Source organism: Phragmites australis, chromosome 4 (genome assembly GCF_958298935.1).
Source record: "Phragmites australis chromosome 4, lpPhrAust1.1, whole genome shotgun sequence".
Lineage (NCBI taxonomy): Eukaryota > Viridiplantae > Streptophyta > Magnoliopsida > Poales > Poaceae > Phragmites > Phragmites australis.
Genome location: NC_084924.1, coordinates 9,657,402 through 9,716,949, shown reverse-complemented (window position 1 = coordinate 9,716,949; position 59,548 = coordinate 9,657,402). Strand labels below are relative to the sequence as shown.

At 42.5% G+C, this 59,548-nt stretch overlaps 6 protein-coding genes across 12 annotated transcripts; 1 reads left to right on the top strand and 5 right to left on the bottom strand.

Moving 5' to 3' along the window:
- Positions 1-19,322: 19,322 nt before the first annotated feature.
- LOC133915623 (phytanoyl-CoA dioxygenase 1) lies at positions 19,323-22,666 on the bottom strand. 2 transcript variants are annotated; one of them, XM_062358845.1, is made up of 10 exons: positions 22,586-22,666; positions 22,454-22,513; positions 22,202-22,323; positions 21,887-21,947; positions 21,471-21,539; positions 20,863-20,981; positions 20,634-20,781; positions 20,397-20,541; positions 20,221-20,307; positions 19,323-19,605 (listed from the first exon to the last, which is right to left on the bottom strand). In XM_062358845.1, the coding sequence occupies exons 2-10, from the start codon at positions 22,506-22,508 to the stop codon at positions 19,563-19,565; spliced, it is 849 nt and encodes a 282-aa protein (XP_062214829.1). In that variant the 5' UTR covers positions 22,509-22,513; positions 22,586-22,666; the 3' UTR covers positions 19,323-19,562. The 2 variants fall into 2 exon arrangements, with proteins under 2 accessions (XP_062214829.1, XP_062214830.1); XM_062358846.1 differs by having other exon boundaries at positions 19,323-19,473; positions 19,547-19,605; positions 22,454-22,638.
- Positions 22,667-27,111: 4,445 nt separating this feature from the next.
- On the top strand, positions 27,112-31,007 carry LOC133915622 (uncharacterized). The gene is made up of 9 exons (XM_062358843.1): positions 27,112-27,395; positions 27,512-27,581; positions 28,255-28,322; positions 28,851-28,912; positions 29,019-29,100; positions 29,191-29,424; positions 30,168-30,296; positions 30,387-30,448; positions 30,551-31,007. The coding sequence occupies exons 1-9, from the start codon at positions 27,345-27,347 to the stop codon at positions 30,666-30,668; spliced, it is 876 nt and encodes a 291-aa protein (XP_062214827.1). The 5' UTR covers positions 27,112-27,344; the 3' UTR covers positions 30,669-31,007.
- A 3,659-nt stretch (positions 31,008-34,666) lies between these two features.
- LOC133915621 (peptidyl-prolyl cis-trans isomerase FKBP17-2, chloroplastic) lies at positions 34,667-35,709 on the bottom strand. The gene is made up of 2 exons (XM_062358842.1): positions 35,292-35,709; positions 34,667-35,199 (listed from the first exon to the last, which is right to left on the bottom strand). The coding sequence occupies exons 1-2, from the start codon at positions 35,615-35,617 to the stop codon at positions 34,800-34,802; spliced, it is 726 nt and encodes a 241-aa protein (XP_062214826.1). The 5' UTR covers positions 35,618-35,709; the 3' UTR covers positions 34,667-34,799.
- A 717-nt stretch (positions 35,710-36,426) lies between these two features.
- LOC133915619 (DEAD-box ATP-dependent RNA helicase 21) lies at positions 36,427-41,873 on the bottom strand. 5 transcript variants are annotated; one of them, XM_062358839.1, is made up of 4 exons: positions 39,460-41,873; positions 39,168-39,243; positions 38,154-38,210; positions 36,427-37,769 (listed from the first exon to the last, which is right to left on the bottom strand). In XM_062358839.1, exon 1 carries the CDS (start codon positions 41,775-41,777, stop codon positions 39,552-39,554), a length of 2,226 nt encoding a protein of 741 aa, XP_062214823.1. In that variant the 5' UTR covers positions 41,778-41,873; the 3' UTR covers positions 36,427-37,769; positions 38,154-38,210; positions 39,168-39,243; positions 39,460-39,551. The 5 variants fall into 5 exon arrangements, with proteins under 5 accessions (XP_062214823.1, XP_062214822.1, XP_062214821.1 ...); XM_062358838.1 differs by lacking the exon at positions 39,168-39,243 and having other exon boundaries at positions 36,427-36,643; positions 36,893-37,769; XM_062358837.1 differs by lacking the exon at positions 39,168-39,243.
- Positions 41,874-43,982: 2,109 nt separating this feature from the next.
- Positions 43,983-49,152, bottom strand: LOC133915618 (myosin-binding protein 3-like). 2 transcript variants are annotated; one of them, XM_062358836.1, is made up of 5 exons: positions 47,403-49,152; positions 46,384-46,926; positions 46,132-46,266; positions 44,925-46,068; positions 43,983-44,580 (listed from the first exon to the last, which is right to left on the bottom strand). In XM_062358836.1, exons 1-4 carry the CDS (start codon positions 48,412-48,414, stop codon positions 44,927-44,929), a joined length of 2,832 nt encoding a protein of 943 aa, XP_062214820.1. In that variant the 5' UTR covers positions 48,415-49,152; the 3' UTR covers positions 43,983-44,580; positions 44,925-44,926. The 2 variants fall into 2 exon arrangements, with proteins under 2 accessions (XP_062214820.1, XP_062214819.1); XM_062358835.1 differs by having other exon boundaries at positions 44,925-46,266.
- A 6,970-nt stretch (positions 49,153-56,122) lies between these two features.
- Positions 56,123-57,672, bottom strand: LOC133915617 (probable transcription factor At3g04930). Its single transcript, XM_062358834.1, has one exon. The coding sequence runs from the start codon at positions 57,442-57,444 to the stop codon at positions 56,338-56,340; it is 1,107 nt and encodes a 368-aa protein (XP_062214818.1). The 5' UTR covers positions 57,445-57,672; the 3' UTR covers positions 56,123-56,337.
- Between the last annotated feature and the right edge of the window lie 1,876 nt (positions 57,673-59,548).

Sequence of the window (59,548 nt, the reverse complement as noted above, 5' to 3'; positions counted from 1 at the left end):
TCACTGGAGTGTTTCTGCTTAGAAGGCAAAATGAAACAACCCACCAGATGGTACGATGATCAGCGGAAGATATACACCCGAGCAATTCTTGCAGAGAGGGTTGCAAGTGCTGAATAGCGATGATTAGTTGACCGGATGGTACGGTGTTTGGCTTGTGCACACCGGATGATCTCACCAGAGCATTCCTATCTAAGAGGATGCAATTGTTGAAGAAGAAGGATGAAGTCACCGGATAGTCGGTGATCATAGAGATAGTTGCACTGGAGCATTTTCAAGGGAAAAAAGAGAAGGTTTAACTCACTGGATGGTTCGATGTGAATGGAATGAACACCGGATGAATGCACTAGACCATTTTACACAGAGAGACTATAAAGAAGCGGTTTGGCTCAGGATAACTCATCGGATGGTCCGGTGATAAAGAGATGCACACCGGAGGCTTCACTAGAGCAATTTACACAAAGAAGATGCAAAAGCTCGGATGGCTCAAGATAACTCACCGGAAGGTCTGATGATAGATTTGAAGGTACACCAGAGTGTCTGGTGTTCACAGAGGGTTGAGTGGGGGTTCCAACGGCTAGTTTTTTAGTTGTTAGGGCAACGGCTAGTTGGCGAGTTTGAGGCTATAAATACCCCTCCACTCAGTCAATTGAATGAGCTAGAGTCCTGAGAAGTTCATGTACACCTAAGAAGACATGCAAGCCACCAAAGTGCTTAACGTGATCATTCAAGGTGATTAAGCACACCATTAGAGAGTGATTAGTGCTATTAGTTCTAGAGAGAAGTGTTGCTAGGTGCTACAACCTAAAGAGTGGATCAAGGAGTGATCCAACCATGTAATGAAAGGTACGCCGATGACTCAGAGTCTTTGTGACTCGTCAGTAACTTGTTGACCCTCCGACTTGGTGTGGAGTGGCGGCAAGACACGTGTACAGGGACATGGAGACCCTTGCCTTTGTAGCTCAAGCTCCCAAGTGATCACGACGACAAGGGACCAGAAGAGAGGCTTGTGGTGAGGCCTTACCTTTGTGGCTCATCCGGGTTGAAACATTGTCTTTATGACTTGATGTCTCAATAGCCATGACCGGATGCCGACCAGGAGCATATCCTTAGTGGAGCTCCAACGTGAACTAGGGGTGGTATTCATGCCATCGATACCACGAAAAAAAATTCTTGTGTTGAGTTTGCTCTCTCTACCTTATTTATGTTTCCACATTTACTTATTTGCTATTTACTTTCTTAGGTTGGTTGCAAGCGTTTTGATCGGTAGAGTAGACACACTAGATAAAATCTAGAGCACATTTAGATAGAAATTAATATATGTTTATCTTAGGTAGTTTTTTAGAGCCTAATAGATTTTAAATGTTCTAATTCACCTCTCCCCTCTTATGACGTCACCGATACCTACAATTGGTATCAAAGCTAGGCCTCATATCTAGCTCTTCAATTGGTGTTATAGGTTCACACCTTTCACAAGGTTTCGCCAATTCAAGTGAAATTTGAGCCTTAGTCTCTTTGTGATCGGTTAGGTTTCATCGCCTAGTGAGTAGTGACATCCAGAGTTAGGATGGATTCCAATAGTGCTGTACTTTTAGATTGCACAAATTTCCCACGTTGAAAAATTCTAATGTCTTGTTATTTGCAAGTCCGAGGGTTGGATGTTTGGAGAGTCATCGAGGAAGGGATGAAACCTCGCATCACCAATAAGGAGAAATAATTAGATGCATTGGCCAAGAGTATCTTTTTATCATATATATGTTGATGCATTTAATCGTGTTTATTCTCTCACTAATGCGCATGATATTTGTATTAGTCTCATTGAAATATATGAAGTCACAAAGGATGTACACAATGAGAAATATCATGTGTTTGTTAGTAAGTTCAATGGCATCAAGCAACTACCCCATAAAAGTGCTAATGATATGTATTCTTGTTAAATTCTTGTTAATGAGATCAATGGGTAAGGTTTGACGTTAATTAAAGATGATCAACTGGTGAGAAGAATACTTCAATCTCTTATTTTGAAATACAAGTTGGTAGTCTCCATCATCTACGACAATAATGACATCAAGAAGATGACTCCAAGTCAAGTACTCGGTAAGATCACCGTCCATGAGATGATAATAAACATGGCGGTGGAAGCTTCTTCCTCATCCGATACCAAGAATTTTGCTCTCACAAGCAAGCAAGATCAATGCCAACACATAAAGACAAGGATGAGGAGACAAGAACAAGAGTCAAGCTCAAGCGAAGATGGTGGTGATCAAGATGAAGAGAGTTATGAAGAGAATGATCAAAACACATCAAGTGATGGAGAAATTGATCCTAAGATGACCAAGCTCTTCTCAAAGTTAAAGAAGAACATGAAGAGGATTAATGCCAATGTTGATAATCCTATCTTCATTGAAGACTTGGACAACATAATTGATCATATCAAGAAGGAAAAGAAGAAAACCAAGAACAAGAGGGAGACAGCGGGAAGAGCCAAGGCATTAGCAAGCATAGGAAGATGGGTGAGCGGTGATGAAGACTCAAGCTCAAGTGATGAAAGCTTCACCATCCTCCCCTCCAAGAAAAACTCTTCCACAAGGTTGTCATCACACAAGTTGTCATCGCACAAATCATCTTACAAGAGTCTTATGGCCAAAGTTATAAATAGCGATGTAAGTGATGATGAATCCGATGAGGATTTTTCTTCCTATGATGAACTCCTTCATTTCATCAATGAGCAACAAAGAGTCCCTAAAAAACAATCAAAAGAGCTAAAGAAATTTAATGTACTTAATGACATTCATACTACATTTGTTTCTAATTATAAACAATTATTGAGCAAATTTAATTTGCTAAACAAGGAGTATGAAGAGCTTAAAGCTAAATTTAAGTGTATTAAATCTCAAACTAAGGTCTCTTTGAAGCAATCTACATCTCTATTTAATTATAATCATAAGGTAGATGCTTCCACTTCTTATGATGATTTAATCAATTTATCTAGCTCACTCCTTTGCAATGAGATTTGTGTTGAGAATATTATTATAGAATCATCTGACAACCTCATTGCACAAGAAAATGATGAGCTCAAGCAAAAAGTGAAGAAACTTAAGAAGAACTTGGCGAGTTTAAAGGGTAAAGGACATGTCCAACCTCCTTAAGATAACCATGCTTTTATAGTGAAGAAGCTTGCAGAGAGATCAACCGTGACACGCTTCAAATGCTATCAAGAAGGTCACAAGTCCTTCCAATACAAACAAGTGAAGAATTAGACAAAAGAGAATAAGAATACGACGAACCTCTCCAACAAGACCTCCAACCTCTACACCAAGCCCAACTACAAGATCAAGATCAAGAGCAACCACTACAAGTTCAAGAAAAAAGGCAATAGCAATGTGATTGCACATATGGTTTGAAGAAAGGACTGGAGGTGGAACCAATCCATTTGGGTGAGAAAATCATCACCAACATGAAGGAGCTCCAATCGGTTTGGGTTTCAAAGAAGACTTAAAGTCCGAAGTGGCTCGGAGAATTTGGAGGCTTGACTTACAAGATAGAGTGAAAATTCAAGCAAAGAAGTCAAGTGTACAAGTTGAGAATATTGATGAAGATTATGATCATCACATAACTAAATCTCCAACCAAAGGTAAAAGAGGTAATGGAGCTAGATGCAAAATCCTTTCATTTTATGTAGCTCATTTGTCTTATCTAGGATTACATATGCTTATTTTAATATATTGCAATTCCTAGTGTAGGTTTTCATATGATAGATTGCTTATGTTTATCTCTAACCTATGAGCAATCTACATAGTTTATTAGTTATAGGTCCCTTACATAACACATGTATGCCAGGATCAAGCTTCATACATGTGTTACATCATTAGTGTATCATCACATTGCCAATATTATAAAAATGCTATTAACTTATTACAAAATAACCTGAGGGTCTAAAAGAAAACACGGCGAAACAAGAGAACTTCAATACCAGTGGGACTTCCATCTTCCACAGGCGTCAAACAGGGGTACATCAGCCTAGAACAGGAGCTCTGGGTTGAAGTCGTCTTCATCGAAGGAACCAGCTTGGTCAAAGTCGTCTTCATCGAAGGAACCAGCTTCATTGACGGCTTCTGAACAGCAGAGGGATGAAAGAAATGGGGCAACGGGTGTGAGTATAAAATGTACTCCGTAAGTGTGGGAAAAATATGCTATGGGGATTAAGTCAAGGAAATGTTAGACTGTGGTTAACTGCACTAAGCAACTATGAACTATAACTCTTACAACAGGCATCCTATTTACTAAGTGTAAAGACATCTATATAAAAGGGATGACTCATCGGATTCCATCCAACTATCAAGACTCACCAGATAATTTCATTACCCAGCTTCCCGACTATTCATACCAAAACCCTGATCCCAACTAATCAAGAAGAAGTCCAAGCCACTCTTGATCGTGAGCACGGCTGATCCGATCAGTTTGGTACTCTGCAGAGTTTGCACAGTTTTTCTCACAAGTCGTGATTCACAAGTTTCTTCACAGTTCCAGGGTGTGGAGTCGGGGTCTTACTACAAGGCTTTTACAAAGCTCTCACCGATCTGTAGGCACCCACTGAGGTTTCACCGCTAACAGAATATTCTATTACTGCAGAAACCCCCTCTTGTGCCACTCAACCGTCCATTGGTGCCCACAGATGATTCCATTGGCTAATTAGTTGGCCAGGTCGTACTCATATAGGCCTCGTGGTTGTGCGGATTAGCTTGGTTACATGTTCAATAACCGGTCCTTAGGATTCCACACAGGAACAACCACAAACCTGTTGTGCAGCACCACCTCAAACTAACCATTTAGTTAATATCCCTATACCATGTTGCTATAAGATTACCATACTCGATTCCTATTGCATAAACATTAGTTAAGATTAACATTTACCTAATTATGATAGCACTAGCATATCTATCATTCATTAACCATGACTCATCAACGACGACAATGAATAATCATAAAAAGCTAGTAAACCCTAACATGGGATTCTAATTTTGACAAGCATGCAATAAAGGATAAATAACTACACATGAATCCTAAAATAGGAGCAAGATATTCAAGGACACCTGCCTTCAGCTGAGGGTTGCTCGAAGTCTTCAAAAACTTGATCTTGCAGGTTCCCAAACTGATCAGCTTCTAAACGACATACCGAAAATGCACACAAGGGAAACTACTAAGAATAGTACACCAAATAGTACTAAAATAAAAACCCTATAAAAAGATTCTACACATTGCTATGAGAATTTGAGCGTGAAAATCACCCAAATCGGAGCTACGAGCAAAAATTATGAGCTTTTGAAGTTCTAGGGGCTTTTTTGCAAATTTCACTTAATTTCAGAGAATAAACCGAATAAATTTTATACTGAAAATCTTGATTATTACGCCTGCTGACATCAAAAAGCAAAATGAAATTATTTTTGTTATTAAAAACCCTGCAGATCGAGTCCACAGTCCACACTGTTGTGAACCGAAGGGGAGACCCTCGGTCCACCGTGGACCACAGGCACCGACGGTTTGAGCATGGCGGTGAGGCGGTCGTAGTTGGCCAGAAAGGGGGCTCCGGTGGCAGGGAAGCTATGACGAGCGGTGGAAACAAGAGGGAGGGGTGCAGTGAGCTCACCCCGAGAGAGGATGGCGTCGAAGAGGGCTCGAGGCGGTCGAGCGACGAAGCGGACAACGACGGCGGTCGAAGAGGCGTCGGGGATGGGCTCCGGTGGTCGAACGATGACGATGTGCGTTGGGTTCGACTCCTAAAGAACCTATAGAGCCGAAGAAGCAATTAGCTCGGCCGGAGACGGTGTAAACGTGAGGAATAGGCGGCGGCGGCACTCACCAGAGTTGAAGAAAGTGAGGGCGCCGACGGCAAATACGAGTGAGAGAGAGGGCATGAGGGGGTGGTGGAGGTGCAAAACTCTGCCGAGAACATGATGGGTGGCTTATATGGGGTGAGGAAGAGCGAATCGGTCGAGGCTCAAAGAAATGGCCGACGGCTTCAATGGCCATGATGGCGGCGGTTTCGGCTTTTCATTGAGCAATAGGGAGGAGTAAAGAAGGGGGAAATGGCTGGAAACACTTGATTGGGAGTTAAGGCACTAAATCTGGCCATTTTGGGGAGCGAAGAGGGTGCAGGGAGGCGCGGCAATTCCGGCAGCGACTGAGATCAGAGCCGAGCGGGGGTGGAAGAACGCGAGTCGGCTCGGGCGGGGTGTGCGGCTTGGCTCGGTTTGAGCCATGCCCATGCGTCAGTGAGTGGAGCGGGAGGGAGAGGCGGCTCGCGCGCGAGCAGGAGAGGCCGGCTGGCCAGGCAAACGGATCAGGTGCAACGGGAAGAAGGAGGGGCATGGGGAAAATGATCGGCTTGGGGCCCAAGCGGGAGAGGGAGACGGAGAGCAGCCCGGGAGGGGAATAGGGAGGGAGAGAGGAAGGTTTTGGGCCGGGTTTTGGGAAGCAAACGGCCCGAAGGGTTTTAGGAAATATGAAAAGCTTTTCTTTTTTTTTATTTTGAACCATTTTCAACAGGGGTTTTCAAAAGGGATTAAACAGCATGAATGCATCAAACACAAATATAACCTATGACAAATTTAAATTTAGAAATTAATTTCTTCTATTTTAACAAAATTTACAACTCCTATTTTAATTCTAGCAAAATTTTAAGCTAATGTAAAAATTAAAAATTTAGGGTGTTACAGATAACAAGCAATCAACCATGCTTAAAGATTAAATATGATGCTAATGATGCACAAGATGCATGATTACCTGATCAAAGAATTAGGACGTGGCATCTATTGAATGGCTATGAATGAGTTTGTCTGGAGTTAGTTCAACAGTAAATAAAGGAGGGGGTGAGAGGGGTATTTAAACCCAGCCCTCTAAACTAGCCGTTACAATATTTTATCCAGTTCACCCGAAGACTCCGGGTTGGGTACTCAAGTCCAAACTAAGAGCTTGGTAAGACTCCGGGCTACTGTCCAGAATTCGGAGTATCCGGGCTAACCCAGAGACTGCATGTTGCGCACTTAAGCCCAAACTGAGAGCCCGACTCAGAGTCTAACTTAGAGACTCCAGGCTACTGTCCAAAATCCAGAGTATCCGGACTAACCCGGAGACTCTGGTTGGGCCAAACCGAGTGCCCAACTCGGAGTCTAACTCAGAGACTCTGGGCTACTGTCCAGAATCCAGAGTATCCAAGCTAACCCAAATACTCCGAGTTCAGACAACTTTTGCAATTATCTCGGTGTTAGTGGGTGATTGTGTTTCTTAACTTTTAGGTCTAAAAGGGTACTTTGAGCACTAAGACACCTTCAAGACTATCAACACACATCCCTCTTGATAGTACGTCATTCCTAAACTCAAATTCGAAAATAAAATGAATTTAAATCTATGAGTAACTACATGTCGCTTCTCTTTTCATTTCGAGGGATGCCAACGCCTTTTAACTTTATCGATGGGACTAAAACCTATTCATAACCTCAATAAACTCATTAGTCCCTTAAATATTTTTCATCAATTATCCAAAACCCATATAGGGGGCCTAGATGCACTTTCAATCTCCTTATTTTTTGATGATTGATAACAACACGATTAAAGCTTACAAAAGATATTTGAAATAAAGATTTTGAATTCTAAGATATATGTGAGCTCCTCCTAACTGTGTTCATTAGATAAATTTGAATTTGAAATTAAATGCACATATTTAAAATATTTTTTGCGAGAGTTTCCCCTATATCTTAGCATATGTGGAGTGCAAAGAGTGTGAGTGAATGTGATAATACGTGATGCGTATGGTATGGTATATCACATAATAAAAGAAATAGAGAAACAAACATTATACCAAACATCTCATAGCATCACACTAACATACTTAAGTTCTTACAAAGTAAAGTTCAACGACAAACACACCGCATGGTTCATCACATATTATCACAATATTCTTACATGTCTAACGGAAGCAATAAAGAGTTTGAACAGATAAAAGAGACAGGACATTGCCCAATCCGGAGACTCCAGGGACCTGGAGTCTCCAGGTTGGGGCAGAACAGAACATACAGCTGACACAGGATTTCTCTCCCCCTTTGGCATCAAGCACCAAAAAGGAAAGAGAAGCAAAGATAGAGATCTACTCGCTATCCTCTTCATAGCCCTTATCTTTGTATCCATCTCCATTGCCATCATCATCTTCCAGAGAGCTTTCTTCGGCACCACCCAAGTCTACTTCCTCATCTTGAGCATGAGACGTTCCAGCACCCCCTGCAGCAGCTTGGGCCTCATCATACCAAGCCCACGGGTTCCCAAATGCTTCGGGCTCGCTTACTTCTTCTTCGGAGGCGATTGGAGAGCAAGGAAGCTCAATCCTGAAATGAGTATGAATGACTTTTTGCCTCTCCTCAATCTTCCTCAATCTCAAATTTATCTTGTATTTGTGTTCCTTTATCTTAACAGCATTGTAGGTGCAAACATTGTAAATAACCTTATCCTATAGGGCTCATGCTTCACTTCCTTAAAAAATTCTTCTTGGTGACCTTTCCAATCATATACATAATACACGAAGCATAGGCACGACTTCTGCTAGGTGTGTGGAAAGTGGTATGTATTTCTTTCCAAAGAAAATCCACCACACTGAGGGTTCATTCTCATTGGACATTATTCTACCAAGCAGGTTCCTTGTTATGCCTTGGATAGTAGTAGCATCACCACTTTTAGGAGCTAGAGTGAGGCAGAACAAGGAATTAAGACACCTGTAAAATGGCCGCATGCCTTTGGTTGTACCATAAGTCACTTCACCTTGATTCTCATACATGAAATCTATTTCTTCATAAGAGAGTTGTTTCTCAATATGGGTTTTGGTCTTACTAGTGTCACAGACATCAAATCCAAACAAGCAACCAAAGTTTCTATACTTGATCTGATATCTTTCCCCTTCTATCATCCAATGCATTGTTTGGTTCTCCTCGTTATCATAGTGGAGTGTGGCATAAAATTAGGCTATGACCTCAACACTCCAATCATACTTCAAACTCATGATTCTTTTGACCATTTTGTCCTCACAAGCTGCTATGACCCATTGAAGGTAGGATCATACTTACTTGCCATGTAGTCCAGTCAATCCATTGTATTGGGATGACTGGCTTCTTCTTCTTGAGAATCACACTTTCATAGAAATCTGCTCGAAAATCATTCTAAAAGTGATGATCTATCATACTCTTCTCATATTCAAAGGGATCTTCATATCTTTCCTTCTTCACCCTGCAGACCCTTTTCATGTAATCTATCATTTTTCTGGGCATCTGAGTTAAAAAGCTTGTCATATATGATCTGTGAAGCTTTAATGGTCCCAGGATAGGATTTTCATCCTATTCATCCACATCCACTTCTATCTCTTCATCTTGTGCCCTTGAGCCAGATGCAAATGCTTTACCTTTGCCTCTTCATGTCCCTGCTACACCCCTTCCTCCTCATTGTGGCAAAGCACTACCACGAGGCGAATTGAATTTTTTAGTTGCCTCAACAATGTGGATTCCACCTGAAGAGGCCCGCACTTTTCGAACAACTTTGCGAATACGGCCTTGGCCACCACCGTTGCCACTGTCGCTGCCACTGCCTCCAAACTCAGCTAGTTGCAGAGGAACATTGCTTTGAGCTTGCAGATCAAACTTAGCTTTTGTTCTATTTTGATAGGTTTAAGAGTCAAACTTGTCACAACCCATCTTGATCTTTTCTGAGATAGACAAGGATAACATACTTGAGATGCAAGAAAGATTTGCACAAGAATTAGAAAGGACGAACAAAGACTTGATCAATTGATGCTGGACAACCCGGAGTATCTGGGTTGATCCAGATACTTCGGGTTGCCTGACTTCGGGACAAAAAGGCTAGGGATCGAGGATTTATCCAAAGCATTGAAAAACCCTTGAGAAACATGATTCTAGGATGGATAAGCATCATCTTTACCAAAGGGATTCGACTCTAAATCACATCATTGACAGATCGAGTGAATCGGTCTTGAGATGTACCTTAGGTCAAATGAAGCACCCGGAGTCGATCTGGAGGGTGGGCCGGAGAATCCGACCAAGAGATGAAGCCACTTGATGAAAATCTTGGAAATCCCACGATGAAAACCCTAGATTTCCGGAGGGGAGGTGTCTACGGTGAGAGGAAGAGAGAGGAGTGAAAGAGATAGAATGAGATGTAACTCCTCGGGGTGAAGGTTAAAGCCTGGATAACCCGGAGTATCCGAGTGGACTGGAGACTCTAGGTTGGAATTTAAATCCAAATAAAGAGGCTCTCTCGGAGGGGAACTCGAACACTCCGGGTTGAGTGACAGAATTCGAAGTATCCGGGTAAACAAGGAGACTCCGGGTTCTATCAACTCGACAGAACAGGATAGAGACTAAGGGCCTCGAGAATCCGGATACTCCGGGCTAAACCGGACACTTCGGATTCTGGAGAAGGCCAGAACTAATTTTGAAGATGAAATTCGACGCGGATCTTTTGGAGATTGGATAGTTGGACATATAAGACACTTTCACCGCTTATGATCAGCCAACAAATAACAATACATAACTATGATCACAAGTAACAAAATATGATCAAAAGATCAAAGAACCAAATCTTTTGAAAAATAGCACTAAAATGACATTTTACAAACTTCTAGCTACCAAAGCTATAAAGCTAAAACAATCAATTGTATACAACATATCAAGCCATGTTGCGAGAATCTAGGATATTTAGCTCACTTCTCAACTCGTAAAACATTTGCTTTTCTAGTGGCTTGGTGAGGATATCGGCTAGTTGTATTTCGTTTCTCACATGGCGAGTATCGATAACCCCTTTAGCTGAGTTGTCTCAAGAAATGGTGTCGAATATCTATATGTTTGGTTCTTGAGTGTTGTACGAGATTGTTGGCTATTTTATGGCACTCTTATTGTCACACAAAAGTGTGACTTTGGTCATGTTGTAGCCATAGTCTCTCAAGGTTTGCCTCATCCAAAGTAGTTGAGCACAACAAGCACCCACGAGAACATGCTCGGCTTCGGCGGTGGATAAAGTTACGGAATTTTGCTTCTTTGATGACTAAGACACCAAGGACCTACCCAAGAATTGACAAGTCCCAGATGTACTCTTCCTATCCACTTTGCAACTAGCATAATCGGAATCCGAATAGCCAATAAGGTTAAAGGTTGAATCTTTAGGATACCATAAGCCAAGATAAGGAGTATGAACCAAATATCTAAGAATTCTCATAACAGTCACTAAATGGCACTCTTTTAGAGCGGTTTGAAATCTTACACACATGCACATATTAAGCATAATATCGAGTCTAGATGCACAAAGGTAAAATAAAGAACCAATCATGGAGCGATATACCTTTTGATCCACGGCTTTTCCATCTTTATTGAGATCGAGATGTTCATTTACTTGCATGGGAGTCTTGATGGGTTCGGTATCCTTTATGTCAAACTTCTTGATTTGACATATGAATGTGCCTTCCTTAAGTTGTTTGATTTGAAATCCTAAGAAGAACTTCAACTCCCCTGTCATTCACATCTCAAACCTATTAATCATAATTCTACTAAATTATTCACAAAAGAGTTGATTAGTAGAACCAAATATAATGCTATTGACAAATTTTTGGCAAATAAATAAATTATTATCAACTTTCTTAGTGAAAAGAGTAGTATCGACTTTGCCGATCTCAAATCCCTTTTTAACAAGAAAATCCCTAAGACATTCATACCATGCTCTAGGTTCTTGTTTAAGCCTATAGAGCGCCTTATGGAGTTTATACACATGATAAGAATACTTAGGATCTTCAAATTCATGTGGTTGCTAAAAAAAATACCAATTCAGAGATTGATCCATTAAGAAAAATGTTATTCACATTCATTAGATATAACTTGAAATTATGGTGAGTAGCAGCATAGGCAAGTAATATGCGAACTCAAGTCTAGCTATGGGAGCATAAGTCTCACCAAAATCCAAACCTTTTATTTGTGTGAAGCCTTGAGCAACCAACCTCATCTTGTTTCTTGTCACTATCTCATTCTCATCTTGCTTGTTCCAAAAGACACATTTTATGCTAACCATATTTTGGTTGGGTCTTTTCATCAATGACCAAACTTAATTTCTCTTGAAATTATTGAGCTCTTCTTGCATGGTCATTACCCAATCCAGATCTCAAAGTGCATCTTGTACCTTTAAAGGTTCTAAAGAGAAAATAAAAAGGTAATATTTACAAAATTTGCAATTTTAGAACGAGTTGTTACCCCATTTTGTATATATCTAAGGATATTATCAACCGGGTGATCTCTTTGGATGCTTTGATGAACTCTTGGATGTGGCACTTGGATTGTGGTTGAATTTCTTCCACTTTATCATCATCAAGAAATTTGTTGGAGACATCATGAGCTTGATTTTGATCTTGATCTTGACTTTGGTTTCGATCTTGAGTTGATGTTGATGGCTTCACTTGAGTTGATGAGGATGGATGAACTTGATCATTATTGGCCACTTGTTGCACTTGGGGATCTTAGGCTTTATTTCATCTATTGCCATCTTCTTAATTGTCTCGCTTGAAATTTTTTCATCACCTAAAACATTAGGATCAACTTACTCCATTTGGAAGACGTTAGATTCATCAAATATCACATCACGCATGATTTCAACACAACCGATGGTTTTGTTGAAAACACGTTAGGCGTAGGCATTTGATCCATAACCAAGCAAGAAACCTTAATCTACTTTAGGAGCAAATTTAGAACTCTTTACCTTCTTGTTTAGAATAAAATATTTATTACCAAAAACTCTAAAGTAAGATACATTAGGATTGTTACCGGTTAGAAGCTCATAAGTGGTCTTCTTCAAGATTTTGTGGAGATATAACCAGTTGATGGCATGGCATACATTATTGACGGTCTCCGCCCAAAATTGATCCAAATCTTGTACTCATCAAGCATGATCCTTGCTGACTCTATGAGAGTCCTATTCTTTCTCTCGACAACTCTATTTTGTTGAGGGGGGTAGGGTGCCGAGAACTCATACTTGATCCCTTCTTTATAAAGTAAGTCTTTAACTTGAGTGTTCTTGAATTCACTTGTCGCTTTTCACCCTTTTGATATTCATATCAAATTAATGTTAAGCTATTCTAGCAAATTTCTTGAATATGGCTTGTGTTTCACTTCTATCATGCAAAAAGAATACCCAAGTGAAACGAAAATAGTCATCAATAATAACTAAACCATATTTGTTATCGACAATGCTTATATAGGCGATTGGTCCAAATAAATCCATGTGGATGAGTTCCAATGGCCTTGTGGTCGTCATCATATTCTTGGCGGGGTGGGGAGCTCCAATTTGCTTGCCCGCTTGATATGCACTATAAATTCTATCTTTCTCAAAAAAAATATTTGTTAGTCCTAGGATATGCTCCCCTTTAGAAGTTTAGATAAATTCCTCATACCAACATGAGCTATTTGGCAGTGCTATAGCCAACCCATGCTAGACTTAGCAATCAAGCAAGTCTTAGGTCTCACTTCATCCGTTGAAAAATCAACAATAAAAAGTTTACTCTTCCACCAACTGGTGAAAGCTATTGAGGCGTCTTCCCTTCTAGAGATGGCCACACCCTCATTAGTAAAAATACAATTGCAACCCATCTCACAAAGTTGTGATACAGATAACAAATTGTAACTAAGAGATTTGACTAACAAAACATTTGAGATAGACTGGTCATTGGAGATAGCAATTTTACCTAAGCTAATTACCTCTCCTTTCCTATCATTACCAAAGATGATATTTTCATGAGATCCTTCATTTTCCTCAAATGATGAGAATATCTCATTCTCTTCGGTCATATGATTTATGCATCTACCATCAAGCACCCAACTTGATCCATCAAAGGAGTATGCCTGCAAGACAAATTTATGCTTTTATTTTACGTACCCAAATTTGTTTTGGTCCTTAAATATTAATCACAAGAACCATTGGCACTCAAACATTCCTTTTGATAACTCGATCTTTTATGCGGGCACCAATATATAGAGCAATCAATTTACTATGGTTGTTTCTCTTCAAAATATAATATGCATAAAAGGTAGATTGAGGTGCGTAGCTCTTTGGTTACTTGGCTTGTGTGGTTGGATCATTCTGCTTGCCTCCCTTGCTGAGCTTGAGGCACCCCTTGTCATTTATCACCACACGCTCACTAGGCTTGCTTGTGTGCATATCAAATTCAAACCCTCACTTTTGCTTATTGTCTTTGGCCTCAATGGTTTTGTATACTGCATCCTTGAATTTGTATGTCTTGATGCACCCATACTTAACCAATGTATTTAGCCTCTCATTCTCTTTTTGCAATACTTGCAAGGATTGAGCATTAGTAGCATAAGCATTTATATCAATATTGTAACAACGAGAGCAACCATTACTAGTGGAAGCATTAGAGAGTGAGGTTGCATCATTAGAAGAGGATGAGCTATTCCTAAGGGCATCAAATTGCACTTCAAGAGTTTTGTGAGTTTCATCCAAACATAAGAATTTCTCTTGAAGTGTAGCATTGCTACCCTCTAAACTAGCAATTGGGACATTGGCTAAATCAAGATCTTTGATCAATTTCTCAACTTTCTCCTTCTCTTTAGCAAGGAGCACCTAGAGTTCAAGGTTTCTCTCATTTTCAAGGAAAAGCAAGTCATCTTGCTTCTCGAGAACTTCCTCTTGACTCTCTATTATTTCCATTAGCTCTTTTATTTTAGACATAGCATTTTTACTAAGACCTTTAAACATGCTTTTACAACCACTATCACTATCACTATTTAGGAGCTTGTGTTGTGATTTTACCTTCCGCCCTTTTGCCATAAGACACTTAGGAGTGTCGTCGTCGCTCATATCACTAAAAGGTGACTTTGTCAGTGTAGAGGAGCGAATAACGATGGTGGCAACTCCTTCATCATCGGAATTGGAGTTGGAGTGTTACTCCTCACCAATGTGGGCTTAACCCGAATATTTCTTCTTATGGGTCTTTAACTTATCCTTATTAAAAGGCTTGTTCTTCTTTTTTTTCTTGTCCTTGCTCTTCTTCTTGTTAGCATAATCGGTGATGAAGTTGCCAACTTCACCACACTCATAGCAAACTATCTTAGATGTTCTTCTCTTGAGCATATCTCTCTTATACTTGCTATAGCCACCCTCCTTCATAGATTTCTTGAACTTTCTTAAAAAAAAAGGCTATTTCTTCATCATCCGAACTCTCATCTTTACTTGAGCTTGATTCTTCAACTTGTTTGCTTTTGCTTGCCTTAAATGCTACTTATTTGATCTTGGAGGTGGAACTTTTCTAGACTAGATTCTTGACTTCATTTGCTTCCTCCTTCATTACCTCATGAGCAAGAATTCTTTCAAGTATATCACTTGATGTGAGCCTCTTGTAATCCCTTCTCCCTCGGATGAGTGTGACCAAGGTGTGATTTTTTGGTGCAAAAGCTCTAAGCAATCTTCTTACCACCGTGTGATCATCAAACTCTTCACTTCCAAACCCTCTAATCTTGTTCACCAACACCATCATGCGATCATACATTGTTTGAGGGGTTTCATCATCTTCATCATAAATCTTCCCAATTTGCCTTCAAGCAGCTTTATCTTGGATTCCCTCACGTTTGTGGTGCCTTCATGAGCAACTTAAAGTGTGTCCCATATTATCTTGGCCTCTTCAAGTCCATCCATTTTGTTGAACTCCCTAGGACTCAAAGCACTGAGTAACAGACTTGCGACTTGTTCATTGCGGTGGAGATTTTACTCTTGCTCGGGAGTAAGTTCTTTTTCTTCATCCGATATATCAAAACTTGTACATACAATCTTCCAAATACTTAGATGAAGAGAGATTAAATGCAATTTTATTTTATGCCTCCAAGCGGCATAATGTGTACCATCGAAATAAGGAGCGTGTCCAAATGACACAGATATATAAGAATTAGAGGCATTCAATTTATCATAATTGAATTCAATTGCGACTCTCTTGCCTTTACCATTATTAGATGTCAAAAGATCCTTCTAACTTTTTGGGCTTACCAGACCTTTCTCCCCAGACGTCGATATCTTCAAATCCTCCAAGTGGTAAAGTCTTGTAGGAGGTTAGGCTCTGATACTAATTGAATATACGTGATGTCGCCTAGAGGGGGGTGAATAGGTGTTTTCTAAAAATTAAAATTTCGCAGCGGATTAACAGAATCCAGACACTGGTTCAATCCAGAGACACCAGGGTTCAGAGACTCCGAGCTAACCTATATAGTCCGGCCTGTACAAGAAATTGAAAAGTGAGCAAAACTAAGCAAGTCTAGTTGGATATAAAGCTTACCACATGTTCTAATTGATTTAAGAGCTTCTTTTAACTAACCACCTACAATTACAACCTCGCAAACAAGTAGATCGAGGCAAACCCAAAAAAACAACTAGAACAAGAAAAACATGCAAGAATATAAAGGACACGAGAATTTATTTCCCGAAGTTCAGATCAAACGATCCTACATCTCCGTTGAGGTGCTCACAAAGAGTCGGGTCTCTTTCAACCCTTGTCCTCACCAAGCAATCACGAAGATCGAGCTTGTGCTTACTCAAGAGTTCCTCTTCCCTTTGGAGGCGAGAAGAACCTTCACAAACTTCCTAGAGCACTCCACAAGCTTGGGTGCTCTCCGAGCGACATCTAACCGTCTTGGAGGTCTAAGTTCCAAGAGTAAGGAACACGAATCGATGGCTTGACGATGAACTCAAGTGCTCAATGAATGGATTTAAGCTCACTAGCACTCAATCTCAACCTCCTGACTCAACTCTCAAAATCTAGCAAGATTTAAAGCACTAGAGGAGTTGGATGGGCTATTGAATGGCTATGAATGAGTTTGTCTCAAATTAATTCAGCAGCAAATGAAGGAGAGGGTGAGAGGGGTATTTAAACCCTACCCTTACAGTATTTTTTGTACTGACCTATAGTATCCGTGTTCACCTGAAGACTCCAGGTTGAGCACTCAAGACAAAATAGAGAGCTCAACTCAGAGTCTAACTCGGAGACTTCGGGTTACTGTCCAGAATTCAAAGTATCCGGGCTAGCCTGGAGACTCCGGATTGGGCACTTAAGTCCAAACCGAGAGCCCAGTTCGGAGTCTAACGCGGAGACTTTGGGCTATTATCCAGAATCCGAAGTATCCGAGCTAACCCGGAGACTCCGGGTTGGGCACTCAAGCCCAAATCGAGAGCCCAACTAAGAGTCTAACTCGAATACTCTGGGCTACTATCCAGAATCCAGAGACTCCGGGTTCAGACAACTTTTACAATTATCCCGGTGTTCGTGGATGATTGTGTCTCTCAACTTTTAGGTCTAAAAAGGTACTTTGAGCACTGAGACATCTTCAAGACTATCAACACGCATATTTCTTGATAGTATGGTATTTCTAAACTCAAATTCGAATATAAAATAAATTTAAACCTATAAGTAACTACATGCCGCTTCTCTTTTCTTTTCGAGTGATACCAACACCTTTTAACTTTATCGATGAGACTAAAATATATTTATAACCTCAATAAACTTATTAGTCCCTTAATCATTTGTCATCAATTATTCAAAACCCACATAGGGAGCCTAGATGCACTTTCAGACAAACATGTTAGTCTCAATGACTATGTTGTCATTAATCATCAAAATCACAATCATGGTCTAATATGGCAATTTTCGGTACACCTGGATATATGGGATGAAACACGTGCTAGCTTAATTGGTAGAAGGGTTGGGTCATTAGCACTTGGTAGAAGGGTTGGGTCATTGGCATGAGATTGTGAGTTTGAGTCCCTGGCAACAAAATGGTGAATAATGGTGATAAAATGATGAGTCCAGGTGATAATGGTGACCTAGCGATTTTTTTTTTGTTGCAATTTTTACATTTTGGGGTCTTTTTTCCAAACTCTGGAACTAAGCTCCCGTTTGGATAGGTTATGTCTTCAGAGCTTCTGGCTAGCTGAGGAAGCGACTGCGACAATTAAATTTTGGTTGTTGATTTTTATAATAAATTTTTAGCTTCTCAGTACACTAAAAGACAGAAAAATTCCTATTAGCCTACTTCTCAGCTTTTAGTTCATTTCAACCACAGTCGCTTTCTCAGCCAGCCAAAAGTCACCAGCAGAGCAAAAAACCAGCCTCTTGAATAGCTTCTGCTTTTTTCAGAGAAAAGCCAAAAAAAACCCTATCCAAACGGGACCCAAGTATCGCAGACGGTTCAGAAAATGATATCTATTATCTCTTATGATTTCAACTTAGAACCGTCTGAGATAACAATTTATCCCAGACAACTTTGTACCCGTCTTAGATAATCGGTCGTTACCATTGATGCTATAACTTTGACGGCTCAGAAACCGTCTAGGATGAGGGTTTACTAATTGTGTGAGATGTGCCTATGTGTGGTAGTGTTTGAACCATCGAATCTTTGACCCATCGACCCATGTGCATCTTCATTCCGTAGTCTTCTTCATGCTGCTTCCTCCTCACAATCAGCTCACTGATGAGCATCTTCACCGTGTGATGCCCTCGCTCAACCCTCCTGCTTCTATCTCCAGCAACTCTCACCGCTAGATCCACCATCATTACACTAACCCAGCTTCATCAAGCTATCATCGTGACGCCTCCGTCGGCATTACCCAACCAGTGATCCTCCGCCTCTCGTGACGTCCTCACTACCTCGCCACTCTACCTCGCATCCACCGCCGCCGCCAAACACGAGCATCCCTCTAAGCCCAGAGAGCACTCTAATTAACCCCAACCCCCTAACCCCAAACCGTAACCTCTCCAAAGAAATCCCATCCAAACCCTAACCTCACCAAAGATGGAGAAGGGATGAATAGAGAAGAAAAAAACAAGTGCGTAGAGAGGGAGAAACACTAGACCACAATGTAGGATTCTCATTCGGAATAATAGGGTGCCTACACAATTTAGGAGTTGCGTGTCAGAGCATCCCTACAAGGCTCAGGAACTGCCGAAATAACTCATACAACAAACTGAAGAGCGGGGCAGTAGGGCAGCTGCAATTTACATGTAAAGTGGTTTCGCATCTAAGATTCACAGAATAGCTAATACTCAATGGTGAGCCAATGGTCGGTTGGAAAGTGAGCTTGCAGTTGCTCCTTTCATTTGGAGCACAGCGGGGCTCCAACTTGGCAGAGCTCCAAATTCAACTCGTTTGGCAAAACTCCAGCTTCAATAAATCTTGAAGTTAGATATCCTTAACTCCAAGAATTTACGGAGCTAGATCTGAGGTACACCGGAGGTGTATAGGTGAGACAGCTTGTTTCAACTGGAGCCTTGGTAAAGAAGTCCTTATTGTAGGTAGAAATGTCCATGACAACATAGTAGTAAGGAATATTTACATAGTTTATAGGTGAAAGGACGACAGCAGTGTTCAGCTTCATTCCCTAATTTTACTGCAACAAGATGAGCGATCAGCACCATCAACAGGAATTGCCTTGCTGGAAATCACTGTTTTTATTGCCATACCGGTGACTGGTTTCGGTTAAGATACATAAAGTGGTTCAGGGGCAGTTTTCCTTTGTAACCTGAGAAATAAGCATAACGAAAGCTTGTTATGAAAATGTGGAAAATCAAGCAAGATTGCATTAACAGTGTCACTGTGCAGCATTCTGCGGTGTTGCACGCTTAAGGTGTATTATATGTTCAGCATCATACATACACTGCTAGTTTCCTATTCTAAGACGAGAGTAACTATTTCGTTGAAACACTAACAGAATTACTTCTAGTGATACCACTATTATTGACTTAACCAAGAGCCCATTGTTAACGGAAACAACATGCTATCGCGTTTTTCAGTGGTTGACAGGGTAATGAAATGTTCAGCATCCCTTCCATATTTAGAAGATACCTTGTTTTGTTTTTATTTGTGAGTAACCAAATTGTTAAAACGCTCATATGTTTTTAGTTACTGCAAATGATCACACCAATGTACCAAGGACAGTAGGTTAGAACAGCCACCGGAAGCTTGATTTCAGGAGAAAACCAGCGCTGGCCACATCCAATATAAACTTGAAAACAGACTAAGATATAAGTGTTTCTAATGCTGATAGTTAATTATTATACCAAGACTTTCTAGAGCGAACAAAAAATCTAACAGAATTGTAAACGAAGTATTCTGAAAAGTGTGATCATGAATTAACCAGTTTTCCTTGGACCATTCACATCCTTCAGTATCAACTACATGTAAGCTGAGTGCATGTCTTGATGCTGGGGAAAGATTCTCAAAGCTGTAGAAGAAAAGATAAAGCACATTACCAAAAAAACTGAAACAGTACATCACAACTAGGAAGCAGTTGTAATATAAAAAGAATTCCACCTCTGATGTATAAGATCTCCATGTATAACCACCAAAGCCCCTGATTTTACTTCCAGTGGCACAAATTCTTTGTGATCATAAGATGGGGAAGGGTGATCAAAATGAGTACCATTTTCATCTCTGATCATTCGTCTTTTCAGACCATCTGACGCAAAACATTAAATATAACAAAAATGTTAAATGGTCCTGATTTTCAAAAGAAATTTGTTGACATACAGTAATTGGGCAAAGAAATACTTTTTTGTGATCCCGGAATTGCCCATAGGCAACCATTGTTGATCGTTGCATCTTCAAGTGCAAGCCACAACCCTGTACACGATGGAGGCTCCGTGTAAAGGAATGTATTATCCTGGTGAGGCACCACCTCACCGCCAATACCTGGTTGCTACAAAGAAAAAATTGCCCCATAAAGAATTTAAAAAATTGCATATCATATCAACAAGAAAATAGTATCTGCAAAATCTACCTTAAAGATGTACATGGATTGAATAACTGCAGGCCTCTTGTAGCCTAAAGAAGAGAACAGGCTAGAAATACTCTCGGAGAAAGAGAACTTTTTGAACACAGGATCAAGTTCATGTAATGCTGCATGGCATACAAGATGGTGAACGTTAGATATCTCAAAGCATACTGTTCAAGTAATGCTGCAGGGCATACTTCTTGCAAATGGCTTAAAGAAACGATTCACAACATGAAAGACTGCAAGTACTGTAAAGCAGAAGGTATGCTTTTACTCTACCATTACAGGTACACACCTACATGAATAATAACACATTGTCACTATAATCAAAGAAGGTGATGATAAAATACTTTACTTCAAGTGAAACATGAAGTTTCCTTGCTGTTTCCTACATTGATGCTTCTCACTGGCCAAATTAGAGTATGTACATCAAGGGGGGCAATGGAAGCAATGAGAAAAAGAGGTAGACATGCAAATGATAGCAATTGTTTGAAGTCCTGAAATCTTAGATAAAATGATATTGCTAGAACCAACAGAGCATCATATGAAAGGCAAGCGGGTATAAAGGCTTATTGCTGAATGTGATTACAGTATTATACCGATTACATACTTACCATGTCCAACTTTATTAATTGAAAGTTCCTTTGGCTGTTTCAAGCATCCATCACCCCCAAATGCTTTTTCTGTGAGTGAAATAGTATCGACAAATAAGGCCTTCAAGCTATCAAAATATCCTAAATCATATAAACAGAAGTAGAGATCCAGCTATCAAAGTTAAACTTCCACAAGTTAGGAAAATATACACTTGCACAGCAAACAGAACTAGTAATACAGTTTGTCAGCTACCATAAGAGTACAGGTACACCAAACTAAAAGTAACAGAAGATCTCTTTTCTATTGAACGAACTAGCTAGCTACGAGCTATGAATCCCTAGCCGAAGGGCATAACCTGTAAATACTGTCAATTCCTAGTTCACAAAACAGAATTGTGACTGATTCCAACAAGTCCAATAGGAAACAAATCGCATACCCTCAAAGAAGAACGAGATATTCTCTGCGCTTTTAAAGAAGTAGTCATCCTTTACCTGCCGCTGCAATGGAAAACAAGACATCAAATTACTCTCGAACTAAATAAAGTAAGCTACAAAGACTATTTTATCCTCTGTGTGACCCTGCAACCATAATCAATTGACTTGAAATTCCGCAGGACTGTAAACTAAACACTAGTACCAATGCGATTTCCAAAGAGAGAGCTGTATACGCTACACGCCTACAGAGTTTGCTATTCAAAGGATAAAACAGCGGGAGTAAGGGAGGGTTGGAGATGGTCCCCATCGCCGCGTACATGATCCTTGGTGGAGAAGACGCTGGAGTCGGCACCGTCGAACCCGGCGACGAGCTCAGCCATGCGGTCCCGCATCGCCCGCACCTCCTCCGCGCTCGAGAACGACTCCAGCACGAGGTACCCTGGAACCAACCAACGCGATCGCGGCTTAGGGTTTCCGCTTTGTTATGAGCTGCGAAATTCGTCTCCGGTTGCTGGGGCGAGAGATCGAGGACTTTGGACATAGAGTGGATGAGCGGTGGGTGTGCTCACCATTGGTGTCGAAGAAGCTGAGCTGGTCGGCGGTGAGGCTACCGGCCGGCGGCATGGCGGCTGGCGGAGGCAGAGGGGAGGGGAGGTAAGGTTTTGACTGGAACAGGAGTAGAGGATACGGAACTTGTTTACCTGATGCAGACTGCGTTTTGCGATGGGCTGATGGCAGGTGGTGCGGAGCACGAGGACGCCTGTGTATTTAAAAACATGGACGGTTATTGCGTCTTCGACAGGAGATTTGTCATAATCCTCTTGATTATTCATTCTCGATCTTAATTAAGAGTTTGTCTCCTTCTAAGGCGTCTGAAATCTTGTCCCAGCCAATTTTATAACCATTAAATCTGTATCCAATTATCTAGATCGATTTCTTTTTTAACCTTATCCCCTCTACCCTCTCTCCCATCTCCTAACCCCAACAACACCGCCATCCACGATATCATTGCCCCTAACCCCCAATTCATGTGATATGTAGTTCAAATTTATTTGACTGAGACATTTGCAACATCTCAGTCGATTGATATGTAGCAAAACTGCTTAACTAAGGGGGTTAGTTCTAGTTCCCCTCTATTCAAACAAATCTTAGAGAGCTTTTTGTGAAAATTGCATTATTCAAGGTAAGGTTTGTCGTACAGAAAAGTACCTAGTTCAGACAGGTTTGAAACTTGTTTAGCGCAGCTTTTGCTCATGCGGAATATACTTTGCAAGAGAATTAGTAGGAACAACTTTTGCTTCTCAATTCAGTATCAGATTCCAATAAACAATTGAAGAATCTTGCTGTTAATCGGCAGCAGTAACTTGTCCCGGTGGAGGAGATGAACGGTAAGTTGTGCCAAACAAGAACTTTAGTTTATATATATATATATATATATATATATATATATATATATATATATATATATTAAAGAATTTGCAAAAAAAACTTATATATTAAAGATTAAATTACATGAGAGGTCTACCAACTTGGGAGGTGAGTGCATATTTTGCATATTTGTCAAAGAACTTGACAACGGTGCAAACATGTCCACCATCTTGCTTAGTGGATCTCTTAGCTACAAATCCGCATGCGAGGAACTTAATTGTGTACACGCACAACCCAGTCTTCGTGTGACATGGCAGGGGCTGCACGGCTGGCATCTTATCTTGCAGATAACCTCATTGCGGAAGGAAATTTTATAAAACTCTTTATTAAAAGATTCCTGCGAGATTTTGAATTATGTCATGTTTCCCTGATTCAACAGATAACTAAGAGGATGTGTAACTTAGAGAAATAATAGAGACATATAGCATACACAAGAAAGAATCTTTTTACGAGATCAGATCTCATAAAATTTCCTTCCTCAAGTGAACTAGCTGGAAAATCCTGTCCACCTCCTCTACTCTTTTGGTTCGTTGCCCTCTGAAGTCTGGATGCAACAAAGAACAGACCATGGGATCTGCCCCTGCAACTTCGTGAACGACATAAGGTGTTGATCTACAGCTCAGTAAAGAACATGTCATTAATTACTTGAACTGCATTTTCAAAACGCCCAAAAATGTCTTTGACAGACCAAACAAGTACAGAGGAGCAAACAGATCAGAACAGGGTAAAAAATATGTTGACATGGCTGCATGCCCTGTCCAGGATCTTGCTTACCAATTGGTTAAAACTGATAACCCCAGAAAATTGGCGCAGGTTGAACCCCCATCATGAACTCATCGTATGCAGGAGTGATCCGCCTTCAGGAAGTAGAACACGGACAATCCTTCCAGCGGCGTGATCTCCTGGCGATGGCTTGTGTAAGCGCCTTTTCTCCTGCGATGTAGTCGTGCACCGGCGTGATAGGAACAACCCTAACTATATTGTTAACGTTGAAGGAAACAAGTTTTGTATTTTTAATTATTGAATCAATCCACACCCACCTAGCTAAGTTAACGAAAAAATAAATTAAATAATAACCTAAAACTACTCATTAAACACATACTCGTATTCCTGTATTGAAGTTCATGCCACCCCAAATTGATCAGTGCAAAACCCCACGGCTCGACCAATACATGCAGTCAAGCCGCACGAACGGATAAGGCTGGGGTTATTTCCAAAACAAAGGGCCAGCCGAGCACCCTTGTCCAGCTCACTCGATGATTAGGCGCCACGTGAGCAGTTTTGAGCCCTCACGTGCGTATTTGTACCTAAGCGATTAAGCAGGTTGGTGAACGTGTTTGCACCGTTGTCAAGTTCCTCACAAATTTGCACCCACATCGCAAGTTGTTGAACCTCCCGTGCAATGTACTCTATATTAAAATAAGAAGTTGCAAAAGTCTGTCTTATTATTATTTTTGAAATGGAAAGTTTTATTAATGATTATCATCAAAAAGATTATTTTATACAAATTCTTTCCAAATTAAATATTATCATATACTGCTACGAACTTATCCCAATACTAATTGAATTCCCGTACGATGTAATAGAAACTAAAAATTTACACATAATAATATTATTAACTCTTTTAAAACCAGCCATCATCATTAATTTGGAGCCTGCTCAAACAACCATCCCAATTCATGGGTATCGACCATAATCATCAATTGAGAGCTTACAACGGCCTGCACAAACAGCCATCAATTGTGTTGGTCGGCAGTCTACATGCACTTTCTTCTCTCTCCCAGACATACTGATCACTTATTGGTATCTCTTATATTTTTTATTACAATACCACTTGCTACAAAGTACCCTTTACACCGTTCAACTCCCTATCACGCTAGCAGAAAAATCAATCCCACATGCCCTTCCTTCTTTTCTTTTTCTCTACCTAAAACAAGGGCAGCTGCTAGCACCTCTCTCCCGAAGCACCTACCCAAAAGTAGTAGCACATTTCTCCCATCTCCCATGGCCAAAGCAATTTTCATCTCTCTCGTCAAAGCTTGCAAACCATGGTCACACTCCAAATTGGCGCAGGGAAACTGAACTACGCACGCCCGCGAGGCCACCACCGCAGAGCCGTGCACACATGACCCTGTGTCACCAGCCACATCTATGCCTCTCCTCAAACGTGTGAGTTTTGATTTGCTCCGCCATGTGCACCTGACCTCTCTCCACTTTGGGTGCCATGCTTGACGGCCGTGTGAACCCGCGCCGCTTCGTTCCCCTCAGCTCCGCCCGTGACGCGATCGTCGTCGTGAACGACCGCGGCGGGATGCACCTGCTCGACCTCGTTACCGACGCGCGCAAGCCTCTCCCACCCATCGCCACGCTCCCGCTCGTCGCCCACGTTGAGAGCCTCCACGTTCACCACCACGATGGCAACGTCTTCCGCATCAACGGCTTGATCCACAAGGCCGACCTAGTGCCCACCTCGAGTGGCAGGATCATGGTCGTGGCCATCTACAGGCAGTAGCATCACCGCAACCAGTGGGCCACGACACGGCCGGGCGACCACGCGTGGAAGTCCGTGGTGTCGACCAACATCCCCGCCGTGGTCGACGTGGTCGTCCACAAAGGGCAACTCTACCCCCAATTTGAGCCTCGTGCGTCGAGATATCGTAGTGCCATGCCGCCTCTGTTCTGGCCACAAAGCTTCTTTGATTTTTAAATATGTCATTCTAATGTATGACATAAGTCCAGATTTATAATTTTTGAAATAGAAATATACATTTACAATTTTTTTTATTTAAAAATAAAAAATAGCCTAGAAAGTATGCTAAATAAAACCACCTCAAATACGACGCGCTTGAGAAATAAGCAACCCGGAATGGAACCTGCGATCCCAAAATCAGCAACCACCCCGCGACCACCTCTGCTCCTCCGCCTCGTCACGGCAATCCCTCATATAAACCAGCCACCCGTCCCCCTCCGCTTCGCTCCCCACGACGTCACGCGCGATCACCATGGGGGACTAGACGGGGCTCCACGAGGACCTGCTGCTCCTCCTCGTTGACCGCCTCCCGGGTCTCGACCTCCCCGCTCCCGCGCCGTCTGCGCCGCTTGGTGCGCCGCCGCCTTCACCGCTGAAAGGACAATGATGTCGTCTAGAGGGGGGTAAATAGGCGTTTTTACAAAAATTTGTCCCCTTTTACCGTTGGTCTAAACTTGCAGCGGAATATAAACTAACGGGTTTTTCACTGCTAGGCTCAACTAGTGCACAATCATCTTAAATAAGAGTGGAAATTACAATTCTAAGGTGATAAAAATTACTCTAATCTAACGAGAGATGTACAATAAAACTTAAATTACAAAAGGCTGAAAACACTGTTCATATAGCTGAAAATAATTTTAGAAATTATTTGATGCCCTACAATTGCTAACAGTTATAAAAATATATTTTTAAGAGAATTTTAGTTTAAATTTTACACAGTCTTTTTAATAAATCTAATTAAAATAGATTGCACATAAATTATAAAACACGTATAAAAAACTCTAGAATTTTTAAAGCAATAGCCACCACTATTTTAAACATAGAAGATATGAGAAGAAATTAAATATCAAGTACTGTTCATCACGGGTACTGTTTATGATGAGAATACCGGTAAGATGTAACCGTTCAATGAGAGGGTGGTAAGATCTAGCCGTATCACTGTGACATGTTACCGTTCTTTGAGAGAGCTACGGTAAATATCTATTATTATAAATCTTTTGATTCGGAATCTATTTATTTAAGTTAGAAAATATAAAAAAAAAACTCGTCCAACACCGGCCACTCTGTCCCAACCGTGGCCACAGGTTCGCCCGCGGCTGGGGGACGACGGACTCCCACCAGACTCCGGCTCCGGCGCATCGCAGTTTCACGCGGCCGTCGACCAAACCTGCCCAGCTAAATACTCGCTCTCTCGCTACAGCTTCTCCTAATTAACAGCTCCATTAGCACGAGCTGCGGGGAGGGATTTCGAGGATAAACGGAGCTCGCGGTGCTCGGGGGCGATGGGAGCCGTGCTGGATTCGCACTTCTTGGCGCTTACGGCCATCGTCACAGTAAGCCGCCACTCCCCTCCTCCCTCTCTTCCTCTCTTCTCCCTTGAGCAAATCTGAAAGGAGCGGTTCTCCGTGAGGTTTTTGATCCCTTGTTCCATTTTCGGTGGTGACGGTAGGTGGGGTACCAGCTGCTGTTCTTCATGGTCACAGCTCTCCTCCGGTTCGACAAGGTCACGGATTTCGCAGGTAAACGCTTCAGCTCTCGCCTAATTAGGACTGGGATGAGTTGGAGTGCTCTATTTGTTGGCGCTATCGTAATTGCTTGCGAAATTACGATAATGGCGAACGTGCATGGAGCACGATGGCAAAGCCGCAGGGTGCGGCCGAGCCCGCCGGGTTCGATACCCGGTGTCGCACTCCGCTGTATTGGCCTCCAATGAAGGCCCCTGTAAAGGGGGGCCGGTGTTAAAAAAAATCCGATAGTGAATCTTTATTGTTTGCTCCCAATATTTGGAGGATAATTTTTTTCATCGTGATTAAATTCTCTTGGGAGGTTAGTTTGGGTGACAGTTAGCAAGATTGGTTCTAGACTTCTTTGTCACCGTTTGTGTGGCCTTTGTTGCTCCAACAAACCAACTGCTGCCGCCTGACGCGGATCACTTAATAATCTCTACTGTAGTATAGTCTCCTACTTCTTTACGGAAATGTTCTTGCATCTAGTGCAAGACTGTTGTACATGTGAACTTAGATGCAAACTGTCCTGCATTTTTACAGGGCAATCTTGCCTTCTGAACTAGCTATCTGGTAAACTTGGTTATTTGTGTACGTGGATGTAAGTTTCGATGAATTTTCTGTAGCGAAATAGCTTGTTGTATCCCCCCCCCCCCCCCCAAAAAATGATTTATGTTCCTTTTTTCAGGCAGTACAAACTTTATCATAATCGCCATCCTAACACTTGCGTTGAAGGGATCATGGCATTTCCGTCAGGTAAATAACTGTATGCGGTAAACTTGTTCGATGTTCGGTGCCTAACTTCATAAGAACTACTGCTGCCTTCTCCTTTATGCTGGATTGTCCTTTTTTTGGGCACCAACACCTTTGCTACTAGATGCACTCTATTGGATTACTTTTACCGAATTTCCTTCTCTAAGCGAAAATGTGAGTTGCAGTCGCTGCAGCATGACTAGAAGGCTGTTATCTGAAAGTTGAGTTGTTTATGTTGGTTAGGTGTAGACATGGTTATCTGAATCCATATTTATCAGAAAGACAGGACATAAATGTTTTTGTTCAGATAAAATCTCTTTTTTTGTCCCATGTTGGGAAAGAGACCACAAATTTATATCAAATTGGAAGAGTACAAATATTAAGAATAGAATTTCAGTTTAGAAGGAAATTGAATGACATTCCTTTGACATTGAAGTTTTTTAGTTTATTCGTAATATGATTTTGTGGGAAAAAATCATGTTCTTTTTCCCCCTCTTAAAGTGCATTTCTGAATGTTGATCCCTTTTTCAGATTGTCCTGACAGTGCTAGTTGTAATTTGGGGCCTTCGCCTAGGACTATTTTTATTAATGAGGTACGCTGTTACATGACTTGCTATATAAATAATACTTAGTTTGATCGAAAACATGTTGATGCTGTTCAATAAGTTGCTAATGCTTCTCTTGCCTAGTGATATCTAGGATTATGCAATGGGGTGAAGATCGCCGGTTTGATAACATGCGCAATAATTTGGGAAAGTTAGCAGTATTCTGGATTTTCCAGGTACCTTTTTCAACTAGTGTTCTGCTACTATATCTTATCATGCCTTTTCTCAAGAAAACCTCACCAGGCCATCTTTTTTCAATTGGGCAGGCTGTCTGGGTTTGGACTGTCAGCTTGCCTGTTACTATTGTGAATGCAAGTGACAGAAACCCCTCGATTGAAGCCAGGGACATAATTGGTTGGATAATGTGGTTGGTTGGGACATGTGTGGAAGCAACAGCTGATCAACAGAAGCTTGAGTTCAAGAATTCTCCAAGTAATAGGGGAAAGTGGTGCGATGCAGGTCTTTGGAAGTATTCCCGCCATCCGAATTACTTTGGGGAGGTTAGTTAATTCAGTTTGGTTTTTGTTGGTATATATGAATATTAGCCTTCGTGTGTAAGTTAGTGCTGATATTGGCTACAGTGAAGACTCGTTGTCCTTGAATAGCCTGTCAGTACTAATCCATACAGTGATCCTCAATGCACACTGTTCTTTACATAGTGACCCTTAATGTGCACTGTCCTTATGAATTTTGAATGAAATTGCAACATGTTCTGAGGACATAGTACACCCTTTCTGATGCTGATTCATGTTATATATATATTATGTGCCTAGGCTCAACTAGTTACTGTTATGTCACCCCTCGTTACAATTTATAAAATAGTAGAGTTACAATCCGTAAGATAGAGAGTTACAACTAGACATAAAAAAAAATGAGTTACAATTGCGTTATAGATGAACGTTACTCCTAACGAATTCCTTGCCTAATGATTTATAACCTAAGGAACACAATTGTAATCGTAGTACAATCTAAAACGTAATTCATTAGCTTCTCGTGTTGCAATTATGTACTTATAAACGTACAGTTGTAACTGGTCTACTAGCGGATTATAACTGACAGTTATTTGAGTTGTAACTGAAGGGTGGTGCAACAGTAAACTACAGTGCGTCTAGGCACAGAATAGACTTGCCTTTTAGACACACACATATGTGTATATATATACATAAACATATACATATACATACACACACATATCAATTTTGAATAGTTCCTCATATCAATTTAACAATTTAATTTGATGCAGATATTCCTTTGGTGGGGAATATTTGTAGCATCAACTCCAGTTCTCTCAGATGCGGAATGGCTTGTAATTCTTGGACCTGTATTCCTAACACTTTTGCTTCTTTTTGTTAGTGGAATCCCACTTCTTGAGGTTAGCAGCTATTCTTGTGCATTCAAAAGCCATTGTCATATTGCCTGCAAAATGCTGACGCATCCCCTCGCTTGTATTTCTATCGCGAAGTCATCTGCTGATAAGCGCCACAGACGATCAGAGGAATACTGTATATACAAGAACACTACAAGGTAATCATTCATTCTTACACTGGCTATTTTCCAGATCCCTCTCCAACCACTGATTTTAACAGCAAAGAGTAACTAAGTTACATGCTGATTGTTTCTCTGCAGCCCTCTTATCCCATTGCCTCCTGCTTTGTATGGAGCCCTACCTGCGTGGTTCAAGGTAGCTTTCCTCCTTGAGCTTCCCCTCTACAATCCTGGCCCGGGAGGTGATCCCGTCAGTTGAATGAAGCATGCAAATTGTTCTTCTGGTCTTCAGTGATAAACATGCATAGTATATGTCTGCAGTCTATTTACGTTGTTATTGCGAACGGGACAATTCTTTTCCCTTCGAAAGTTTCTCTACAGTTATCACTCGTGAGGCTCAGAATTTCCTCTCTTGCTTAATGGAATGGCAGAGCTCCTGCCTTTGGTTTTCCAAAAAAAAAAAAAAAAACTCATGAGGCTCAGAAACATAAAACATGTATCGTGTTGGGTTAAAGCTATATTTTCTTTTGTACCCCCCTTGTCTCCATGTGTAGATCAGTCGATGATCTGAACCAATAGTCAGTACATTTGTTCCTAATTTCTTATCTGTGATGCAACCATGGTATTTTTGTATCTTACATTCTTGGTTAGTACTAGAGGCTCGGCCTAAGGCTGAGCTTGTAGCTTCCATCCTGGATTTTTCCATGCAGGAGCATTAGCTTCATTAACAGGTCGCTTCTGAGCCTGTTTTTCAACGAATCAAAAGCCACTCAACAAAAAAGATAGGGCCAGGCTGCTTCACAGGGGGAAAAAACTGTTTTAGGGCTAGTTTGGAAGCAAGGAGAAAGAAACCCTGGGAAGGGAACCCCAAGGGGGATTTTGAGGGTACATGAGAACCCCTTTATTTCCTTGGGTTTATTCCCTACCGTTGTTTGGATGCCATAGTGATAAAAATCTCAGGGAATAAAAAAAAAGCTCAAAAAATCAGGAAAAAAACTGTAACAAGATAAGCACATTGCCATGAAAAAAATTCAAATTGTGGTTCAAGTATTTGGACAGTCTACAATGCATTCTAACACATACATAATTGAAATATAAAATCAGCACGAGTCCAATTCATGCAAAGGTCAAACTAATGTATCATTTATAATGTCTAGGCATCCAAACATCAACCCATTACAGATTATTCAAGTAATATGAGGCAGAAGTCTTGTTCATATTAGGTAGCTCACACATCAGCTCATCACAAATTAAGTAACATTATGGAATAACAACATGTCACATCTTTGTGATCTGGGTGCCACGACTCCTTGACAATTGAAATCACAACACAACATCACGGCACATTGTGATCTGGGTGCTGCAACTCCTTGACAGCTGAAATTGCAATGGAACAGGTAAAACTAATTCAGTTAGTCTGCATGCTATTGTAGTAATTAGTGAGCTACCTATCTTGCTGAAATGTAAATTATGTACAAATATTGCATATCAAGCTGGTATCACCATCTGCTTAATTACTCATTTTCTTTGGAAACAAAAACTAGCAGCTGCTTACTCCTTTTCTTTGAACGGAAAAGAAAACTAGCAGCATCTTATGGTTATGCTATGCCAACCATAGCTAGCTAGTTGATACTCCTAATTCTCACACTTCTGTGCATAACAAAAGAAGGCAATCAATCACAAGATCAGAAGTGTTGGCTGACAAGTAAAAAGACCGAGATTGTTCGTATTGAATTCTCGAATTCGCTCTTCCCAAGAACACTTTTGTGCATAACAAAGAGAAAGCAAAATAGTAAGGAAATTGATGCATACAAGCCAACCACTCAAATTAGGCTTCGATAAACAAAAGAAAATTAAGCTATTTTGATTGGTTGGCTAGATAATTAGAGCAGGAGTTTCTCATTTTTTTAGTTTGACAATGCAATTTGATTCTAGAACTGAAATTCACAGGATAATATGAGGCAAAAGCAATACAACCAAAAGCATACAAGCAGACTGTATTGATCACCAATGTTAATTAGATACCACCATCATCGCCGCACATAATAAAATTAATCACAGAGTTTGAACTTGTTTGTTATTTGCCTTCTTCAATTTAACTGAATTGATAGTAGGTTAGAGTATGGACTCTCAGGTACAGCTAATCCCCGTAGAGTCATGGATAAAAAAGAATAATATTACAAAAATAGATCTCAGCATTTTTTCTGCTCCAATAGTGACGGTGGTGGTGTCCATGAGCAAGCAAATCAACCTAGCACAAGTTTCTTAAATCTTGGACATATTAAAAAAGAGTACACATGGATCATGACCAGATCTGAATGAACCACATATCAAAGAAGCAAGAGCAGCGAGCTACAAGCACAAACAACAAAGAAACGAACGTGAGGAACGGGTTGCAAGCACAGACAAGATCTCACGTGGCAAGGGAAACATGAACAACACCCCTCCTAACGTAACCTCCCACCTCTGCTCAATGTAGATGTGTTTCTTTTTCCCAGGTTGTCTTCCTCGTTTGCTCCTCCCTCCTAACGCCGAGATCTGAGAAAATATGTTTAGGTGCCGAGCCCTGACTCCTCAGTGCGGGAGGAATTCATGGGAGTAGGGGAGGAGGAATACTAGATTAACCTTGTCGCATGAGATGCCGCTGCCAGAGTGAGTAGAGGGACGCCAAGGAGCCATCGCAAGTTTGCAACGGGGAAGGTTTTCCGACCTGCTCAGGTGTTGCATTTTTTCCCGTGGAAAGGGATGGTATGGGGCCGCAAAACCCCCGTCATGTGGGCTTCCAAATGGTCCGGTAATTTGGCTGGGGGGGTTTCTCCACGAGTTTTCTTTATTTTTATATTTTTTAACATAAAAATTTATTTAAATATATCCCGATGAAAAGATTTACAAAAATAGACGCCTACTGCTTTCTCATGAGACGAGCAATCGGCCCGCAGCTTACCGCCCTCTCCTAGTGCGGTAGTCCTTACAGCCCTATGAGCGGTAAGCCACGGTGCATGAACAGTACCTGCGGTGATCAGTACTCTGAATTTCAATTTCTCTCCTATCTTATCTGTTCAAAATAGTGATGTTCTGTTGCTACAAAAATCCTAAAACTTTTTTTACGTGTTCTATAATCCATGTGAAACCCATTTTAATTGAATTTACACAAAAATCAAGTGTAGAATTTAAACTAAAATTTTTCAAAAAAGGCTACTTTTATAACTTCTAACAATTGTTAGTGCCTCAAATAAATTTCTAAAAATCTGGTAAAAATCACTAATATTCTTCTTATGTGATGTGATAATTTCTAAAATTATTTTAAGCACTAGGTTTATATATTTTTGAATTCAAATTAAGTTAAAAGAAGAATATCATATGAAATTATAAAAATACAAATAAATGGTGCATTACAAAGGAACTTACTTTTTTACCACATAATATAGGGCTGAAAATAATTTTAGAAATTATCACATCACATAATAAGAATATTAGTGAATTTTACCAGAGTTTTAGAAATTTATTTGAGGCACTAACAATTGTTAGAAGTTATAAAAGTAGCCTTTTTTGGAGAATTTTAGTTTAAATTCTACACATGATTTTTGGGTAAATTCAATTAAAATGGGTTGCACATGGATTATGAAACACGTACAAAAAGTTTTAGGATTTTTGTAGTAACAGAACATCACTATTTCTCCAGATAAGGTAGTGTAGAAATTGAAATTCGGAGTACTATTCACCACGGTTACCGTTCATGCACGGGTCACTTGGCTGTAAGACTACCTCTAGGCGGTTAAGCTGCGGGTCAACTGCTTACCATCCTCTCAAGGAATAGTAAGGATCTGATCGTCTCATGAGAGGACGATAGGTGTCTATTTTCGTAAATCTTTTCATCCGGGATATATTTAAATAAATTTTTATGTTAAAAAATAAAAAAAAAATAAAAAAAACTCGTTTCTCCGCTGGCTTCCCACGCTGGGAAAAGCCTAGGATCCCAGCGTGGATTGGGCCTCCCAAATGGGTTTAAGATCCTCCAAATAGGTCATTTAACAAGAAATTAGTGTGCAAGATCTGAACATCTTCACTTCTTGGGAAGATTATGCTTGTAAAGCCAGATGCAAACTTGTTGGGGAGTTGCTCAGCGGGCTTCCCACCCTGGGAAAAGCCTGGGATCCCAGCGCAGATTGGGCCTCCCAAATGGACCCTTAAATAAGCAAAAGATCCCCCAAACAGGTCATTTAACAAGAAATTAGTGTGCAAGATCTGAACATCACATCTTGGGAAGATTATTCTTGGGAAGGTTTCGGCGGCTACAACAACTGTAAGGTCATGCTGCCAAATGCCTGTAGAACCGTGCAACGAAAGGCACAAGAGCACAAAGCTGCTGAATCTACTTGCGCCCAGAGCCTCATGCCGGCGCGATGGACACCTTGTCGACCCGCACGACGTACTCCAGCGTCGCCCGGGGCGGTATCTGCGCACCTTCTTCCCCGAAGTCGGCGCCGTCGTCACCGAACCCGAGGCTCGGCGGGACGATGACTCGCCGCTTGCCGCCGGCCTTCATGGACCGCAGCACGTACTCGACGCCCTCGCACATGCCCCTGGTGTACGGCCTGGACCCCATGACCAGCGCTAGCGGCCGCTTGCCCTCGCCGAACGTGTCCACGAACGCCTCCCCGCCGGACACCCGGCCCTGCAGATCGATCACCACCAGATCGCCAGGCCGCGGGACGTCGCCGCCGCCGACGCGCATCTCGTAGTACCGGATTCCGTTGGGCAGGACGACCTCCTGCTCTTGCTCCACGTCCCTGCGCACGAGACACATGCAGGCACCAGATGAAAATGGCGAGGGGGTTTTAAACTGAAGTAACGAGTGCGAGAACGAATCAGCGGCACTGACTTGGTGTTGGCCTGCTGCTGCGCGACCTCGAGGCGTGTCTTGAGCTGCTCCGACACGACGCCAACGGCCAGGAACCCCGCCCAGGCCAGCCCGGCGCCGATCCCGAACCGCCGCGTCAGCGACGACGCCACCCAGTCCGTCGAGTCCGCGCCTCCCGCGCGCTTCGGCCTCGGCGCCTGCGGCCGCGCTTGCACGGACTGCTGCGGCTGCGGCTGCTCGCCGTTTGGCGGCTGGCTGGGCGGGCGCGAGGACTGCGAGCAGGAGACGTGCGGCTTGGCGACCGGGCTTAAGAGAAACGCCGGCGAGCTGCCCAGGAAGGTGGCCATTGTGGTTGTTCGGTACTTCTTGGGTGAACTAGGACGACGGAGTTGGATATTTCGCGCTTTCCTTTTTTTTTCTCGTTTGCTTTTCTATGTTTCTAAGATTTTTGGCCGTTTTGCTGTGTTTCTGGAGTGAAATGTGACCACACACGCACGACTGCATGAAGGGCTGAAGGCTTATCCTGTTGCTTGGTATCTGTCTGTTCCTATGGGTCCATGCTGATCCGAGAGCACTAGCTAGCTGACAGCTTTCCGTCCTATCAATTGGGGTGTGTTTAGTGAGGACGAGATTTGATAGGGCTGTATCTTGTAAATAAGATAAGGGGAAAATTAAATAGAATTATATTTGTTAAAATGAATATTATTTGTTTGGTTGGACTGAGTTAAATTTCTGTTTAGTTTAAATTTGATATCGTATAAGAAAATATAAAAATTAAGATTATAATTAATTACTTATATAAAGATGATTTTATAACACAGATAATTAAACCCACATACATGAGCTTACATCTATCGGGTTAGGTTGTAGAGTTGAACTTCACTCTAACACCAGAATAACCGTATATTTACATCTGCTACATCAGACTAAACGGTAAATATGAACAATCAGACACGCTTCTCACTTATACGTATCTACTGAACCAAACTGAAAGAGATTCGAGCAACCAAATACACGCTTGCACTACGGAAAACAAACGTTGTGCGGCAGCTTTGTGATGCACAAGGCAAGGCGATCGTGCGGCATTTTCGAAGGAAGAGTTCATACTTCAAACGAGTTAGTGAGCACCAATAGGGAGAGAAAATCGATGTTGCCATGCTGAACAACACTATTTACATGCATTAATGCGTGGCTACATAGAGTATGCTAGTGCTACATAGTATTCAGCTGAAGAGAAATCGTTGCAAAAGACTGAAAGAGCTGATGAGTAATTTGGTATTTCGATCTGAGTAATATTGAAATATGCATTCCCAACGGAATCAGATAGGTCCTGGGAAGATCCCTTCCTCCCTCTGCCTGTTCCACTCGACGACCTGCACATCAGAGTCCTAGCCTTAGAATCTTGGATCGACCGAGACCAAGGAAACGATGGAGCGGCCGGGTGTAACTGTATAACGCTGTAATAACGACCGAGACCAAGGCACCAATCCAGTCCATCAGGCAGAGAGACCTGTAATAATGCTGGAACTTGTCACACTCCAGCAGGTGGCCACCGTCCTTGGCCTTCACGCACCTGAGCGCAAACACGGCAGTTGCTCAGTAGCCACGCCATGCGTACGTACCTGTTTCTAAGATAGTACCGGTGGCATTCGAGGTAGCGCACGTAGCAGTGTCGCGTCTGGTTCTGGGTCGGGAAGCGGAAGTCCGTCGGCGCCGCGCTCAGCTCGATCACGGGGAGCCCGTCCGCGTTGTCGGGCGGTGGGCGTCAGGGAGTCGGCGACGCTGCCGGGGTCGTGCGGGGGCCTGGGCGCCTGCTCCCCTCTGGCCACGCGCGCCACGTCCCTGCCGCGCATCTTCTCGTGTACGTCACGCAAGACGGCACACAACGCTAGCCAATTACAGTTATCACGAGTTCACGACTCGTGAGACTACCTTGTACATGGTCATCGCGAAGATGGCTTCGCAGTACAGGTCAATCAACTGGACCAAAGGACTTCTCAACATATATCCATAGTGGACGTCAATTGGCCTCTCAACTTCCTGCTTTTCGTTCTCAAAAAAGGCGGAACAAAGAAAGGAATATCCAGATCGTACAACAAAAAGATACACCACGAACAAACAGGACTAACGGCAGATTGACACTCAAATTCGTCATGCAAAGTACTCAGATTCCTTGTAAAAACTGCATCTTTCTGAACAGAGTTTGAAGTTTGAACATTCCAAAATGATACGAGTTTACCTCTAAAAATAGTTTCATAATAACACATTTTGGATATATTTTATAAAGAAAAGGTAAATAACAATAGAAATTGGAGGTCAACGCGGTGTTTTAGAGCCCATGTTCAAATGAAAAACGTAGAGGACAGATAATAAGGCTCAACAAATGAACAGATATATAAAAGCAATAGAGACGACTCAAACGAAACAGGTTCATAAACTTACCACTTGTCTGCATCATAAACAAGCCTGATACCGTCCGAGCATATGGATATAATTGCTCTAAGATTTCAAAATTGACAAAAATCAAGATCCATAGGGTATAGTTTAATATGCCTCAACAATTAAAAAGTTGAGCTCAGATTCAGAACATCCATACACAAATCAAACTTCAAACGGAGCCCAAGTGATGCAATATAACAACCAAACGAGCAGAATTATTTAACAAAATGCATTTGCTGCATGGTTAATTAGCGAATTACAACTGCAATCAATATGTATGTAACATAAAAATTATGTCATCCTTCATTAAAATCCAAAAGTTCCCTGAAATCAATTTTTATGCCTAACAGTTCATGAGTAGAGGACAGACAATAAGGCTCAATAAATGAACAGATATATAAAAGCAATAGAGATGACTCAAACGAAACAGGTTCATAAACTTACCACTTGTCTGCATCATAAACAAGACTGATCCCATCCGAGCATATGGATATAATTGCTCTAAGATTTCAAAATCGACAAAAATCAAGATCCATAGGTATAGTTTAATATGCTTCAACAATTAAAAAGTTGAGCTCAGATTCAGAACATCCATACACAAATCAAACTTCAAACAGAGCCCAAGTGATGCAATATAACAACCAAACGAGCAGAATTATTTTAAAAAAAATGCATTTACTGCATGGTTAATTAGCGAATTACAACTGCAATCAATATGTATGTAACATAAAAATTATGCCATCCTTCATTAAAATCCAAAAGTTCCCTGAAATCAATTTTTATGCCTAACAGTTCATGAGTAGCAAGCGTCGTCTTGTACTCCAATGCAACACCACATCTAAGATAAATGTTCAGAATAAATAACTCTGTAATTCATAATAGAAGCATATGAGCAACACACGGATCATCTAATAGAGAAGCATAAACACTTACAATCTTAACAAAATATATGCTATTTTGCATCATCTACAAATATCAGATTAGGTTATTCAGAAGAAAACCTCAGTATAACCCTAGCACAGATATGTGATTAGACATGCATGGATGGTCAAATTACTCACTAGCCAAAACACCGTTGGATGGCATTTAAAGTTCTCTTTGAAAATTCCAACCTTTTTACCACAGGATTCTACCGTAGCCAAAATGATCCATGACTAATGATTCCACTGGCTGTAGCACCAACTACATCGACACTACCATGGCTAGAAGTTGAATTCAACTAAAGCACTTTCTATCTATCAATGAGTTAAGCATACACAATAAAATTCCGAAGTACTACGCACTGCGTTTCACCATATTATTCTGAATGCACACTAACTGCAATTTTAAGAAACCTAAACAACTCGGATCCACTTGATTTCATATCTTTCGTAATGAGAAAAAAAGCAAGAGAAAGCTATATAATTGAACATTAATCCACATAACAGGAAAAAAGATAATAAGAAATTAAATTAACACCTCTTGGGACTAAAACGATATAAGAACCACACATGAGATAATCTCCACAATGAAGATCAGATACAATATATGCCCTCTGCAAAAATGATAAAAGAAAGACTCTGAAGCAATATGTTACCTAAATATATCAAAAACATTGATAAAATACGCATGGAAATACTAAAATTCGGCCATGTCAAAGTTTGTAACATAGCACCAAGGTTATGATACAATACACACGCCCAGAGCTAAATTATCATCAAAATATACTGAAGTTTTGATAAGATGGTTCTAATCATCATAGTGTTTGTACCTCATAAGTACTAACTAGATCCCTCTCTTTCCAATAGAAGTTGCCTCCACAATAGTACAAAAGATCTTCAACCCCTTTTGCGGTAGATTGCTTCAATGATTTGCAAAGACGGTGTCATTTCGTCTTGGAGGTCTATCAGGAATTGAGCCTGGTTTAAATTTTGATGCCTCGTGTCTTGCAAGTTCAGGTGGCACAGGACTGTTGCTCTGTATAAGCATCTGTTTCAGATCGAAGAAAATATCAGTGTTCTCCAGAGTTAAAAATGAAGTTGCCACTCCCTTCTTTCCCGCACGTCCTGTTCTTCCAATGCGATGTGTGTATGTGTCGATTGAACTAGGCATCTCGTAGTTAATAACATGTGCAACATCAGGAATATCAATACCACGCCCTGCAACATCAGTAGCCACAAGAACATTGAACCGTCGGTTTCTAAATCCATCAAGGCTAATCTCTCTCTGGTCTTGTGACTTCCCTCCATGTAGGGTTGTGACGCGGAAGCCTGCCTTGTCCAGATCCTTAGCACGCATGTCAGCTGTCTTCTTAGTGTTGCAGAACACAATGGCTGTCTTGTCTCCGAGATCCATGAGCATCTTCTGGAGTCGTGACATCTTCTCTGACTCCTTCACCATGATCACGTTCTGGGTGATTAGATCAGTGGTCTTGCCAGCTGTACCAATTGTCACGACAACAGGGTTCCGGAGATACTTCCTAGCAAGACGCTCCACAGCAGGTGGCATGGTGGCACTAAACATATAAGTAGTCCTGTAAATCCTCTTCTCATCAAGTTCCTCGTCCTCATTCTCAGGTTTCAAGTTACTAGATGGCATCGCGTCAAGGACACCAACAACCTGTGGCTCAAAGCCCATATCAATCATCCTATCAGCCTCATCAAGCACAACATAGTTGCACTGGTTGAGCACAGCATACCTCCGTTCCAAGCAGTCAAGAAGCCGACCAGGTGTAGCAATTACAATCTCACAGCCCTGCCTAATCTTGAAACCCTGCTCCTCAATTGACTGACCACCAACAATTGACACGACCTTAATGCCTAGATAGGTGGCAAATTTCACAGTCTCCTCCTCAATTTGTTGAGCAAGCTCACGAGTAGGTGCCATGACAACGGCATAAGGACCTTCAGCCTCATTCTCCTCACTTATGGGGGGCAGGCGGGTAATATAAGACAGCATGGGGAGTACAAAAGCTGCAGTCTTGCCAGAACCTGTCTCAGCAATGCCAATAACATCACGCTGCTGTAGACCAAGTGGAATTGCAGCCATCTGGATTGGTGATGGTTTCTCGTATCCAGCCTTCTCAATAGAACGAAGCAGCTCAGACCCAAGCTTGCTCTCGCTCCACTTCCGCATTGGTCGGGGTATGCGAGACCCCTTATAGGATATATTGAAGTCCTCACGGAAAATTCGCCAATCCCGCTCGGTCATCTCCTCAAGCGCCTTCTCGGACCAGTGCCTGTCCACACGCATGTCAAAGGCATCGTACATATCAGCGGCAGCAGCCTTCTTCTTATCCACCATATCATCCTCCGGGCGGTCCTCCAAACCGGCCTTGCGCCGCAGCTCTGCACGGGTCTCCTTCTCGTGCGCGGCAGCCACCTTCTTCTGCTCACGGCGGTCAATGCCGGCAAGAAAGCCCCGGCCAAAGAGCAGCCGGGCCTCGTGCGGCGACTGGTAGAGCGTGTTCATGTCGCGGCTGGTGTCCTCGGTGTTCTCCCAGTCGAAGGAGAAGCGGAACTTCTCTGAGGGCTTGATGACCCGCTTCTTGGGCTTCTTGGACCCCAGGTACTGCTCCTTGATCGCGTCGAGCTCCTTCTCACGCTCCCTCTCCGCCATCTTCTCCAGCCGATCTCTCTCCCTGTCCCGGTCTCGGTCCCCACGCTCCCTGTCCCGATCCCCACGGTCTCTCTCCCGCTCCCGCTCCCTGTCACGGTCACGGCCTCTGTCTCGGTCCCGGTCCCGGTCCCGGCGGGAGGAATCGTCCCGGTCGCGGTCCCGGTCCCGGTCCCGATCTCGATCGCGGCGAGAGTCGTCGTCGCGGCGGCGGTCACGATCTCTGTCTCTATCTCGGTCCCGGTCGGAGGAGTCGCGGTGGCCAGAGGAGGAATCGCGAGGAGGGTGGTTGGAGCCAGACGCGGGAGGCGGCGGCGGCGGAAGGGGCCGCGGGATGGACTGGAGGAGGTCGAGCGCGGAGCGGCGGTGGTCGGAGACGGCGGCCTGGCGGCGCTCGAGGGCGAGGCGCTCTCGCTCCGCCTTGCTGAGGAAGACGGGTTTCGCCGCCTCCATCGCGTCGGCGGAGCGCTTCATGGCGGCGGCGGCGGAACGCGTGGTGGGGGAGAGGCCGAGAGGGTTTCTGCGGCGGACGCCGGGTGGGGAGAATCAGAGAAACGAACAAGGCAAATGGGCTTTTGCTTATCAAGGTGACAAGGACTTCATGGCCGCTTTGCTTTAGTCACCGACTTGCCGGTTTGGGCCGTATTGGTCCATGAAACAGAGACACCGAGGAATTGGTACATTTGGGCCCGGCTTTGTGGAGGCTGTTGTAGGCTTATGGTCGGTCGGATTCGTATCTGGGCTTCTGCCGAGCGCAATTGACGCCTTGACGGCCAACTGGACCACCACGGGAGTTGTGGAGCTTTTTATTTTTATATTTCAAAAATAAAAAAAATTACAACCGTTTGAAAAAATTGTAGAACTAGACTAGTGTCGCCCAATGCCATTCCAACGGGTGACATGTTTAAAAATTAAAAATAATTTGTTCCATTACTCTCGAAATTCAAAACACTATAGAAGTAGTTAAGAAAAATTTTGACAAATTTCATTGTACATAGTCTAGTTGGAATGGTCTGTACAATAAAATTTATCTTTTTTCTTATTGTACAAGTGATTGTTTGAGTTGTGAATTTTTGGAGAACTAGATTATAGCATCTTATACGTTATATATTTTTTAGAATTTTTCATTACTATTTCGATAGTGTTTTGAATTTTAAGAGCATTAGAATGTTGTATTTTTATTTTTTGGATGATAGGTTTAATTTTTTTAAACATGTCACCCTTCCAGCGGACAACAATAGCCTAGTTCTGAAGAAAAAAAATGAACACTTGTTTTTTATATTTTATTTTGAATTATAAAAATAAAAAACTTCTGGGGTTGTGGGCCTTTTGTGCTGCGGTGGCCCATGATAAGAGTGTACTCTAGCTGACGGCTCACTTCCTTTTTTTACAGAAAATACAAAATAACTCATGGGTAAGTGATAGGTAACAATTATAGGTACAGATAGGACATCACCATTATCTCTCCTTATTGTTCTACAAAAATGTCTCCTTATTTTCATAATAGAAATATTTTAACTTATCTAATGTCTAGCGACCATGAATTTTGCGGTGTGGCTCAAAATTTTATGTTTTGTATCGGCAAATGCAAACAGTATCTAGGAGCCAGTTCCATAGGTCCGTGGAAAAATTAGTACTCTCTCACAAATACACAACATTTTGAATAAATCCGGTTAAACTTGTGAAACTTTACCTATCAATAATTTTTTAAATATTTATTAGTTTGGAGACATGAAAACCACAAGTGTAATTTTGCCTTGAAAAATACTATCATATATAATCTCATAAATCTATTTGATTTTATAAATATACTATATAAGAAATTGGTGGTAAAAAATACACATTAGAGACTATGTCATATTTAAAATGTCAAGTGTTTTTTTACTGGATCGAGTAGTCCTTCAAGAACAATGAAAGAAACCATTTTTTAATCTCCTGCAACTTATCTGTAAACGGCTCTATTAACCGCACGTGTTGCTTGCCTTCCCACACTCCACATGCATCTGCGCTCGCAGGAGGCAGGAACAATCACTGGGATCGTTGCCTCAGCCCAACAGAATAGAGCTGCTAGCTCTCCTCGACTCATGCTTACATCTAAAGCAAGCATACTTGTCAGTTGTCACGTCAGTTCAGCGAGATGCATCGACCCAATCTCGCGAACTCGTCCGGCCCTTCACAACCGGCACAATCGGTACTAGTAGGCTGGCACACCCTCCCCGAAATCGGTACGAGCACTGGCAGATCCAGTCGGCAATGTCCGGACTAGCATACGACCTGTCACGAAGTTGTTAACGCCGAGCTATGTCAGTACTAATTTTCCTTCACAGTTCCTTTTAAAAAAGATTTTCTCTCCTATTCTTTTAACCTTAGGATTTTTTTACAAATCAGAAATAGAATGAAATGAAAAAATATGATTAAAGATGATGGCAGGCTCATACATGGGCAGCATCAGAACATGGTAGGGCAGGTCCACCCAACGGACTCGTTTGGTGAGCTGCATCCATGCACTGACGACCAACTGGTCATCTCATGATTTTTGACAGCTAAACCAATCGTGCATTAGAGCATACTTGTTGCTTTCAGAGTATAACAAAGCACTCGTATCAAAGCTCAAAGGTACTCCCTTGTATATATCCAGAGAAAAAATAGTAAGGAACAAAGAAGCAAGTGGCACAGGGATGCTCATCAAACAATTATGCTATGCACTCGGCACCAACACCTCACCATTCCAAAAGCCGAAAGTACATTACATACAGCTAGAGAATTTAAAGGAAAAGAATAACTAGAACAACTAAAAAAGATCCCCACTCGGACTACCGTTCTTTTTTTTAAAAGCCTTTTATACTCACTATACCTGGCACCAAAGCTGGCAGTGGCATGTTTCATGTTAATGAATTCCAAAGCTCCCACAAAGCCATGATTGCTGCCACAAACACACCCCATGGGGGCGGGCGGCTCACCAACCCTCTTGCCCTTAGCAAAAGTTTGGAAGCCCCCCGGAAAACTAAACGAACAAAGAAAAGAGAGAACGTTGGAAGTGGTCCACAAAAACCCTGGACCTTGGAAGGCAAAATTGCTCCATGATCTGCCTTCCGAATGGTGTCGCCAAACTGACCGAGAAGGCGTTCCAGGAGGAGCTCCTTTCCCTCCTGGCACGAACTGCTTCTCGAATGACAATACTACTTAGTCGGCAATCTTTTTTTTTCTTATCATTGTTGTATGATTTCCATCTTCAATCTGTATTCGTCGGACATGATCACGAGGCTCTGTAGCTGATCTGAAACCAACGAGCAAGAATTAGGGTTCTGGCAGAATTCAATTGGGATAGAATGTGGCATTGTTAGGCACAAAAGTTCGGTGCAAAATTTTGTGCCTAACAATGTGGGATAGAATGTGGCATTGTTAGGCACAAAAGTTTACTAAATTTTGCGAAGGGCATGTGGGAATGCATGGCTTCTTTTAGCAAAGTAGTATTTTGTTTATTCTTCGTGTATGGCATGAAAGAACTTGTACTAAACTAATGTTCTTAGAATCTAAACAAGGAACATGATTGTACTATACTTTATCTCCATGTGGAAAAGAAAATTCAGCAAACTATGAATATAAATTGCATCATTTTACCTTTAGACCGTGTATGGATGAAGATAATGGGGTGAAAGCTCTCCAGAGTTCCTTGCACGCTGCTCAATCCTTCTCAGGTCTCGAAGATGCTGTAAGATGTCCTGAAGAAGATCAAACCCTTTACCTCCCCTTTTCAAAGATCTCACACACTGTTTTATAAAGTCCCTATCTGCCTCAAGAGCATGCAGCCTCTCATGGACTTGATTAATTTCATTGGCGATTGCAAGTTTATCTTGCCCTCTAGCAAGTTCAAATATGACTTCTGTTGAATGATCTGCCTCATCACCTTGCTTAGTTAGAAGGATGTTTCCGGCTTCCACAGTAGCATCATCAAACAGTGGGAGGAGCTTCTTTCCTCTATAGCTTACACCTTTTCTTTTATCATGAAGTTTAAAGCAGCTATCGTCATCAGAGAAACCATTTGAGGCACCACTTAAATGGTTTTCTTCTGAGAAATGCTTGTCCATCTTCGTGTTATCAGATTCTTCATCATCGAGGTCAAAAAGCCTGTCCTCTAGGACTTGGAGCTGTTCCAGTATGGAGAGTCTCTCTTCCTCAAAATCAGCTAGTGAGCCATCAAGGGCAACCAAATTCCTAGCAGTTTCTTGTAGAACAACGTCAGTAGGAATACTCCCGTTGCTTCCATTCAGACCATGGGCAGATTCATCGCCTTCATAGAAACTTTGTGAAAGGTCATCACTGTCCTCAGCACTTGATGAAGCTGAGGATGAACCATTCTGGTCATCAGACTTGTGCCTGGACATTTTCCTCACCTTTGACTCATAGAGATGAACCTTGTGCCGATACAGTTCGAGCTCTCTCTCCAGATCTTGCTTCTCTTTCTCTCTCTTCACGACTAATTCATTCAGCCTCTGCAGTGCTTCCTGATCATACTCCGATTGTTCCTCCATAAGACGCTGATATTGAATCGCCTCCATCTGCATTGCAGCTTTCTGTTCTTGCAAGCGGTTTATCATTGCCATGGTCTCATCAGCGGATATAGCAGCTGCATTCCTCTCATTTTCGAGTTCAGCATATAGCATGTTCAATGACTTGCGTGCGGCTGCCAAAGCAGATTTTAGTTGATCGACACTCACCAATTCAGTGCTTTCCAGATCAGGAGACATAATTACAACACTTGAATCTGCGGACTTAGTGTCAGAAATCACTGCTTTAGAATCCAGCAATTCCTGTGAATCGCACATACCTTCAATATGAGTTGGTGTATCAGAAGCTCTCTCTTCTTCGACAAAACTATGATCAGGAGATAACTTGTCCAAGCTTGTCAAAGGTTCATATGAAATTTTGTGTAAGCTTGCTTCTGTTGAATCCTCTTCAATATCTTCAGTACAAAATTAGGAGTCAGTTTTAAATTTACACAATCATAATAGAAAAAACAATCAGAATGCACAAAACTGGTAGAAATAAACAAAACACTCTTACGACCTCAGCATCTTACCTTTCCCTGTGTTTGTGTTATCATCAAAATTGTCTGCTACATACTCCAGAACATCTGCTCTCACAGAAGTGGATTTCTGCTCCACCTCAGCCTGTTCATCATCAGCATGTGCATATGAAGTCACGCAAACATGTTCCCCAGAATCAATTGGCACAGAGTCCCATTCTTGCTCAAGCCCAGCCTGTGCAGTTCTCCCCCATTCAAGTTCTTCATCAGCATGCTTTCTGGGACATATTGGTATTGAATCCAACTCCTGATTCAGCTCAGCTTGCTGAACCTGCTTCTCCTCAGAAGACGCAGCAACATGCACAGCAGCTTCCATTGGTATAGAGTCCAATTTATGCTTTAACTCAGCCTGCTGAAAATTCTCCACCTCGGTACTTCTGTATAACTTCTCGACAAATTCATGGTCCTTGGGATCTTGTGACATGGTATATAATTCCTCTTTTAGAACAGCCTGTTCAACTTGCTCATCCTCGGATATCTCATTTCCAATTGATATTTTCAGATCCTGATCTTTCACTCCACTGTCCTCCTCAGGAGCTGCATTTCATATTTTGAAAATAAGGCGGATGGGGGAAAACTTAAAAACATCAGCACAGAACAAACTCAAGGACAGTAAATGAGTTCCCTTCTATTTTGTTAAGAGACCCATTTCACCCTATCAACTTTCAGTTGCACTAAAGATTCGGTGGTTATATATGACAGTAAAAGCATGATGGACACACCAGTGCTATCTAAAATCTAGCATAACAAGAGTACAATAGCACAGCTCAATGGACATCCCAAGCGGAACCACAATTCGATTTGATACAGAAAACTACACTATAATTCAACACAGAGATGACTGGCAGAATAAACAGATATGCAGTCAAAAATGCATGTACAATAAATACATATGCAGTGAAGCAATTGCAAAAGCTGATGATGTTCATGGCCACAGCGAGAGCATGGGTAAACTGGAACGCCAAAAGATAATGGCTTGCAGAAAAGGTAATTTTATAGGAAGAATGTCTTACACTGCTGATCAGCAAAGTTCTCCACGGTTTCGTCTGCATTTATCCCATCATCAAATGTACTTTCCATACAAGAGGGCGCAAGGACTACGGCAGCAATCTGTTCATCGATCGGCCGATCAAGCACACTATTCACCTTCTCATCATCAGATGTCATCACAAGTTTCTCCTCATTGGCATTAACCGTGTTCTCTGGGACCAAATCGTTCCGCCTGACAGCCCCATGATCAACTGCTTCCTTCCTTTCACCACCGGATTGAGATGACACTGCAGCCATGCCGACGGCCAATGAGTCAATGGATTCAGGAGGCACCAGCCGCTCAACATTGCCAACAATCTTAGCATCCTGAGCCATGACACCAATTGAGTCATCCTCCACCAATGGCTTCTCGTCGAAGAGCTCGAGCACAGGGCCTTCCACCGACACAAAGACCACGTCTCCATTTAGACTCGCCGTGCCCTCTTCCTTGCGGCAACAATCCGAGTCACACAGCGCCGGCATGGGGAGCAAGAACGGCGGCGAGTAGAAGCCGCTCTCGAGCGCTACGCCGCAGCAGGCGCAGGCGAGGTCCCGCTCGCCGAGCTCGCTCCGCCCCATCCACGACAGCAGCGCCTTCCCGGGCGCCGCCGCCCCCGCGCAGTCCTCGCACATGTCCCCGGCGTCCGCGAGCCGGCGGTGCGCGCGGCAGTACCCGAGGCGCGACACCTCGGTGGCGTGCGCGTCGCACAGCACGCGGCGCAGGGGCTCGGCGCCGCCGCCCGCGCCGATGCCTTGGCGGCGGTGGGGCTCAAAGAGGCTGTCGACGCCGAGGCGGGAGCAGAGCGCGCACGGAGGCGCCAGGGCGAAGAAGGCGGCGAACCTGGATATGAGGTAGAAGAAGACGCTGTTGGCGAGGAGCAGCGCGATGAGGATCCACTCCAGCAGCGCGTAGGAGAGCACCCGCGCGATGCGGTTGCTCTTCTTGCACAGCGCTGCCGTAAGGTTGGCCCCCGCCATGGGCGCCTCCGAGCCCATCTCCGCAGCTCGGTTTCTTGGCAACCGCCGGAATGCGATCAAGACGCCGATTTCGCAGCCTGAATTTGCCGTGGAATCCAAGAAAGCACAAAAACCAGTGCTTTCCGTGCCGAATCCCTTACCGGCGCCACAAACTGGATTGGATTGCAACGAAGCGGAAAACACAATCCAATCGCGATTCTTTTCAAGAACCCGGCCTCCCGATCAAAAGAGAAGAACAAAAAAAGGGAAAGAAAACTCTGCACAAGCTCCCCCTTCCTACCACTGCAGACAGCAACAAATACAAGATTTTTACAAGTAGAATCGGGGGCTGCAAACGAGATCAGAATCCACAATCCAGGTACGAAATCTTCAACGCGGAAAGGAGGTGGGACGGGACTAGTGATAGTGACAGGATTGTGAGCGCTATTAACAAGAACAGGGAGGAAGGGGGAAGGGGCAGGTTGGTGGAAAGAGGATGGACTAATGGAGGGGAGGGGGGGGGGGAACTTGGAAGCCGAGAAATCTCGCGAAAGCGAAAAAAAGCTGGCGGGACTGTGGTTAAGCGGCTCTGAACACGAAAAGCACAGAGAAGGGAACGTTTGGGTCGGGATGAGGCGGTAATTAGCCGGTGAAGGGTACGTAGAGCAGATCCCCGGCGAGGTGGTCGTAGACTAGCAGTACTGGTCGGCGATTCTGTTGGTCAATTACCAACGGCATGATTTGTTTAATGAGGACGTTACTGCGGTTCTTTCTGTGTTGGGAAAAGGTTAATGACGATAGCAACGGCGGCAAAAGATGAACTCCAGTGTGCCAGTATTTTCCAGTAGTACGACTGCAGGACCATTTCGTTCGTTTCTGTTTCTGCTGGATTGCAGTGCGTAGATCCTACGCTCCAGTCCTTTTCCGGAGGAGATTCTCACCCCGCCGTGGCGTCTTTCGGACGGCGAACCGGCGAGGTCGGTCGGTCACCGTCGCGTTGCAACTTGGACGGACTCGAGTGACGACACATTGGCGTTGCAACGGTAGGAGCAGCAGAAAAATGGTGTTGAGAAAATGGCACGGCAACGTGGACTCCGCGCTTAGTTTATCATGCGTCCAAAGACGACGGGATCAGAGACAATAGATGCGGCCGCGTAGTCTTCTTCCGGTGCCTCATCGTCTGGAAAAAGACTGGCACAACGTGGTGGCACTACTTGATAGAAATCTTGGCGCCTTTGACCTGTCTACTTATCCAGCCAAGTCGCCAGTTTTGTTTGTTTGTTGTGCTCTCAAACTGCAGGCTTTCGGCACCAGGAGCACTAGTATCCTCAATCGAGATGCTTGCAATTTGGAGTCCGGCCATGGGTTTTATACTTGCCATGACGTGACGCACTCTCACAAAAGAAAATGTTTATTTTTGCATATTTCCTCCTCCTCGATCAACTGAAATTGCACAATTCTACTGTTGTTAGTTTGAAGGCAATGGTTAGTAGTGGAGGGCTGAAGGAGTTAAGGGTTCAAAGTTGTCGAGGTTCTCTGGTGAACCCGTCTTAGAAGGAGGGATGTGGGAAGCAGATCGGGCTGGCGGGGGAGAGAAGCGATGAGGCGGTGGGAACGCCGCAGGCCGTGGGCAGGCCGTGGGCGAAACGACGGACCGTCGGTGGGTGAGGCTAAGGCGGGGAGCTTCGTTGACGGCACCGATGAAACTGATTTAGTATGACGGATGGAAGCAACGAACCTGATGACAAGAACACCGTTAGGGACGAGAGAAGGCGGATGAGAGATGAGGGAGCAAGCATTGACTACATGTGAAAAGCCATTGGCCTATTTACTAAGGACGAAGATGATCGTTGGATGGTTTGATCTCGATCGGATGGCTATGAATGTCAATCGTTTTAGTCGATTGATAATTAGTTAGGTTCTTTTGAAAAAGTTGCAAGGACTCTCATAAAAGAATTTGATGTCTATGTGTGTATTTTAAAAAAGAAGTTTACATAGTATATGACGGATTAGCATTCGAATCACGACGGTGATTTTCTGGGAGAAAGTTGTGATGGGAATTTGACAGAGTTTTTAAGCTAATAACGAGCAGATAGCGAGCTTCTCCAGAAATCTACACGACTCCATAAGAATATTGGAATGGGGACACAGATAGCAGTTAAGGCAAGCCAAGTTGTTTAAGGATTTCAGATAGCGAGATGGACTGTTTGCGTAGTTCTGCATCACCCAAGAAAAAAAAAAAAGAGAAGATTTGCGTGGTTGCTCCTCGTCGGATACTGTGAGCATGCGTGCATTGTTTCATGAACGACAAAATCAATGTATTTTTTTTCTGTAAAACTAACATTATTTTGAAACCAACAGCACGGTAGAAACAGCTTAGTAGTACTATGTTGGACTTTCGAAAGATCCTCGAGCGTGTGCCGAGGAAGAGCAAAAACGATGTGTTGCAAGTTGTAAGTTGGCAAGTTGCGTCTTCAGACAATGCTCACAGGGACAGAGATGCTCCGAGCACTGTCTGCAATTGTACGGTATAAGATCATTTTCAATAAATATTTTAAAAATTGATTCTTTATAACATTATTATAGTATTCTTTATTTTTTTCATCTTCAACAGCTAACATATTTCCTATATTATATTACTCTTCTCGTTCCTCCGGACTCACAATCATACACTCAACATAGTAATACGGAGCCCTTTTTCTCCCGCAAATATGCGGCTACCAACCTCCCTCCATTTCTCTGCCGCAATACTATTCACCTTGATACCGACTCGATTGGAGTATAGATGCGACAGCAACAATTGGCAAACTGGGCGGAACAAGTGATACGGCAAGCCGATTCCGGCTCTGATGGAGTTGGCCTAACACTGGCATAAAACAGCAACGTGTGGCTAAGTGCAATTAACATTTCAGGGAGGAGTGCTGCATGGAATTTTCGAGTCTTATTTAGGAACGTATATTGGTTCTGGGCCGTCTCCAGCTTGGATAACCATATCAACTGGAGCACATTATTCAACCATCCAAAATATCATGAGCACAAAAGCTCTCTCCCTGCAATGTTGACACTTAAAAGTACAATCATATAAGTAGCGTTTGTTTGATTGATGGTAGTTGAATATGATAGGATTATTATAGATGGGTTATAGATGGGATGGTATTGGATGAGGTGGTACAAGTTTGTTTTGTTGTATATATGAAATGGTATGGAAATATGTTTGATTAAATATATGCGATGATACAAGAATATGTTTACAACCATAATATTTTTTATATTTATTATTATCAATAAGCTGTGCTAATTAGTACTGATCATTACTAATTTCAATTAATCATAACTTAAGTTGTCAATAATCATCACTAAATACCTACGATAATAATTAGTTATGGTTAATAATATTTAATTGTAACTAAGTTTTAACTACAAATTCTTAATAACAATTGATAGTCACTAATTATAATTAACTATAAGTGATTAGCAGAGTTGACAGAATCTATACGAGATTGTTCGACCGATTTTCACACATGGGGTCGTTTAGTATTTGAATGTAATATTCCTAAAATCTATATCACCCTGTCCAGAAATGGTTTGTTTCAATTCAACCAACCAAACGCCGAGCAAGGTCTAGTTCTGGACAATCCTATCCAGACTCGGGCCGTACGCCCAACCAAACACATGGTAAATTATCAAACCAATTGTGATCCATATGGTAAATCGACACTGATTTTCGAAGATATGTTCTAATAATTGCTATAAGCTCCGATGTGTTAGTCCGTATCTAGGATATTATGTAAAATGAAATCAACTAAACCACAACGAAAACGTCAAATGTGATGGCAGGCAGCCGTTCTAGACCTCTAGTGCCCATTAGTTTGGGTGGTTTGGGCTCAAAGGACTGCAAGCCAAATAATGCAATGCCGAAAGCTCAGGGCCCCTGACATTTGAATGCGCTGATCAAGGGGGCGTATGTGGCCGAAAGCCGAAAGGGGAAGAATAGAAAGCATTTCAGAGCTGGAATCGAACAATCTGGTGTTGGCAAAAACAACAACAGCGGGGAAAAAGATGTGGCCATGTCCTGGAAAAAGAAGCAGAATTTATTCAACTAAACTGCGTCTGCAAAAAGGTACTAGGTAAAAAAAAATAGCATATATTCCTTCTAATCATAAATACATATCATTTTGAATAAGACGAAAAATCACCGATACATTACTATTTTCTATTAGAATATATTTAAAAAATTCATTGAATTTATAATATTATGGAAGTATTTTTCAAGATTTAGTGTGTCCAACTAAATTTTTTGAAAGCTATTCATCCAAGCGTGACAATTGTTTAGTAGCTTAAGCCGTTAATCAACTTTCTAAAGCTCCTCTTTTCTTTGCTCGCACGTACCCCGGCTTAGAAAATTCTGAAAGCATGATCACGGAAGAATCTGTATTATCTTCATCTTTCTTTTGGTGTTTTAAGAACAAAATCGAGGAAACATGGTATGAAACATGATTACAACGGTAGTGCATGCACGTGTTGGACCAAACAAAGGACAGCTAATATTAAAAAGAAGCAATGGAGCCCAAATAATCATGTCAAGCATGAGTTAGTTTTAACCAAGCTACCCAGAAATTGTTGAATAATATGACCAGCCTCCGGTATCAACTGTGATGTTTAGTCCTTATTACAAATAGAATTCAAATAACAAAAAATATATTTCTTGAAAACAATGTTGAATATGACAGAAGAAATAACAGTTATAGATGGTTGAGTATTAAATCAAAATATGCCACGGTGTCCAAAATTGCATCAGATGGTACACTCGCACTTGATGGTTAGTGAATTGTACCACTAAAAAGAAGAAAATAAAAGAAAGCTAGGATAGTACTGCAATATCTAAATGTTTTAATTGCTATTCTAGTGTTTCAAAACTAACTGCCTAGGCGGTGCCTAGGCGCTACCTTCTGGCCTAGGCCCTAATCAGTGCCTACACCGTCTAGCGCTAAACGCTTTTTGAGACACTGATCCTAGGAATAGCTCGAACAAGCTGTACGAATGATTGGATTAGCTCTGATGCCAAGGCCCTGTTGCCATCAAACAGTTGTACCTCACACAATGTAAAAACCAAAGCTGCACTAGTCTCAAGTCTCAACCAACCAGAAATCCTCATAGCAGAGTGCATAAGTATATGAAAACTTTAGCTAAGTACACCTTCAAGAAGTTTGGTGCTACTGAAGTACTTGTTCCTGAACGGCCAGCCCACCACCAGCGAACAGTAACGATAAGTTGCAGTTAGCAGTTATTGAATACCGTACTTCAGACTTTAGAGGGTTTTTGGATGAAGTTATTGAATGTCACACCTCAAGTCTGGACAAAGGAAAATCGTGATTCATAGGAAATTTATTTCCCCTTTAGCAGTGTTTGGAATCGAGGATTGACTCATTTGTTCTCTTCAGAATTGAGAAACTTCCTCCCTCTCCCATACACACGCACGCATCATTTGTAAAGCTCTTTTTATCATAGATCCAAACCTTCTATTACTGAGTTTTACACTTGTACTCTTATGACTTCTCTATGTTTAGGTTTTCCATGCGTTTTTCCTTCTCTTTATTCCTAACATGCACTGAAACAATTACTCAAAAGAATGCTACAGCAGTACATGTAGTTATGATACAGGACGCTATAACTAGAGTTATGGATGCTGGAGGAGAAACGAGTTCAATTTGGATACACATTTAAACATAAAGGTACCAAAGCCAAAGATTTTCTAATAGATCTAGTCCTGTTTGATATAGCTTATTGCCGACTTATGTTTCTAGCTATAAGCTGAAACAAACAGGCTGACTTATTGCTGATTTTTAAAAAACTGAAAAACTAACTTCTGATTAAATGAATTAAAAGCTGATAAGCTGGTTAAAAGTGACTTTTAACATAAGCCATAAGTAGCTTTTAACATAAGCCATTTTTCAGCAAAAGCTCCTAAGTTTTAGCTATGCAAGATAGGATGAGTGTCTCAACTGGACCTTTATTCTACTCAACTTAAGCACAGGTAAAGATCACACGCATGTCATAATTCAGAGGATCACAGACTGACCTGCCTCAGTAGTCGCATGGTGTGCATCCGCATCAAATTGGCACCGAGTCAGCTACTGTGACATGTTACACCATCTTCATTCTACTCAACTTTGTGCCCCCTTTGCTTTGATGAGGAGAGGAGGCAGGGGGAAAAAGTTCAAATTATGCTCTCCTCGTTTTTTAGTAGACCACGCTTGCAAAAATACTCAATCAGGAAACGCAAAATATATCAAAACACAACGTGCAAAAAAAAGTTACTGTCGCTACATCAAGAAAATCTGTCATGCAGACAGACAACATGCCTGAAACTAAAGGCCCAGTTACAAACAGCATACCCAGAAAGGATATGCTTTCAATTAGGATGGGGGCATGCATATATAAGGTTATTTCTCAAAGGACAAAATTAGTCTTCACCCCAGCACTTCTGTCATGTCATGCTGGGATCAAACAATGGGTCTACAGGACTTACAGCAAATGAGGGCCATATGGGCACAAATCTTAAGACCAAATGAGCAAATTAGATTGAAAATTTCATATCTGCTACCTTTAATCTAACTACATCATACTCCAGCTCAAATCAGATGCTTATAACAGTATATGTTATATGAATTGTAATGACAATTTAAATGAATTCAGAAGTTGGATAGAAATCATCCTGGGTACTGGTGCATCAATATTTCTCATATTCTGATTCTTCAATATATGCACATCAGTGCAAGCACCTAGCCCTATCATCGGTGCAGAACTGCAGATAACACAACAAGCATCACATCACCAAACAACAGTACATATGGCAAGAGAACATTGAAATTTGCCACCCTGTACCTATTGGCAAGATATATTGCTTTCACCAACAAAACAATTTTCTTCTGTAAATAAGCTATTTATGATAATGATAAAATAGTAAGCTCGGAACACAAGAGAAGATATGCATATCTGCGGAGCCATCACTATTGAAGTATTGCCCAACTTCTATTTTCCATAATTCTTGAATTGGATCACAGGATGTGATCCAGCAAATGCATCTAATATTCCAACTAACAAGACTCTTTGTCAGACACAGATTAGGCTATACCAGTCCTTCACAGCTCTCTTTCACTAGTACATGAAAGGGAAAGAAGAAGGGAAATCTCTATATCCCAAAAAAATGTAGCAATAGATTAGATTAAAATCCAAAGTACGTACTGAAAAAACACGATAAACATAGACATAGCCACACCACTATTGCACAGCATCAGTACTGAAGTCTAAAGCAAAATAGTATGACAACCACATGTAAAGACCAAACTTTTATGATGAATCTTGCTCTATTTTCATGCATTTACGTGGTTTGTACTAAGGACAGGTATTTCTAATAACAGCAGCATGTTTTGTCAAGCTAAAGCATTTGTTATACCATAATGTTCCTGGTCTTAAAAAAAGATAATGTTCCTCCACAATTCATGATCAGTGTAGCAAGCTGAATGCAGAGATTAAAGTGAAGCCATACTATAAGCACTGAGATGGTTGCAGTAAATCATTCAGAACAAAAGTGGTTCACAAGGAAACATAATGTTATTCTTTCACCACTTACAAGTACAGCAACTTCTAATTGGAAAAGGGGAGAATGTGAAACGGCTGAAGCTAAATGAACTAGGTATAGTTAGTAGTCAATTAAAAATAATAATACAAACATCAGGAAGCCATATGAACAACAATACTGAAACCATAGATTATTATGCTGCTGAAATTATTAAACTAGACGATAATATCCGTAGAGGTGTACACAGGCAAGAATATAATAGACTAAAGCAAGGGCCAAGCTGAGTAAGACATTACAAAAGCATAGCATAATAACCTAGCTTCTATACAAATGGGCCAAAAGGTGGAAGCACATCACCAAAACCACCAATCCTCTCTGCCTCAGTGCCCAGCCACTGCAGCATCCTCAACAAGCAATCTGAGCCTCCGGCTCAACACATCAAGCTCATCCATCCTATGCACCCTCCACCTCTTTGCGAGCTCACTTTGCTCAGCACTCCCATCCACATTGCCACCATTGATAATCCCGTTAGCCTTTGCCTCCCTCAAACACTTCTCAAACACATCCAGCACAGCATTCGCCACACCATGTTCATTGCTGCATGGCACCACCATTTTGTGGTTCCCATTCATCATCTCATTGCCAATTCCATCAATCCCATTCGGAAGAGCAGCCACAGTCTGGGGCTGCTCCAGCGCAATACCACCAAAGTTGCCGTCAGTCACAAGAGTAGCACCTTCGTGGTTGCCCAGGTGCCCGCTTTCCTGCTCGAGGTAGAACATATCCTCGCCATTGGAACCATCCGGAAACAAGCCGGGAGTGGTGGAACTAATCCCATTGTAGTCATGGGAGTTTCTATCCCCCGACGCGTCCGGGAGCGGGAGCGGCGTGCCGCGCGGGTTGGCGCGGCGGCGCTTGTTCCCAGAGGAGCCGGCGTTGGCCGCGAAGGGCGACGTTGCGGCGTTGACCGGGTCCCAGAGCCGGGAACAGAGGTGAAGCACGTCGCGGTCGTGAGGCGCGAGGCGCGCGGGGTCGAGCCCCCTGGCGACGCGGGAGGACATGCTGCGAAACTTGTTCTTGAGGCGGCGGAGCTTCTCGGAGAGCTGGGAGCGGGTGTAGGGCTGGGGCATGGACTCGGAGAAGCGGTCGTAGAAGACGTTGAGGTCGCGCGGGAAGACGAGGCCCTGCGCGCCGCAGCCGAGGAGGCCCTGCAGGAAGCGGAGCTCGTCGGACTCGGACCAGATGCGCTGGAACTTGAAGGGCGGCTGGTCGGATCCGCCGGCGGCGGCGCGGAGGGGGTCGGAGGAGGCGGGGGAGGAGGACGATGGGGGCGAGGAGGACGGGCGCGGGGAGCGGCGCTTGATGGGGAGCTTGCGCGCGGCGGAGGAGGACGCGGTCGGGTCGGCTGGTGCGGTCGGGGTCGCGGTCGGGTTAGGGTTGGGCGGGACGGGGACCGGGAGCGGGAGGGACTGTTGGCCCGAGGCCATGGCGCGCACGGATCGAGCGAGCCCTCTCTGCGAGGTTGAGCGTTGAGGTGCGACGAGAACGAGACGGGACGGGGAAGTGGCGTGGTGGCTTGGGTCGCGGCGCGGCCGGACGGGGGTTGGGGGAGGTGGTGGGATGGAGACGGCTAGGACGCGGGGAGGACAGGAGGCCGATTGCGTTGGGTTGGGATGGATTGGTTGGCTCGGCTCGGCCGGAATTCGTGGGTTCTGTCACCTGTGACCCGTGCGCCTGTGGCCTGTGGTGGGGACGATTTTGCGGGCGCAGGTGCGGTGGTGCGCCCGGTGGGAGGAGGGCTGGCTGACTGACGCGCGGGGCCACGGTCAGATTTTTGGGTTTATAAAAATTTCGGTTCCTGAAAACCGGAAACCGATTTACCCTAACAATATAAATCGAATCTAATTAACCTGTTTATTTCAGATTTCGGTTATTAACTGAAATATTAAAGGGAGAAATGGAGGGTTCGTCACGCAGGCAACAAGCGAGAGAATATGGACTGTGTGAGGGAGATGCAGCGACGAGAGAAGTATGAAGTGTAGTGAAGGAGTTAGAGGAGTAGGGTATAGAAATGAGAAAATTCCTTATTTATCATTAAAAGTTAAACACATGTCCTCTGTGCCATTGAAAAACTCTAGTTTCCTTATCTACCGTCGTTTCTAATCTGGATCCCTTACTCGTTACTACGGTTAACTCTGTTAGTTGCCATCATCGTTTTTTCTCTAGGGCATATCAGTATTTTTGTTATAACGGTCAAATTGTCTGATGATATTTTTGATAGTTAATAATTAAAAGATTTAGTAGAAATATTATGTATCCTAAAAACAAATATTCATGGTACATATGTCCTTAGTCTCGTATGGTAAGTTATATAACTACCATAAGGTAAATAAAACATACGTTAATTTATCATGTTGTAAAAAAAAACCATCATGGAATTAAAGGTAGTCCTCTATATATTCAAAAGTAATAAAACATGAAAATGTTACACTCAGAGACTCCGAGTATGATATGTCCTGCTGATCTGACTAAATAAATAGAGGAGGTATGTCTAGAGAGGGATTGATGGAGTTAAGAGAGTAAGATAAGTTATAAGGCAGTCAAACAATACAAACATAAAGTCTAGTTAGATAGAAACAGAAATAAAATATTGAGATCCACAATAGATTCGAGCGACAACTGAATTTATTCGATAAGAGTCTCATGTCTTAGAATGCATTTCAGACTTAGATTTAGACATACCCTATTATAATTATCTTTTACTAAGATTAATCAGGCAGAATATAATATATAGTTATTATCCTAAAGGATGCTTGAACCTGTTTGAAATTTCGTGTCATCTTCGATATATACAGTTGATGATCATGTATCTATACTTTAAATAAATATTTGCATAATCGACTTTACCAATCATTAACAGCGGGCGTCGTCCATAGGGATACAACAAGACATATTTTGATCAACTAAGCACATCAAGTCTCTGGTAAGAGGCTACTTGGATGACAAGTTATACGATGACTTCAGATTCGACATCTACATGAAGCCTAAGAAGTTAACACGTTCCTCGATCTTCTATGGCGAATTTCTACCATCAAGCCCGATGATTAATCACGAGATTATATGGCAAGTAGGTCAAAAACCTCGACTACGACTCTTGCCTCAACTTCCAGCATCTCTCGCTACCGAGTAGTCGCCAATATAGAGAAAAAGATTATGGAGGATAAACCTTGCTTTACGAAGTTTGATGCGTTCTTTGACGAAGATACCATATCAGATTATGATGTCAACACTGTCGGTGTATCAGGAACCAGGGGTCCCTGAGTCCCGAGACCGGGCCGGCCATCCGCCACGCGTCACCATCCCGCGAGGTCCACCCTGCAAGATAAGAAGAAGCTAAGTCCCGGGAGAAGGTGCTCGGGGCCGCCGCCTCTGGTTCCCGAGCACCCCAGTTCCCCGATGATCCGCAGAGTCCAAGTACCGGGAAGGAAGTGCTCGGAAGGGTTCTCGCCTACCCCCGAGTACTGTAGTCCCCCGATGATCCAAACAGCCAAGTGCTCGGGAGAGAGTGCTCGGGGCTGCACGTGGCAGCCC

Coding starts and splice junctions, on each gene's coding strand:
- LOC133915621 (XM_062358842.1), bottom strand. CDS start 35,617: ATGGCCACCTTCCTGGGCAGCTCGCCGGCGTTTCTCTTAAGCCCGGTC. Junction 35,200..35,291: donor CAGCAGCAGGCCAACACCAA/GTCAGTGCCGCT, acceptor TCTCGTGCGCAG/GGACGTGGAGCAAGAGCAGG.
- LOC133915619 (XM_062358839.1), bottom strand. CDS start 41,777: ATGAAGCGCTCCGCCGACGCGATGGAGGCGGCGAAACCCGTCTTCCTC.
- LOC133915617 (XM_062358834.1), bottom strand. CDS start 57,444: ATGGCCTCGGGCCAACAGTCCCTCCCGCTCCCGGTCCCCGTCCCGCCC.
- LOC133915623 (XM_062358845.1), bottom strand. CDS start 22,508: ATGCCGCCGGCCGGTAGCCTCACCGCCGACCAGCTCAGCTTCTTCGAC. Junction 22,324..22,453: donor CAGCTTCTTCGACACCAATG/GTGAGCACACCC, acceptor GGTTGGTTCCAG/GGTACCTCGTGCTGGAGTCG. Junction 20,982..21,470: donor AATTAATAAAGTTGGACATG/GTAAGTATGTAA, acceptor TATGCCATGCAG/CATTACATGAACTTGATCCT.
- LOC133915622 (XM_062358843.1), top strand. CDS start 27,345: ATGGGAGCCGTGCTGGATTCGCACTTCTTGGCGCTTACGGCCATCGTC. Junction 29,425..30,167: donor ATCCGAATTACTTTGGGGAG/GTTAGTTAATTC, acceptor AATTTGATGCAG/ATATTCCTTTGGTGGGGAAT. Junction 30,449..30,550: donor ATATACAAGAACACTACAAG/GTAATCATTCAT, acceptor GTTTCTCTGCAG/CCCTCTTATCCCATTGCCTC.
- LOC133915618 (XM_062358835.1), bottom strand. CDS start 48,414: ATGGGCTCGGAGGCGCCCATGGCGGGGGCCAACCTTACGGCAGCGCTG. Junction 46,927..47,402: donor GAACTTTGCTGATCAGCAGT/GTAAGACATTCT, acceptor TATGAAATGCAG/CTCCTGAGGAGGACAGTGGA. Junction 46,267..46,383: donor TAACACAAACACAGGGAAAG/GTAAGATGCTGA, acceptor TTTGTACTGAAG/ATATTGAAGAGGATTCAACA.